Source organism: Budorcas taxicolor, chromosome 8 (assembly GCF_023091745.1).
Source record: "Budorcas taxicolor isolate Tak-1 chromosome 8, Takin1.1, whole genome shotgun sequence".
In the NCBI taxonomy this organism is placed as follows: Eukaryota; Metazoa; Chordata; class Mammalia; order Artiodactyla; family Bovidae; genus Budorcas; species Budorcas taxicolor.
Genome location: NC_068917.1, coordinates 10604548 through 10661217, shown reverse-complemented (window position 1 = coordinate 10661217; position 56670 = coordinate 10604548). Strand labels below are relative to the sequence as shown.

The window sequence follows — 56670 nt, the reverse complement described above, 5'->3', positions numbered from 1 at the left end:
CCATTTAGCCTCTAGGATGTGGTCCTCACGCCAGACTCATGCCGCCGCCGATTGGCCAGCGTCTTCCTGGTGCGAGCGGCCCTAGCCAATCGACAGCCGTCAGTCCACCCCGCGCGCTCACCGGGAGCAGCGCGAGAGCTGGAGGCCCGTTGAAGTCGGTGGGGAAATGGGCGTGGCGCCGCCGCGGTGGGTCCGCCTCCGCCCCGCCCCTCCTCGCCGCACCTCCTCAGCCTAATCCTACCTTGAGTGCGGGAAGGGGCCAGGCTGAGGTATCGACGAGGTGAGCTCAGGGATCCGACTGTCCGCTGCCGCCAGCATGGAGTTCGTGAAGTGCTTGGGGCACCCTGAGGAGTTCTACAACCTTCTGCGCTTCCAGATGGGGGGCCGGCGGAAGGTGATACCCAAAATGGACCAGGTGGGCTGAGCATCCGTGCATCCCCGCGGAGTGGGGAGGCTGCGCGCGACCGCTGACTTCTGGGTCTGACCGGCAGGGCCCAGAATCGAGCGCAGAGGTTGCGGCCAGCGAGTGCCAGACCCCTCGAGCTCCCTCCTTCCCTCCGGGGAACAGACCCCTATCACGTCAGGCGGCCCCACCTGCCAAGTTTGGTTCACCTTCCGTTACCCCAATATTTGGCCCGGCTGCCCTTGGTCTCCTAGGCATTCCCCTAACCCCCAAGTTGTCTTGCTGCTTAAAATGTTTCTATTCGTTCAAGACATTGGTTTTCAAGTAGTTTGGCTTCACATTTTGTTCTGTCCCTGAGATTGGTTTTTTGTGTCTTGTAATACGTGGGTTAAACAACCGAGACTACATGGGTAGATTAAATGGGAGAGGACGTGTGAAAGAATTTTGTTGAACATAATGAACTATGCAAATATCGTCAGGAATACCTTTTCTGGAATGAAACCTTCCTCATTCTTACAGTTTTCAGTTACAACACCTCCATACTCTTCTCCCCCACTCTTTCCTGCAGTCTGAGCAGTCCCTTCGTCCTCTGTGCTCCCTGAGTTTTTTAGAACACTTATCTACTCTTGCAAGTTCTAATTATTTGTCTGTCTGTCCCTCGATTAGCTATACTGTTGGCTCTTTGAAGGCCAGACTTGGGTTTGTTTGTATTTCATCTGCCTCACTCCTGTACCCTTTGCTCAGTGAATTTGCAATGAATAAATATGGTATTTATTCCAACAAGAAAGTCATTAAGTGATTTTTAAATGAATAGACACATTCAACTGAAGTAGTGGGGTTATATCAAAAGTTATAAATTCTTTTCCCCAATGGAAACATCACAAATACTGTCCTTTGTTTAAATATACTCTTAGTTGTTGTCCCTTACTAAAACACTGTAATTTTCCATCAGAAAAATTTTCCCTTTGTGATGTAACTCAGAATCCTTCTTCACAGTCTAGCTTCTGTGACTGCTACTTCTGTTGACCACTCAGGAGACATTAAACATCTGTTCTGTTTTAGGCTTTATGCCTGGTGCAGAAGGGCAGGATAACATGTGTAGACAAATTAGACACCCAAAGAGCTCATTGTCTTGTCCGGTCGATAAAAGGTTATAAAATTGTTCATAGAAAACTTAGGCAGGCACCATAATGAGATGTCTTTTCATGTTACCTCTGACCTTCCCTCAACCATTTTCTCTAGCACTGTTCAATCTTGTATGAGCCCCATAGTCTTGTATCCTGGTTATTTGTGGATGGGTTTTATGTTCCCAAAATCCCTTTCAGAGTTAAGAATCTGTTTGATTCCAGATTTTAAGCTGTTTGAAAACAGGAGCCTTGTTTGACGTACCTTGATGCAATGCCCTCAAGAAACCTCTAGCTTTGTAAACAAAAGAAACTTAAGTAACTGGCAGAATATATATAGTACATGAGGTAAGGAAATTTACAGAAGGGAAAAGTCACCTCTGCATGGGATAGGGGATTAATTTTTGAAGGGATGCCTAAAGGAAATACTGGAGAAGGAAATGGCAACCCACTCCAGTACTCTTGCCTTGAAAATCTCATGGTCGGAGGAGCTTGGTGCAGGCTACTGTCCATGGGGTAGCAAAGAGTCGGGCACGACTGAGCGACTTCACTTTCACTTAAAGGAAATACAGCCTTGAATTGCTCCTATGCCTTGGTTGATAGATACTTGTTTAATTAGGAGATTCTGGCTAAGAGCTCTTAGGTGGTCCTTTCCTGAAATTATTTGGAAATATTTATTTTATTGTATATTCGTGTGTTTTGAGGGGGTAGAAAAATTCTGTTCCCTATTATCAGATGGTGCCAGGGATCTGTGACCCAAAACGGAAAAATAGCCACTGGTTTACAATCCAAGATGTACAGTTTCCTGGACACTTCCTGGAACAGGTAATTCACTGCCTCTGGAGACTGGCCCCCTCCAGACAGTTCTGGTTTTTGCGAAGTGTTTCTTAACAGTGAGTTGAAGTTTTACTCTTTGTTCACCCTCTGGAGTCAAGAGAGTCGAATCCTTGTTTTGTAATATGCCACTTGAAATTTTAGGACAAGTCTCATTCTCTCCAAGAATACTGATATACAAGCCAAATATTCTGTGTTCTGCCTGAGTTATTCATTATATGTTATTATATAACACTTATTCTGTGTTTGGGGCTGAGGATTCCAAGTTAGAAGTACATTGTAAAGGGACTTCGCTGGTGGTCCAGTGGCTAAGACTCCTTGCTCCCAATGCTTTCCAGGTCATTAACCAACCTTTTCTCTCTCCCTTTAGAGTCTAGTATTCAAAACTGAACAATATTCCTTAGGTGTGATCTGGTTATTTCAGAACTTTAAATTCCTTTCTTATGGATACTGTATTTCTAATTAACTTGACTCATAATTGCTTTAATTTAAAAAAATGTACTTATTTATAAAATGTTTTATTTATTTTTTTAGGCTGTGCTCTGCAGCCTGTGGGATCTTCGTTCCCCAACCAGAGAGCAGACCCATGCCCCCTGCATTAGGAGCCTGAAGTCTTAACCACTGGATTGCCAGGGAAGTCCCTAAAATATTTTAAGCGAAGACAAAAATACTGAAAATACTATAACAAACCGTTTTTGATTCCATCATGCTGACAGTCATTAAGGTGATGAGCAACAGAGTCACATTAAGCAGAGGGTGGTACAGATTCAGCTGAAAGCTGAACACACTTTGTGTGATGGACACAGACAGGAAACTGTGTACCCTCAGTTCATCCCTGATGGAGAACAGGTGTACAAAGGTTAACCTAGGGAACTTTCCTGGTGGTCCAGTGGCTAAGACTGTGCACTTCCAGTGCAGGGGGCGAGAGTTTGATCCCTGGTCGGGGAACTGGGACCCCAGGCACCCGTGTAGTTTGGCCAAAAAGAAAAAAAGTTAACCTAGGAAATGTCAAGTCATCTCAAGTTCATTGAGATTTCAGGAAAATTTTAGCGAAGTAGAACCATTTTACAGCGAAAAGTTTTCAGAAAACATAGAATAAGTGCTTTGTAATGTGTAGGGCCTTGAAGAAGTGTTAGGTTTAGATTAGTGGTGAGGCTCATCCGTGTGTAAAGACAGTATGAGCCAAGTCACTTGGTAGGACTGTGCACAGTGTGCGGGGCTGAGGCTTCCAAGTTAGAAGTACATTGTAAAGGGACTTCCCTGGTGGTCCAGTGGCTAAGACTCCTTGCTCCCAATGCAGGGGTCCCAGGTTCCAACCCTGGACAAGGAACTAGATCCCACATGCTGTAATTAAGGTCAGAGATCCCATGTGCTGCAGCTAAGACCAGGCACAGCTAAGTAAATAAATAAATGCTTTAAAAGGGATTTAGGAAAAAAAATTTTTTTTAAGTACCTTGTAAAGCAACTGTACTCCAATATAAATTAACTTAAAAAAAAAAAAAAGAAGTACAAAGTGCAGTGGGTGCATGTGGGAATCCTGGAGCTGAGCTGTATTCATGGAAGCAGGCAATGGTCAAATGCACCCATGACATGATGAAAGCAGTATTTGGGGAACAGTAATTTGGCAGGTGAATGGGATTAGGGGATTATACTGTGAGTTAAACTAATCAAATTAATAATAAACAGCATTTGAGTTCTTCTATGTGCTAGACTTGAAGTCTATTATCAGTTAGCTTTCACTGGGTAGCCACCCCAAAACAGGGTGGCTTAATTCTGGAGTTTGGTTGCACAATAGTATGACTACACTTAACACTGTTGAAGTGCCTGCTTACAAATGGTCAAGATGGGCAATTTCATGTTACGTATATTTCACCATGGCTTGCCTGATTGCTTAGTGGTAAAGAATCCACCTGCTGGTGTGGGAGACACAGGTTAGATCCCTGGGTCTAGACCATCCCCTGGAGAAGGAAATGGTAACCCACTCCAGTGTTCTTGCCTGACAGATCCCATGGACAGAGGAGCCTGGTGGATGACAGTCCTTGGAGCTGCAAAAGAGTTGGACACGACTTAGTGACTAAACAACAGTATATTTCACCATAATTAAAAAAACCAAACTCAGTGACTTAAAATAACACCTGTTATTTAGTTCCTAGTTCTCCAGGAGAGCTGGGAGGTTCTGGTCTGGGCCAGCTTGTGGTAGATTTCTACTGAGTTTGCTCAGTTGGCATGTGGCTGGACCATGTGTGATTTACAGGCTATAAGCTGGGGGCTCTGTGTGTTACATCCAGCCTGTTAGCCTGAGAACTCTCTGCTCTTGACTAGAATTGTGCAAACCCTAGGGTGCACACACTCTTGAGCTTTATGCTTAACTCACAGTTCCTACTGTCTTATTGGCCAAAAAAAGGGGAGCCCACATGCAAAGAGGTGGAGAAAGACTCCATCTTCTGATGGAAAGAGCCACAAACTTTATGGCCATTTTGTAATTTACCACACTTAGTTGATCTTGACAACAACCCTAAAGACATAAGAGCTGTTGGTACTACCATTTTACAGGTTATAAAACTGTGACATAAAGTGGTTGAATTTTGAAGCTCTCAAATGGTGGTTCCGGGATGCTGACCTGGGCCTGTTTGAAGACCTTCCTGCTCTCACTCTGAAGGTCACCCCGGGATAAAGAGCAAGGGCTTGGACTGGCCCCAGACAGCGGATCACATCCCAACACTGTCGTGTGTGCTCCGGACACATCGCAGGCATGCAACAGTTGCTGGTTTCTTCCCTTTCCAGTTCTTTCCAATTCTGCTGTATAGTCCCTCCCTCCCTTACTCCCTTCCTTCTTTCCTTCCTTCCTATATTCATCTAACAGACATGGGACCACTGGTTGCATGCTTGATATTGTTCTTGGAACTTGAGATTAAACAGTGAACAAAGTAGGGGAAGACCTTGCTTTTACAAACCTTACATTCTTACAGAAGAGACAGAATGAAAAAGAAAAAAAGCAGATACACAGTATTTCATGTGGAGAGAAGTACTACAAAGAAAAAATGAGAGGAGAACAAGGGAGCTGAATGTTTGAAGTCAGGGGACATCATTTATAAGGTTGTGATTTGGGTCCAGACACTTACCTTTGCATCTTTTAAACTTTTTGAAAAGTGAGACCTGACTATTCCCTCTTCTAGCTCTAAGGTTTGGTGAGCACAGAGTACAATATTTTATTGTGCTCAGTGACTCAGTGTCCGACTCTTTGTGGCCCCATGAACTGTAAATGAAATTCATGGGATTTTCCAGGCAAGAATACTGGAGTGGGTTGCCATTTGCTTCTCCAGGGATTATTTTGTTAGTTTTAGGTTTTCTGAGCCAGTTTTAATCTGTATGAAGCATTTTTTTAAATGGCCGAGTATACCTCTAATTAGAGAAAACATAGGAACACCTATGGGACAACGAAAAACCAAACTGAGGTGGGCAGTCTCCAGAGGTAGTGAGTTACCTGTCCTGGGAGATGTTCCAGAAACTGTGTATCTTGGATTGTAAAGCAGTGGCTGTTTTTCTATTTGGGGTCACAGATCCCTGGCCGCATCTGATAATAGGAACGGAATTTTTCTCCCCCCTTCAAAACACAAATATATAATAACGTGTGTGTGTGTGCTTCGTCGCTCAGTCGTGCAACCCCACGAACTCTAGCCCACAAGGCTCCTCTGTCCGTGGGGATTCTCCAGGCAAGTATACTGGAGTGGGTTGCCATGCCCCGCCTCCAGGGGAGCTTCCCAACCCAGGGATCTAACCCAGGTCTCCTGAATTGCAGGCAGATTCTTTACCATCTGAGTTACCAGAGAGGCCCATTAATATTGGAGTGGGTAGCCTGTCCCTTCTTCAGGGGATCTTCCGGACTCAGGAATCGAACCAGGGTCTCCTGCATTGCAGGTAGATTCTTTACCAGCTAAGCTATCAGGGAAGTCCATAAAATTAATAACAAAATATTTGCAAATAATTTCAGAAAAGGGACATGTAAGACTTCTTCACTAAACATTATCTTAGTTTCTCTCTTAGGTAACAAAGACTCCAGAGAAAAAGATTTATACTTAGCAGACATGGAGGCCTGAGATTATTTTAGTCATAGAAAGATTTGGCTGTAGGAGTGCAGGGTTCCCTAAACTTGATTTATTCTGAATTTTTAGAAGCATATCAATAAATCTGGAGGCATACTGCCAGCTGCAAGCTGTGTGACATCACTTAGCACAAAATGGAAAAAGTGTTCTCTAATCATGAAGTTCTGGCTTCCATCAAGTCTAAATCCTATTATTTAGACTAACATCTTCTCTATTAAATCAAGTCCTGACTCTATTACTTGTGGTCACTTAACTTTCAGCAACAGTTTCTTCATCCATAAAATAGAGATAGTGGCTCACAATCTCTCAGTCACAGTTTCCCAACTCCAAAATGGTCTAAAAACAGGTTTTTAATAAGTCTGGCTCAAAGTCATTTGGCGGTACAGTGTGCTTTGATTTAAAGTCATCCCACTTAGGGTAATTATTCACTGTTGAAAAAGTGTTGATAATCCCAGTTACAGGGAGCCACTCCACAAAGACAGGGTATGTATGCTTTTTATTGCCTGTCTTCTAAAACACTGCAGATTCTGAGTTCTGCTACACATCTGGCCTTGAAGTCCTTGGGCGGATTGCAGGTCCGTATGATATCTTTAAAGGATTGTGTGAGGATCAAGGCTATTGTTTGTATATTGTGCTTAGCGTATAGTTGCTGCCCAGTAAGTGGTAGTTTTTACACTGGTTGTTTTGTAACTTCAGTTCTCAAGTTTGTGGTGTTTTCCCTCCCTGCTGAGGAAACCCGTGCTGTGTGAAGTCTGAACGAAAGGCTGTGGGGAAGGTTGGTCACTGTCCACTGTGGGACTGCTTTTCAGCTGGAGCCCCAGTCCTGGGAGGACAGTCCTATACTTCTCACCACTGCATGCTCTTTCCCCTCAATGCCCTTCATCCCTCTTTCTCACTGGAGAGTTCTTGGGAGCATGCTCATCTCAGCAAAGGGAAACAACAGGAGGCTCAAGGGACAGGCTGCAGTAGCTTTAGCTTCGAGCTCCCTCCCCCAATCTCCCTTAGCTCCTGGGAAGCAAGCAGTGGAAATGTTTGTAACAGTGATGTTTTCCATAGTGTGTTTTTTAGTTATTATCTTCCCTGTATCTTCTTCGTAATTTGAGGAAATTGTTACAGATGTATTGAAACAAATAGGTGCCAAGAAAAAGACTGATGGCAGAAGGAGATGAGAAGTGATTTAGTGACCTGGGTCCCTTTTAAGATTGGAGAGGGCATTTTTGGAAAGGAGGGGCATGTTCTTAAAGATTATTACTCTTCAGAAGGAGTGCAATCTAGCTTTGACATCAGCCCCCAAACCCTTAGGTGTAGCTGAGGATGAAAACATTTGGCAGAGCAGGGAAAGGAATCAAATTGTATGTGCAGAGCTGGCTCAGAGCACAGAAAAGAGTTGTTCCTTTTATTTATTGTGAAGTCTTTCCTCTCCACATTTTGAGAGAGGAGTTGATGAATTGCTGTTAAAATACTCTCTGAACTAATTAATTTATTCATCAGTCCTTCACTGAGTATTTTTATGTGCCAGACTGTATGTCCAAAATGATATTACTAATATATGGTGCTTAGTAAATATTAATTTTTACTAATAATTTTAAACTGAATTTCACAATAAAATGAAATTCTTATGGTTAAAAAAAAGCTTTATTCTCTTGACAAAAGAATATGTATCTATGTAAATTTAGGAAATATACACAAATGAAAAGAACATAGTTCACCTGGACCCCAGCAAGGTCCCCAGTTTCACTGTTAACATTCCAAAGTGATTATGGGATTTACTTTTATATATATATATAAATATTCTTTTAAACCATCCCCTTCTTGTTAGATATTGCAAATTATTTCCTGTTTCTCTCTTAAAAAGAGAGTGCGGGAAGACTGGTGAGGGAGTGGTATATGGGAACTCAATTCTCTTTGAACCTAAAACTACTCTAAAATATAAAGTCTCCATAAAAATAAATACAAAACAGCAATTCTTTCTGATATGGTTGTGTATTAAAATATGGATTTTTTTTTTAAGAAACAGTTTTTGTTTTCCTTAGGGAAGAGTAAATATAAAGTTCATAAGGATCGTTATGGTTCATTGATTTGAAAGGGAAAGATGATTAGAAATCTTTATAAAAGGAATAATTTGCTTTCTAGAGGATAATAGAGGTTTGTGTGTGTGAGTGCTCAGTCATGTCCAACTCTTTGCGACCCCTTGAACTAGTGTACCCTGCCAGCCTCCTCTGTCCATGGAGTTTTCCAGTATACTGGAATATAATATATATTATATAATATATATAATACTATAATCATATAACAATACTATATTATATAATACATAATTACATATAAATAATATATAATATATAAATAACATATAATTATATATAAATAATATATAATATACTGGAATATAACAGTATAATACTGGAGTGGGTTGTCATTTCCTCCTCCAGGGGATCTTCCCGACCCAGGAATTAAACCCGTTTCTTTTGTCTCCTGCATTAGCAGGCAAGAGTTTTTACCACTAAGCCACCTGGAAGCCCCTAAATAGAGGTTTAACAGGTGCTAAAATAAAACCAGAACAGGACAGCAGTTAAAGAGGTCAGAAAAGATTTTATTCAGAAAAGTGTTTGCAATAGAGGAAGAGACTTCAGTATAGAACTGGGCTCAGTTCCGAACAGAGTGTAGGGCGGGTGGGTGGAAAATTACTAAGAGGAAACCTATGGGGTTAAAGAGCATTCTACCTGGAGGCAGGGCCGGGGCGCTAGGATAAGTGGGGGAAGAGGAACCCGGCCAGATAGTGAGGGTGATCATATATGGGTTATGGGGGATTCTGGCTAAAACAACCGCATTCTTGGCTAGAGCTGAGCGATGCAAAGATAAGCGCAGAAGTACAAAGCTTGAGGATTCAGAGGAGCCTGGCTAGTTTGGCCGAGGGGAGATTCCGTTGCAGGAGAAAGCAAACTTCTCAAAAAAGGACTGGGTTCCCTTAAGCAGCCTATGGGTTCTGGGGAGAAGGGGAACTCATAGAGGAGGGCGCAAGGGGGCTAAGTTTTGAGCCAGAGGCCGCGGGGCGGGGCGGGGCGGGGCTAGCATCTGGGCGGGGCTTACATCTGGGCAGGCGGCGGGCCGGGTTGTGGGGTGAGAGGCTGGCCGCGGGGTGGGCGGGGCCCGCAGGGGGCGGGCGGCGGGCGCCTGCTCGGTCCTCAGGAGCCCCAAGCCTGTTGCGGGGGAGGGAGAGCCCGTCCCGCCCCGCGGAGGGCGCCTCTCCTCTCGGCTCGGGTCTATGGAGGAAAAACCGCGCTGGCCCTGCGATTCCCATGGCCGCAGTCGCCTGCAGCACCAAGGCCATGTCTCTCTTCAAGAGGACTTTGGTGCTGAGTCCCGGCGCGGCACCCAGGGGCGCGGGCACCCCTTCGCGCGGCTGCCCCTTGCCTCCCGCCCCCTGGCCGTCCAAGGACCGGCCGCGGGGAGAGGGCGTGTGCGGCCGGCTGCGGAGCTCCGCGGTAGCCGGCCGCTCGCCCCAGCCCCACTCCAGCACCTCCGCGTCTCCCACCGCCGTGTGTCTCCTCTCCCCGCAGGACTCGCTCAGCAGCAGCTTGAAAACTTGCTACAAGTACCTGAATCAGACCAGTCGCAGTTTCGCAGCTGTTATCCAGGCGCTGGATGGAGAAATGCGGTGAGTGGCAGAGGCTGCAGTTTTTGACTTGGGGGAGGAAAACTTTGCTAGAGGCCTGCAGAGTCATTCGAAGCTACTTTTTGACACAGCTCGCGTTGCAGTCTCTGTGCTTGTGGCTTTGCCAGAACGTGCCCCAGTGGGTGAAGGAAATGTTGGCGGTTGAAACGCGCCTGTGTTTACTTTGGGCCCTTCCAGGCACCTGGCCATCTCATCGTGTCCCTGCCCAGTTCTTTGCGGGGGGTGCGGGGGGGGTTCGGGGAGGGGATGTTTATTAACTTTTTTTTAGTCCTGGCCGCTGGACCTGTCTCTGAGCGGCTCATGTATTTTCCTTGGCTTCATTTAGGCTACCTTGCATTTCTAGTATATTGGGTTAATTCTTCTGAAGTTGCCTCTGTGCAGATTATATACATGACTTAGACCAGTTGCCTTTAAGTATGCTGCGATTCATGGGGTCACAAGGAGTCAGTCGGACACGACTGAGCAACTGAACTGAACTGAACTGATGATAGTATTTGGGCTTCCCAGGTGGCGCTAGTGGTAAAGAATCCACCTGCCCGGAGACTCAGGTTCAGTCCCTGGGTGGGGAAGATCCCCTGGAAAAGGAAATGGCAACCCACTCCAGTATTCTTGCCTGGAAAATTCCATGGGCAGAGGAGCCTGGAGTCCATGAGGCTGCAGAGGGTCAGACACTACTGAGCCAGCCAGCCATACATGATAGTATTTAGACTGGGACGTTATTATGTCTTTTGACTTTATCTGCAAAATAATAGTTCTGTCTACACATTTGGTCTTTGTACAGTTTTTCATTAGTTAAATGTAGCTCATTCTGGGAGTAGTAGTGACATCCAGCTGGTACATTTTTTATTTTTACTTTTTATTTTATAAATTACAGAAGTCCATTGTTCCCAAAGGAAAGCTAAGAAGTTGCCTTAAGTAGGAAAAGCTTTGGATAGCCTTTCATTGGTCTGTAGAGTTAAGAGTGTAGGAGGGTTTTCAAAATGGCCTGGCAAAAATGGAATGTGATTTTGAAACGGTATCTTTGAGTGTTTGCTCCAGTGTATTGGTAGTCATTCCTTTCTTACAGCCACGCAGTATGCATATTTTATCTGGTTCTCCGAGCTTTGGACACGCTGGAAGATGACATGACCATCAGCATAGAAAGAAAAGTGCCACTGCTACACAACTTCCACTCATACCTCTATGAGCCTGACTGGCGGTTCACGGAGAGCAAGGAAAAGGACCGACAAGTCCTGGAGGACTTTCCAACGGTAGGAGGAGGGGGTGCATGATTGGTGGGGTGGCTGTCAGTCAGCTTGTGTGCCTGGTTGTCATTGTTTAGTGGCTAAGTTGCTTTTGCGACCCCATGGACTGTAGCCCCCCAGGCTCCTCTGTCCATGGGATTCTCCAGACAAGAATACTGGAGTGGGATGCCATTTCCTCCTCCAGGGAATCTTCCCAAACCAGGGATCAAACTCGTGTCACCTGCATTGGCAGGTGGATTCTTTACTACTGAGCTGTGAGCCTGCTGCTGCTGCTGCTGAGTCGCTTCAGTCGTGTCCGACTCTGTGCGACCCCACAGACGGCAGCCTACTAGGCTCCCCCGTCCCTGGGATTCTCCAGGCAAGAACACTGGAGTGGATTGCCATTTCCTTCTCCAATGCATGAAAGTGAAAAGCGAAAGTGAAGTCGCTCAGTCGTGCCCGACTCTTAGCGACCCCATGGACTGCAGCCCACCAGGCTCCTCCATCCATGGGATTTTCCAGGCAAGAGTGCTGGAGTGGGGTGCCATTGCCTTCTCCATGTGAGCCTGCAGGGAACTGCAAAACCAGCAGTCTCAGGACAGCATAGCATGATGTGGCGATGGTTCATCAAGCCAGACTTCAGGGTTGGCGGCCCCACACTCTTGCTCACTAACTTGTGCTGCCTGTGATCACATAGTCTGCCTGTGATTCCATTCTTTCATCTATAAAACAGATTAAAAGTCCCTGCCTCCTAGTGTGGTTTCGAAGATGGAAAGAGTTACCATAGGTGGAGCTCTTAGACAGATGTTATTTGCTGGTATGATTGATTACCAGGATCTTGTTGGTAAGTCCAGCCTTTCTTCCTGTGGAAAGAGCTCTCAAATGCCAGTGTCCTGAAAGATGCTTTGTCCAGTTTGTGCACCCAAGAATGCAGCCTAGGTGTGTCACACCGCTGGCCTCTGGAGCGTCCTGAGTCTGGTGGCAAACCATGCAGCTCGCAGTGGGTGGCAGTTGTGGAGTAGGGAGTGGGCTCTTTGCACCTGGACTGAGTGAGGACTGAGGCAGGATGACCTCTGTCATCCACAGCTGTGTGAGCTTGGATGCGCTCATTAACTTCCTCATGCCTGAGTTTCCGCCTTTGTAAAGTGAGAGCTGTGAGGCCTGAATGAGTTTATACATATAAAGTACTTAGTGTCTGGTACATACTGAGTGCTCTGTAAATATTAGGTATGTAGTCCATTCTGTTGGAGTAAAGTGGGTTCTAACTAAAATCTTGAGCTTTAGAAATTTTCACAGATTTCTTTTATGCATGTGCCTAGATCCTACTTTTCTAGGATTTTATCTTAGAAAAGTCATATCTTTATCATATCACAGAAATAGGCGATTCTTCCATACCTTATAAATAAAGTTCTGATTTGGCAACATCTCAGTGTTCCCTAGGGGCTTCCCAGGTGGCTCAGTGGTAGAGAATCCACCTACCAGTGCAAGAAACGCAGGGTTTGATCCCTGGGTCCAGAAGATCCCCTGGAGAAAGAAACGGCAACCCACTTCGGTATTCTTGTTTGGGAAATCTTCCGGACAGAAGAGTCTGGTAGGCTACAGTCCATGGGGTCGCAAAGACTCAGACACGACCGAGTGACTGAGCATGAGCACCGGAGGCTTTCTAGAACAATCACTGTATGTGATGGGTGAAATTAGAGTGCATCTTTTTCACCTGGTGCTAGTGGAGACTTGTAGTCTTAGAGATCTACCTCCAGTCATAGCTTGAGGAATAACAAAGGGTTACTTGTAAATGATACTAGCAGTAATAGCACTCATTTATTGAGCTATGAGTTATGAAATGCATTTCATTATTGATTCATCATCTTATTTTATATTAACGGAGTTTAACATGTAATGTCTATGATACACTGTTCCCCATGTTTTGTATAGATGAAGAAACTGAGGCACAGTTTTAGTTTTAAGCCCCTTGCCTGAAATTACCTGTGAAGTTTAAGTGGCAGGACCAGGATTCAAATCCAGAAGGCCTGCCTCCAGAACCCTGGTACTCAATTCCTGGTACGCTTTACTGTCCCTTTAAAACATGGTTAAAAGGAAAATGTTGTGATTTGAGATAGTAGCATTGAAACATATACATTACCGTATGTAAAACAGATGGCCAGTGGGAATTTGCTGTGTGAGGCAGGGAGCCCAAAGCCAGTGCTCTGTGAGAGCCTAGAGAGGTGGGATGGGGAGGGAGGGGTCACACATTTACCTATGGCTGATTCATGCTGATGTATGGCAGAAACCATTACAATATTGTGAAGTAATTATCCTCCAATCAAAAGTAAAATAAAGTTTTAAAGAAAGTAAAACTTTACATATAAGTAAAGTGTTTTGATCATAACATCCCAAGGTTTATTATTAGGGAGGTTTCTGTTTACATGCTCCTGTCACCCCTCTTGGGAATCTGGCCTTTCTCCATGATACTAGTGGACTCTCTTCCATGTCTTCTCTTCTCATACTTCGCATCACTAGAGAGTGGCCCGGGGACCAAAAAGTGTACTATAGCTGGGAAACAGAATTACTTGGAGGCACAAGAGAAAGCACCTCCTGGCTGACCTTCCTGGGCAGAGGTCCCTCCTTCAGATTTCTGGGGAAATGGAGAGCTCTTCATTGTCACTCTTTCCTAGACATTTGTTTTCATGTTCTGTACAACGACGTAGTAAGTACCAAAGAGCTGAAATTGGTTCACATTCAGCAGTGAAGTGTTTGTCTTGGAGGGTTTGTTTTCAAGCCTAAGCTGCCCCTCCCCCAGCTGGCTGGCCTTGCCCCTTTTATAAATAGAACTGACCCAGCCCTGTTAGCTGTTGAAAGACCAGGTCCTCTCGAGATTCAGGGATTCAGATGACCTTTGGTAGAGTCACTGATTTGCTTCAGTCCACGTGCGAATTGTCTTTGGCCTTTGTCTTGGAACAGCTGTTCTGGAAAGAGCAGTTCTGGAGAGATGGGATTGATTTTACTGATTTTAGGGATTTAACAGTCAGTGTTTATCAGAATAATCCTTAGTATCTTAGGCTTCTGAGCTCTTTCAGTGCCCCACAACCAGCTGAGTTTCCCTCAGGTCCTTACATTTAGGTGTTTCCTGAGGAAGTTTTTCTAACCTTTCTGTAAATGTAGACCAAGTCTACATGAGACCAAGATCTCACCCTTCAGATCCTTAGCAAAATCTGTTCACTACTTTTTGTATTTTGTGGATAGTATATTATTTGAAAAGTTTCATGGTATTTAATATTTTATTTTGGCAACCTACAAAACACTTCTTTGAACTTCAGCAAGATACTTATGCAGGAGCGATGAATTTTAAAAGCATCAATAATACTTTCTGACATTAAAGCTTGGGCTATGGAAAAAACAAACAAACAAACAAACATTGGATAGCCTGCCTCAGATTGAACTAAACTGAGTTGTTTAAGAAATTAGAAAGTGTAGCCTTTATAATGGGGAAGACACTATAGCTTCATGGCATGAATTCAGAACCTGATGGTGGAAGATGGTTGTCTGGTCTCCTCAGTGGAATATAAGCTCTTAGGGCAGGTCGCCTGCTGGCTGTGCGTCCCAGTACCCTCAGCCGTGCTTGTTGCATAGGGAGCGCCCAAGACTCCACAAATGAACCATCATTATACTGAGGCTTGTCTGGAAATGAGGTGTTCCTCCTAAACTGCTTACACTTAGGTCCAGTTTTATGTTGAAGCATCTCATTTCTCATTAATTGGGAAGGTGTGCATATAATAAGACTTTGCATCTTGAGTTTAGAGGCTAGCATTTTTATACCCTTCTATTTTAACATTTGTGAAATTTGCTGAGCTTATTATTCAGTATGTAGATACATAGTATAACATAGATTTAGGCTTACTGTTGGATCATTTGAGGGTCTTCACTACCAAGTTCTGTTACAGCTTTGCTTTACGATCCGTAGGTACCATCTTGTTTCCCAGTTTTAATACATGTTTCATATTTTCTGTTTTTTTACGACCTCCATTTCAGATCTCCCTGGAGTTTCGAAATCTGGCTGAGAAATATCAAACAGTGATTGTCGACGTTTGCCAGAAGATGGGCTTTGGGATGGCAGAGTTTCTGGATAAGCGCGTGACGTCTGAACGGGAGTGGGACAAGGTTAGTGTCCCTGTGGAGCATTGTCGGTTCGGGTGGCACCAATGAGCTGGCAGTGCCCACCGTGATGTTTAGGATGAAGAAGTGGTGTTTTTACAACCCAGTGGTAATGTCTCCTCATAAACACTTAACAGTCTTATGATGTTACCACTGGGTTGTTTCTGAGGACTTAATACACAGAGCTTAAAACACATCCTCATTATGTTAAAAAAAAAAAACAAAGTACTACCATGACATTCTTTTGCATAATGAAGATTTTGAGACACTGCAAGATCTTAAATGTCTTCAAGATTAAACTCTACTTAGTATTCTAGTTTTTGTTAGAATATTCCTTATTCCCTCAGGCTCTTTACTCCCAGTTTCAGATATCAGAAAGTTTACTGTACTCGGTTATTTTTCCAATAACCTTTTATTCCAGAAGCAGTGCGTGTGCGTTGTACATATATATAAAGATACAGAAAATATAGTAAAAAGAAAAGAAAAAGAAGAAGTATCACATGAGCTAGAGACCACAGATCTCTGATGAGCCAGAGATCGTTTTTGTTAAGTCTTTTGTGTTCATCCTTCTTGGAATGTTTTTTACTCCTTACATGTACATGGTATATAATGTGTGTGTGTTTTTAAAGCAAAATGAGATCTTTTACACTCTCTTTGGAACCTGGTTTTTCACAGCTAATGATTTCTAGTGTTTCCATTTTAGTAAAAGTTTCATTATTAAAGTACTCTAAAAATTTTCTTACAGTACTGCCACTATGTTGCTGGGCTAGTGGGAATTGGCCTCTCCCGTCTCTTCTCGGCCTCAGAGTTAGAAGACCCCTTAATTGGTGAAGACACAGAGCGAGCCAACTCTATGGGCCTTTTCCTGCAGAAAACAAACATCATCCGTGATTATCTGGAAGACCAGCGAGAAGGAAGAGAGTTTTGGCCTCAAGAGGTAATAGCTTCAGGGGGTTTGGGGAGAAAGAATTTTGAACGCTCTCTGACAACAAACCATTACATCCTGTTGGTTGCAAGTGACAGAAACACAAATCAAGGTCCCTTAGACAACACAGGAGAATGTGTAGACTAGGTTAGGAATTAAGTGGCTTCAGGGAGACTGGCTGCATCCATCTAGGAGTTCCGGCTGTGTCCCCTTTTTCTTGGACAGGCTTTCTCCAGTGGTGGGTATAACTATGAGTGGGTGTCCCACTCAGAGGCTTGGCTCCTGTGACATAGTTTTTGGGTTTTCCCAGATTCTCACCAAAGGGGGGAAAAAAAAGATGAATAACTCAAGCTATGCCCAAAACCTAGCTCATGGATAACATGTCCAAAAGCACAAGTGACAGAACATCCCCCGGAACTCCAAACCACAAATGCGTGCAGACGAAACACCAGCTCCGCAAACGAAAGCAGCAGAATGTGTGCAGGACAAAGCCAGAGCAGCTGCAGAGTAGCTCAGCTCAAACGGGTGCTCCTTGTCAGACGGTGTGAGTCTGCCAGGGCCGTGGCGAAGCCTAGAGGAGCTGGAGAGTAGCTCAGCCCAAACGGGTGGTCCTTGTCAGACGGTGTGAGTCGGCGAGGGCCGTGGTGAGGCCTAGAGGAGCTGGAGAGGACTGGCCCCCTTGAGCTGGACGTGGACAGTGACCAGCCAGGCTTCTCTTCCTGGACTGGGCCACACTGAGGAGTGAAATAAAAACTGAGCAGCTGGACCTAAGAGGGACCTAAGTGACATCAACCAGATACAGCGCATGGACTTTGTTTGTTTACGATCCTCATTGGAGGAAACTAAGTGGGGAAAAATCAGACACTGGGACAACATGGCTGCTAACTGGATAATCTGTATTTAAACATTTATCTTTAGTTAACTTTTAGTTGTGATAAGATATATGTGCAAGAAAGGGTCCTGGTCTTTTAGAAATTTATAATAAAATATTAAATGATAACATATCAGGATAAAATGATAAATACAATGATTATTGGGATTTTAAAATAATTTAGGGGCGGGAGTGGTGGAAGCCAAGCGTCAGTAACTGTTGAAGCTGGCGGATGGTTACATAGGTGCTCATTAACCTTTTTCTCCAGGTTCTGCAGGATAGTTGAGTACAATCAATCAGAGTGAGTCTAGGTGCAAGTTAAGAATAGAAAACAAATTTGATTTTCCATTAAATCTGTTAGTCCTTTTAGGCCGAGTCATTTCTTTTGGGGAGTGTATAAAGTTATAATAAGTGTTATTCTTTAGGAAGTTTAAGAATACGTAAGAATAAAAGTAAGTTATTTGTTAGCTTCAGAGAACCCCCTAAATAATATCATTCAGTTCAGTTCAGTTCAGTCGCTCAGTCATGTCTGACTCTTTGCGACCCCATGAATTGCAGCACGCCAGGCCTCCCTGTCCATCACCAACTCCCGGAGTTCACTCACACTCACGTCCATCGAGTCAGTGATGCCATCCAGCCATCTCATCCTCTGTCGTCCCCTTCTCCTCCTGCCCCTAATCCCTCCCAGCATCAGAGTCTTTTCCAATGAGTCAACACTTCGCATCAGGTGGCCAAAGTACTGGAGTTTCAGCTTTAGCATCATTCCTTCCAAAGAAATCCCAGGGCTGATCTCCTTCAGAATGGACTGGTTGGATCTCCTTTCAGTCCAAGGGACTCTCAAGAGTCTTCTCCAACACCACAGCTCAAAAGCATCAATTCTTCGGCGCTCAGCTTTCTTCACAGTCCAACTCTCACACCCATACATGACCACAGGAAAAACCATAGCCTTGACTAGACAGACCTTTGTCGGCAAAGTAATGTCTCTGCTTTTCAATATGCTGTCTAGGTTGGTCATAACTTTGCTTCCAAGGAGTAAGCGTCTTTTAATTTCATGGCTGCAATTACCATCTGCAGTGATTTTGGAGCCCCCCAAAATAAGGTCTGACACTGTTTCCACTGTTTCCCCATCTATTTCCCATGAAGTGATGGGACCAGATGCCATGATCTTCGTTTTCTGAATGTTGAGCTTTAAGGCAACGTTTTCGCTCTCCTCTTTCACTTTCATCAAGAGGCTTTTTAGTTCCTCTTCACTTTCTGCCATAAGGGTGGTGTCATCTGCATATCTGAGGTTATTGATAGTTCTCCTGGCAGTCTTGATTCCAGCTTGTGTTTCTTCCAGCCTAGCGTTTCTCATGATGTACTCTGCATCGAAGTTAAATAAGCAGGGTGACAATATACAGCCTTGACGTACTCCTTTTCCTATTTGGAACCAGTCTGTTGTTCCATGTCCAGTTCTAACTGTTGCTTCCTGACCTGCATACAGGTTTCTCAAGAGGCAGGTCAGGTGGTCTGGAATTCCCATCTCTTTCACAATTTTCCAGTTTATTGTGATCCACACAGTCAAAGGCTTTGACATAGTCAATAAAGCAGAAATAGATGTTTGTCTGGAACTCTTGCTTTTTGGATGATCCAGCAGATGTTGGCAATTTGATCTCTGGTTCCTCTGCCTTTTCTAAAACCAGCTTGAACATCAGGAAGTTCATGGTTCATGTATTGCTGAAGACTGGCTTGGAGAATTTTGAGCATTACTTTACTAGCGTCTCTGAGATGAGTGCAATTGTGCGGTAGTTTGAGCATTCTTTGGCATTGCCTTTCTTTGGAATTGGAATGAAAACTGCCCTTTTCCAGTCCTGTGGCCACTGCTGAGTTTTCCAAATTTGCTGGCATATTGAGTGCAGCACTTTCACAGCATCATCTTTCAGGATTTGAAATAGCTCAACTGGAATGCCATCACCTCCACTAGCTTTGTTCATAGTGATGCTTTCCAAGGCCCACTTGACTTCACATTCCAGGATATCTGGCTCTAGATGAGTGATCACACCATCGTGATTATCTTGGTCGTGAAGATCTTTTCTGTATAGTTCTTCTGTGTATTCTTGCCACCTCTTCTTAATATCTTCTGCTTCTGTTAGGTCCAGACCATTTCTGTCCTTTATCGAGCCCATCTTTGCATGAAATGTTCCCTTGGTATCTCTAATTTTCTTGAAGAGATCTCTAGTCTTTCCCATTCTGTTCTTTTCCTCTATTTCTTTGCATTGATTGCTGAGGAAGGCTTTCTTATCTCTTCTTGCTGTTCTTTGGAACTCTGCATTCAGATGCTTATATCTTTCCTTTTCTCCTTTGATTTTCACTTCTCTTCTTTTCATGGCTATTTGTAAGGCCTCCACAGACAGCCATTTTCCTTTTTGCATTTCTTTTCCATGGGGATGGTCTTGATCCCTGTCTCCTGTACAGTGTCACGAACCTCCGTCCATAGTTCATCAGGCACTCTATCCATCAGATCTAGTCCCTTAAATCTATTTCTCACTTCCACTGTATAATCATAAGGGATTTGATTTAGGTCGTACCTGAATGGTCAAGTGGTTTTCCCTACTTTCTTCAATTTGAGTCTGAATTTGGCAATAAGGAGTTCATGATCTGAGCCACAGTCAGCTCCTGGTCTTGTTTTTGTTGACTGTATAGAGCTTCTCCATCTTTGGCTGCAAAGAATATAATCAATCTGATTTCGGTGTTGACCATCTGGTGATATCCATGTGTAGAGTCTTCTCTTGTGTTGTTGGAAGAGGGTGTTTGCTATGACCAGTGCATTTTCTTGGCAAAACTCTTATTAGCCTTTGCCCTGCTTCATTCCGCATTCCAAGGCCAAATTTGCCTGTTACTCCAGGTGTTTCTTGACTTCCTACTTTTGCATTCCAGTCCCCTATAATGAAAAGGACATCATTTTTGGGTGTGTGTTTAAAAGGTCTTGTAGGTCTTCACAGAACCGTTCAACTTCAGCTTCTTCAGCATTACTGGTTGGGGCATAGACTTGGATTACTGTGATATTGAATGATTTGCCTTGGAAACGAACAGAGATCATTCTGTTGTTTTTGAGATTGCATCCAAGTACTGCATTTCGGACTCTTTTGTTGACCATGATGGCTACTCCATTTCTTCTAAGGGATTCCAGCCCACAGTAGTAGCAGATATAATGGTCATCTGCATTAAATTCACCCATTCCAGTCCATTTTAGTTCGCTGATTCCTAGAATGTCGACGTTCACTCTTGCCATCTCCTGTTTGACCACTTCCAGTTTGCCTTGATTCATGGACCTAACATTCCAGGTTCCTATGCAATATTGCTCTTTACAGCATCGGACCTTGCTTCTGTCACCAATCACATCCACAGCTGGGTATTGTTTTTGCTTTGGCTCCATCCCTTCATTCTTTTTGAAGTTATTTCTCCAGAAATAACTCATTAAATAATATCATTAAAGATCAAACCAATCCCGTTGTTCAAGTTGAGGCTGTTATTTCAGTTTCAAGTTACTAAGATCAAGGAGGGTAACGTTCTTATAGTAGACACTCAGCTCGTTTCCCCAAGATAATTTGTTCAGCCGTATTCTTATCAGAATTGGGAACATAACGTTAATCATTAATTATTTTGAGGCCTGGCCACCTTGCGAATGTTTAACGTTTATCTTACAATGCCGTTGTAGCTGATCTTGTTACAGCTGGTTATTTTTTCAGAGGTAGACCATTGCCTTGTGAAAATCAGGAGGCCTTTTTGGCCTGAGGTCATCAAAGTATTGCTCCATCTGTGCTGAACTAATTGTCCCAAAGGGACACTTTCCCAAACACTGAACTTATTCTGGGTTGTGGTTCGAGTGTAGTTATAATAGCCTTTGCATGGTGATTAAAACAGATTCAGTCTTGAAAGGTGAGGCAGCGGCAAGATGGACTTTGTATATCATTGTTCTTATTTGCAAAGGTCCTTTCATGTGGCTCACACATCGCTCCCTTGTGCACATGCTGACTTGTCTTTAATCTGCTTATCTGTCCAGACTTGGAGCAAGTATGTGAAGAAGCTGGGTGACTTTGCTAAGCCAGAGAACATCGACTTGGCTGTGCAGTGTCTGAACGAACTCATCACCAACGCACTGCACCACATCCCCGACGTCATCACCTACCTGTCACGACTTAGAAACCAGAGTATATTTAACTTCTGTGCTATTCCACAGGTAGGGAGCGAGGAGCCTGATGAGGAGAGGGCGGGATGCTGGGGGTGGGGATGATGGAAGGCATTTACTATTTGGCCTGTGTATTTAGGAATGGAGAGTTCCTTAAAAGATGACTAGTGTATTTTCTTTCTTTGCCCCACAACCACCACACTCAGCTCAGCCTTGAGGTTAATTAAGTCTGTGCTTTTCCAAAAAATTCTAGAACCTATTTTCCCATCAGCTACTCTAAACGAGTTACTTTGACTCTTATCCTCACTATTTAAATCGAGGGCTTCGACTCCAGATTTTATGAGGAGTGCTGGGTGGAACACAGGGGAAGCTGTTATTAACAACTCATCATTAAGCACTTAACTTTTGCTGTCCTTTTCCTAGATCTTGGGGTAACAGAACCTGAAACCTGAGCCTGGTGAAACCTAGGAACTTAATTTTTAAATCCCATTACCCATTATTTCCGTTTTTAACTCAGAGTGAAGAAAGTTACAGGATTTAGCTGACTTGGAAACTTGGTTTGGTCTGATTCTAATGACCAGCCTTGCCCAGTCGATGCTGGACTTACATATGCGCCATGTGCTTAGTTGTGTCCAGCTCCTTGCGACCCTGTGGACTGTAGCCCACCGTCCATTGGATTTCCCAGGCAAGAATAACAGAATGAGTTGTCATTTCCTTCTCCAGGGGATCTTCCCAACCCAGGGATTGAAACCAGGTCTCCTGCATTGCAGGTTCTTTCTTTACCACTGTGCCACCTGGGAAACCATATGCTGGAATCTAGGTTTCCATATATCCTAGAAATAATTTTCCTTTTAAGCATGGGAGACCATACCCCCTCGCACCCTACTTTTGTCCCCCACAACCCCCTGTACTTTTTTTTTTTTCTTTAATGTATATCGATTATGTTCATTGTAGGAAAAATAGGGAGAAAAAACAAAATAGTGAAAATTTTTCAGATACTATTTTGGAATATATGTTTTTCAGATCTAATAACTCATTGCCTTAGCATGGAAAATGTTACATTGGATTGTGTGTGTGTGTGTGTGTGTGTGTTTTTCAAATAAAAAGGAACTTTTGTGACTGAATTATAAAATTATTGAGGACTGCAAAGGGCACTTGATTCTGTATGTTGCTGAGAAAGGGAAGTGTGGGAGCTGGGGTCGTCCTGGCGTGCTTTCTGTGTGGGTGTTTTCTCTTGGCTAGCTGCATCTTAGCCCTTCGGTGCTTTCTGCCCGTGCTCTCTTCCCGTCTCACGATGACTGGTTACAGTGCGGTTTCTCGCGTGTTTTCGTGAAATGAGATGAACGTGCTTTCTGTCTCTCGTTATCCTAGGTCATGGCCATTGCTACTTTGGCTGCCTGTTACAATAATCAGCAGGTGTTCAAGGGGGTGGTGAAGATTCGGAAAGGGCAAGCGGTCACCCTGATGATGGATGCCACCAACATGCCAGCTGTAAAAGCCATAATACACCAGTACATGGAAGAGGTGGGCTTTATTTAACAATGTTACTATTTAAACATCGGAGAAGGCAGTGGCACCCCACAGTGCTCTTGCCTGCAAAATCCCATGGACGGAGGAGCCTGGTGGGCTGCAGTCCATGGGGTCACTAAGAGTCGGGCACGACTGAGCGGCTTCACGTTCGCTTTTCACTTTCATGCATTGGAGAAGGAAATGGCAACCCACTCTAATATTCTTGCCTGGAGAATCCCAGAGACAGAGGAGCCTAGTGGGCTGCCATCTATGGGGTCGCATAGAGTCGGACACGACTGAAGTGACTTAGCAGCAGCAGCGTTTAAACATTCCTTCATATTGGGATATTAGATGATCTCAACAACTCGCAGTGTTACGGCATAAAGACACGGGTTGATGTCCTTTATTCCAGAAGAATAAGCACAGGGAGCCTACTGTTGGGAGCTTCCTGGTGCCCTGGTCAGAGGGGATAAAGGAAGCCAGGTCTTACGATGGCGCTCCTAGGAGAATCATATTTTTTGAGCTGGAAGATGAAGTTAGAGGCCAACCACGCTTCTCCTTTTACAGCTGAGGCATGTGAAGCCAGGCCTGGGGCTGATGACATAGCATCTGAGGGGATCCAGGATCGCAGGCCACACTTCCTGACACCCCGTCCAATACTTCATATTATGGCAAGGGCCTCAGTGGAGAATCCATTGTGGGGAATTTTGACAAAGGAAAACCAAGAGGCTGCAACTGTTTCTAAATTTTGTAATGTCAATCTCATTTCATATGCCAAAATGTATCCCATAAAACAGAGCATGCCTGTTCTAGAACTTTTTCTTAAAGGTTGGGGCTCTCTACTTGGCAGGCCCTGAGCATTACTTCTCAAGTGAGGTGATTTAGCTTCCTCCTCTCCCAAGGACATTTAGTAGCGTCTGGAGACATTTTTGATTTTCACGGGGGGTGTGGGTGGCTGCCGCCTTCCGTTGCATAGAAACCCAAGAGGCTTCGGTTTGTTCTTACTGAAGGCTGAACTGCAGAAGTAGATGGAAACATAAGACCTCCCTCCCCACAGGCCACCACTGCCCCTGGTTTTCTGATCCCTCCAGTCCCTGCATTATGTTTTGACAGGGATAAGATTTATATGAGCAGTTTTATCTAAAAATTCTATAATACAATGATTTCCTCTGATTTCCATTGCATATTGCACATTTTTCTTGTATTTCTTTCCTGTCTTCCATCTGCCAAGTTTTAGATCCCTGCATTTCTGTGTGAGGCACTTATTGAAGGTATAGAGATCAGGTTTTTTAAAAAACTCCCAATTCTTTTACAGACTAGATGAACATGTCTAGCTATTGACCAAAAAATAGCTACTGATGAGACTGGGGACATTGGGGTTCACTGTTTAGCCAGCACTTACTTGGGACTTACTCCGTACCTGGCATAGCAGCCAAATAGGTGGGTACTATTAATATCAAGGAAATTTGAGGCCCTAACACCATGGCTAGGGCCATAATTTGGACCCAGGTCTGGCTGACTTCAGAGCCACTGTTCACCACAATTCCAAGGGCTTGAATTACCCTTTCTAAATAGTGACATTTTAGGTACTGTCCCCATTTTATATAAATTAGAAACATGCTATGTAGTTTATAGTTCAGAGAATAGTTTTATAATTTTATTCTGATCATTGATTTTAGAAAACCATGTTTTTAAAATGTAGGCAGTTCCATTGCTGATTTAGAATCCATATTTTATTAGGTATTTTCCATCACTACTGGAATTAAAGCCTAGTTGGGATTCACAGTTTGACTTAGGGCAGGGCAGAGCAGGCCGCACACAGCTGGCTGACCCCCTGATTTCATAATGACTTTACATTAGGACGCAGCCCCATCCATTTGTTTCTGTTGTCGTCCTCGGCTCCCAGGGTTCTTGAGCAGCAGGGCTGAGCAGCTATAACCGACAGGGCTCACAATGCTGAAAATACTTTTTTAGGCCCTTTAGGAAAAGTTTCCAGGGACGTCCCTGGTGGTCCAGAGGCTGAGACTCTGTGCTCCCCTTACAGGGGGCCCAGATGTGATCCCTGGTCAGGGAACTAGATCCCACATGCTGACCTATTGACTTGTCACAACTAAGACCTGTTGCAGTCAAATAAATAAATATAAAAAAGATTAAAAGTTTGTCCTGGACCTTTGATCCAGGACATAGATTATTTTATTTAAAATTACTCTAGTGAAACTTAAGGTATTTTAGAGGAAATATTAATAGCCATAAGTTTATTTGACTTAAACTGAAAATTTCTAAGTCTCAAGGAATGGAATGTGAAATGGCTTTAATGCCAGCCTTAAGGACATTTTGTCAATAAAGTTTCAAGGGAGGACTTTTAGTATGAAGTCCGCAAGTTGTTGGGCATTTTGCTGGTGGCCAGATGTTAGCTCGCATCCGGTCTCTCCTCGCTGAGCACGTAAGTCGGGAAGACACGTACCCTGGGGTCCCTGGTTGCAGCAGCAGTGCACATGCAGGGAATTCAGGGCTCTCACAAGCCTGAAGTGTGAAGGACGAGGTGGCGCGAAGCCCATATCCCCTGAGCAGGGCAGCTGCTCCTCAGGGCCTCGTCCTCTGGAGCCGCCTCCACTGGAAGGCAGTCTGGGTACCTGGCAGCTGGTGAGAAGCTCCACCAGCTATTTTGGGACAAAAACAAATGCTCAGGCAAACAGCCAGAAACTTTTACTTCCTTCTCTGCTAAAGATGATTCCTTGGCAAGGACCAACTTTTTCTAGCAGGTGGAGCTTCCTGTTTGGCTGTGGTCTGTGCTCCTCAGACCCCGCGGATCCTCTCGACTCAGAGCGTAGTCCTGTGCCCCCGCAAGCGGGTTAGCGTTCTGGTTCTTGAGTCAGAATGCTTCTATTGCAGGATGCCCAGGTGGCGCCCGTGAGCACAGTCTGAAGAGCAGGCAGGGGACTGGGCGGCGGAGCTCTCGGTGTCCCCGCCCCCATGCCTGTGTTCTTTCCCTCCCGCCCTCCTCCCAGGCCACTCCGCCGCAGCCAGTGTGATGGCCGAGAAGGGACCCGAGGAGGCCCTTGGCCAGATCTGGGCGTTCGGGGCGGGTGTTCTAGAAGAACTTAAGCCGAGGCTTGGGCAGGAGGGGGTACTCAGGCTGAGGACAGGACATGGGAGCAGCATTCCCGGGCAGAGGGAATGGTGTGAACAAGGAGGGGAACAGGAGCGGCATCGCCATATCATTTCCTTCCACCACGTCACTCTGCTTCAGCCTCAACAAAGAATGTGGATGCCACTGGCTCTTTGAAGTGCTGGGATAGAGCCCACTGGGATGGCCCTGCTGCTCCGGGATGGGCTAGAGGATCACCCAGGCTAGGCTGATATCCTGCCTTATTAGTGGAGTGGTTTAGGGTTGTTACTTTTGTATTCTGTGAGCCTCAGTTTTCTCACTGGTCAAATGGGCATAAAATGCCTGGCTGTTGCAGATTGTCGCAAGAAGTGAGCACAGATATTTATAAGGTTTTTAGGATTTACTGTGTTTTTCTCTTTCTTCAACAGATTTATCACAGAATTCCCAACTCTGACCCCTGTTCCAGTAAAACACGGCAGATCATCTCCACCATCAGGACACAGAATCTCCCCAACTGTCAGCTGGTCTCACGGAGCCACTACTCGCCCATCTACCTGTCATTCGTCATGCTCCTGGCGGCCCTGAGCTGGCAGTACCTGAGCACCCTGTCCCAGGTCACAGAGGACTACATTCAGACAGGGGAGCACTGACTGGCTCGGTCTGGAGACTGAGCGCCCCTCCTCCCCAGCCCCCATCTGGGAAACAGACTGACCTTCTCTTCAAGGATGGATGTGGGCTCCTTCTCTTTTTTCCCCTCCTGTTTTAATCCCTCAAAGAGTTCTGTGGGCCTGGACCTTTAGAAACTGTGACCTGTGGTGGAGAAAAAGATAGGATTAAAGGGAAAGGACACCTTAGCCACCTGTACTCACCTGTGCAGGGTTCACGGCTGCCATCAGGGAAGGGGCTGCATCCAGGCCTGCAGAGGAGATCACAGTGTGAATACAGCCTAGAGTTACAATTAAATGTATTTAATGCAAAACAACTTTTGAATACCTATCGCAGTAGAAAGTGAAGTTAATTTTTTTTTCCATTCGCTTCTGTTTTTCCATCGTTTTATTTCTTCCAGTGGACTTATGTAGCAGGTGTGATTATCTGTAGAGCTCTAGGGAATATTCCTAAGATTGCAGACTGTCTGCTGCACGTGAAGCCTGGGAGGCAACTTCTGGTGAAGTTGGCATCATTTCCTCGTTTAAAGGGAGTTTAGGTTTCAGGATTGCCGTTGGTCCCTTCGTAGCAGGTAAGTTTCTAGTTGAAGCTAACGTTTTTGAGATTTTTATAATAAAGAATTGAATTATTCAGCGTTTGTCAAGGGTAGTTGACTTGAAGCCTGGACAGGCGTGGCAGGTGTGGAACTCCAGGTAAGGAGTTGGTGGTTGAGGCACGGTGGCAGGCTGCTGTCCCCAGAAAGCTGGAACCACCCAGCTGCCCAGCTCCACACTGTTCCTGCCAGGAAGGGAGCAAGGGCGTCCCTTCCACTGGCCTGCTGTGCTTCTGGCCAGTTCTATTAGCTGTGTTCAGACATTTGATTGAACTCAGAGGTTATTTTCAGCTTTGCGCTTTGTTTGTTTCTCAAGAAAGGCAGATGTTTTTCTGGTGACTGGCTTGAACGCCGAGTGGCACTTAGCCCCATTCCCCCAGCGCAATGGTCTGTCTCCCTTTTCCCCCAGGCATTGCTGAAGTTTGGGCCGTGCCCACCCAGTGACTCCCTGAGGCTCAGCACAGAGCCCGAGAATCCCTTTTGGAGGGCATGATAGAACTTTCCAGAAGCCGGGCTCTTGGTGAATATAGTGCACAGTCTATTTTGCTTCGGCTCTTTATGTAGTGAGTCACCGAAAGAGGTTTGTTCCAGCAATAACTGGGTTCACACTGCTCCACTCATACCCACGCTGATTCTGGTCGTGTGGCCGCTGCTGGCCGTTTGATAACAGACTGATGGTTAGTTTGACAATAGACTTGGGGTTCGTGGAGGTTTCAGGTCCTCAGTTTATTTGAGACTAAAACCAGTCACCACACTGACCCAAAGTTACTTGCCACTCGGGAGCACGGCTGTAAGCCAGACTCAACAGATTTTCCAGGTATTTGTAATTTAAGCATCAAAACTTAGTCTTGATATTCCAAGGAAGGTTGTTAAGATTTGTATGTTGAAACCTATTAGTTCTGCTAAAGTTCACATCGGACATGGGACAAGCTGGTGGCAAACCTTGGTCTGAGGATGCACTGGAAGATTCTCTCCTCGCTCAGCCGTGGTCTGTGGGGCTTTCTGAACCTCTGGGTGGTGTGGGTCCCTCCCAGCTGTAAAGCTGTTGGGGGTCTTGGCCTTGGCACACACTCCTAAGCTCTTTGGAAGAACATTTGCCTTCTAAATGTTTCTCTACTATTGATATAATTGCCAGATAAATACAGGATGTACAGTTAAATTTGAATTTCAGATAAATTTTCTTCCAGTATAATTATATCCCAAATATCACACAGGACATATTTATACTTTAAAAAGGTGTTCTGGGACTTCCCTAATGGTCCAGTGGTTAAGAATCTGCCTGCCAGTGTAGGGGACACAGGTTCCATTCCTGGTCTGGGAAGATCCCACATACTCGGAGCAACTAAGCCCGCATGCCTAGAGCCCTTGCACCTCAACAAAGAGTAACCCTCCCTCCCTCACTGCAGCTAGAGAAGGCACAGGCATAGCATCTCCGGAGACCCAGCATAGGCCAAAAACCAGGTTTTTCAAAAAGGACTTCTGAATTCAAGTTGGGCATCCCGTACTTTAAGTCTCTAAACCTGTCAGCCCTACCCTCTACTCTGCACCTTAATTATATGTCTAGCATCCTTGGTATAATCTACTTGGTTCCTACTTCCAGTGAGAAATTTTAAGTTGTCCTCACAGGAGTTTCCGACAAATCTGAATCTAGGGCTATAATTCAAGAAGCTCACAGAGCCCAACCCCATTTGGGCAGCTTTCTGGAGTTGTAACTAAGACCTGCACCCATAAACACACCCACCCTTCCCTGGGAAACTGCTCCGAAGCCCCCATCTTCTATTTACTGGGCCCCTTCTCTGGGGCTGGGGTGTAGCGGAAGGAGGAGGAGGAAGAGTGGCTGGATGTCTGATAATTAACAGGCATTCTAGGTTCTTAGTTTGGGGAACAGCTCTAAGGCTGATTCTTAAACTTTAGTGAACTGCCTGAAGGTTCCAGATTACTAGGACCATGCTTTCTCATAGTTTTTTCCTCGTCATGTATGGATGTGAGAGTTGGACCATGAAGAAGGCTGAGCGCCAAAGAATTGATGCTTTTAAACTGTGGTGTTGGAGAATACTTGGACTGCAAGGAGATCAAACTAATCAATCCTAAAGGAAATCAATCCTGAATATTCATTGGAAGGACTGATGCTGAAGCTGAAACTCCCAATACTGTGGCCACCTGACTCACTGGAAAAGATCCTGATGCTGGGAAAGACTGAAGGCAGGAGAAGGGGACGACAGAGGATGAGATGGTTGGATGTCATCACCAACTCAGTGGACAAGAGTTTGAGCAAGATCCAGGAGTTGGTGATGAACAGGGAAGCCTGGTGTGCTGCAGTTCATGGGGTCACAAAGAGTTGGACACGACCGAGTGACTGAACTGAAGCTTTCTCAGGAGACCTGGGGAGGTGCCTCAACCTGCATTTTTAACAGGTCCCCTGTCAGTCTTAACTGCAGACTCGGGTCTGGCCCCAAATTCTCCATGTCTTAGAACCTTGGAGATGGCAATGCTGCCGGCCGATGGGCCAGTCCTGAGTAGCAGGGCTCTTCAGTGTAGTGTTCTGATGCATGCTCTGAGTGGGATAGACTGATCGACCTTTGCTCCCACTTCTAACAAAAATATGCCCTCCTCCACTTGAAGAATGAAAAGGCACTATCACTCCCAACTGTCCCTTTGCTTGGAGGCACCCAAGAAAAAGTGAGCCGAGGTGACAAGGTGGTATCAGTGTGGCAATTTTTTTACTGAAGTAGTGACATCAATCCCAATCCTAAATGCTTTTTGTTTCCTATCAACGATTCCTTAGGCCGAGCATGAAGATGCCCTAAGGTCCATTTTGGTCCACTTAGTGCATCTCTGCTAGCTTCTGGGTAAGGACGGAGGTGCCGGTGGGTACATAGCATGGATTGGAGAAAGTAGGAAATGGGATTATTCAACTCAAGTTTAGGGCTGGGTAGAAAATGTTAGAACCGAGGTTATGCATGTTTCCCAGTTGAAATTGTACAAATAATGCAATGATATATTTACAGCTTTAAACCTCATTAAACATTCCATAAGTACTGGGTTCCACCAGTTTTTCCTACAGTGTTAACGAGAAGTTTAAGAGCTTGCATGAGGTAGTTCTGATCCTAACTTCTGAGGCACATCCAAAGTCCAACCTCCCTGCTTCTCAGAAGAGCACTGGTCCAGCCCCCAGTCATGGAAGGGAAGTGAGCTGTGGTATCAACAGGCCAGTGATGGCGGTGATGGCGGGAGAGGGGTGGATGTTGCCAATTCTAATGGCCTCCTGATCCCTCAAGAACGAGTCCTTCCTTTGTGTATGTATGTTCCTGTGATGTTGGGAAAGATTGGGGGCAGGAGAAGAGGACGACAGGAGATGGTTGGGTGGCATCACCAACTCAATGGACATGAGTTTGGGTAACCTCCGGGAGTTGGTGATGGACAGGGAGGCCTGGCGTGCTGCGGTTCATGGGGTCGCAGAGAGTCGGGACACGACTGAACTGAAACTGTTCCTGCGTGTTATCTAGGACAACGCAAAAGAATACAAAGGAATATGTAATAAAAAAAAAACTTATTTGGCTGCACTGGATCTTAGTTGCAGCATGTGGGATCTAGTTGCCTGCAGGGACTGAATTGGGCCCCTGCACTGGGAACACGGTCTCAGTCACTGCGCCACCAGGGAACTCCAGAAATAAATAATTCTTAACCAGCAATGTAAATCCAAGAGACCAGGAGCTCATAAAACTACACGTGGACTCGGCCTCCACTCAGTTCCAACGCTGGAGGGCCCCAGGACGCTGGCCTTGTAGAAGGACTGGTTATACCACCAGTACACCACGCCTGCAGGACTCCTCAGGTCACTGCTGGTGTATGGTTGGTAAAAGAGAGGTAAGCATTCTTCCCTTAATAAAATAGGGACAGAGCTGCTTAATCAACAGAAGAGGGCTGATGAGAATAACAGGAAAATAAGAGATGAGGCACCATGGTTTGAAAGTACAGCAGCAGCAATGTAGTTAAAATTAGGTGTTTATTTTGTTCCATTCAACTGAGGCAAGACATTCCTGGTTAGAGGTTCAAGGGCACCCAGATTCATGGGAACACGATTCTTTCTAGGGGATGAGGAGAGACAGCAGCTAGAAGTCCACAGACAGTGACACACAACCTTGGAGATGCCACCAGAATGCAGACTTCACACGGAAGGAGAGGCTTTTTATTGGCAGCCATTCCTTGTGTTTAACAGGGTGAAGCAGTGATTGTGAAAGGTACAAGCTGGCTTCCTGCCAAACTAGTTTCGCTGTGGATTAGAGGGCAGCAAGGTCAGTCAAGTCACAACCGCCTAGTTTGAAGGAGACAATCCATACTAGTACAGCTCTTCCATCTCATTCACATGATTAGCCGAGGTGCACAAAAAGAAAACTTAAAAAGGATCACAGCAAGGATGGGACCAGAGAGGGTGAGCCATGCTGCGAAGCTCGACAGATGCAGGAGACCTGGGAGAACAATAGGGCTTTCTCCAAAGGGCTGCCCCACTGTCTCTTCTCAGATCTGTCCTACTCCAGATCCAGAAAGCTGCCTGCTTGTGCAGGGACCTAACTAGGAACTCTTGCTTTCCACTCTCGGAAATTACAAACCCTTCAAGGTCTTGCTCCCTGGTGATGCAGAGGGGGTGGGGGGCAATACAGAAGTGGTCAGGGCAGAAGCAGGGGCAGCAGGCACTACACAGTTCGTCTGCAGGGAAAGGTCCGCCCTGCTGCGGCAGTGGCTTGTGTGTCTGTGTGTTTGTGTTGGGGCAGCAGTCTGTCCCTGGGCAGGCCTGGCTGTGTGTCCTTAGAAGACAGACCCGATGGCAGACACACAGCTTGGCCCAACCCAGTCTTCTTCAGACCCTGCCTAAAATCCCTTGTATCTTATCATAATTCAAAAAATAAAAGATATCCTAACACCCCCCCCACCCCTCCACCTCAGCCCCAGTCCAAGTGGCTGTATTTAGGGGAAAACTGGCCCTGGGTCAGCAGACAGACCCCTCACGCAGATCAGATCTTCTAGTACTGATGAGTGCACGGCATTCCAGCCACAATTTCCGACTCGATTCCACAGTGGTCCTGTCCTCTGAGGATTTTGAAAAAGCCTGGAAAGCAGGAGTAAGACGCATTTAGTCTGCTTGGATTGTGACCTTTGCCGACATACCTAGCGTGCATGCTCAGTCATGTTTGACTCTGTGATCCCATGGACTATAGCCCACCAGGCTCATCTGTGCATGAGATTTCCCAGGCAAGAATACTCGAGTGGGTTGCCATTCCCTTCTCCAAGGGATCTTCCCGACCCAGGGATCAAAACCACATCTCCTGTGTCTCCTGAATCAGCAGGCGAATTCTTTACCACTGAGCCACCTGGGAAGCCACAGACCCACCCCTGAAAGACGGGGGAATGGAAGTCACGAACCAGCCCCAAAGCTGTCACCAACTGGCACACAAGGTGATCAGCGGGCTTCCACTTAACCTCCCACTCAGTCCTGTATCAGATTTCTGGACGGTATGGCCCCCTGCCCCCTGCACCTGTTGCCCTGAGGAACCAGGATGAGCACAGCTGGCTTGAGGCTATGCCCCCATCCACACACCTCTTGGGATCAGAGGCTGCCCTTGTGGCAAGGGGAAGCCCCAGCACAGCTGGTGGACACGATGCCCACTGTGCCCTGGCTTGGGTGCCCTCTTAGCGGGCACTGTGCTCACCTTTGTCACCCCAATCAGTGTTCCAGGAGTTGCCGACCAGCCAGTAGGGGGTGTCGTTCTCCACTCCCCAGCCTAGGATGCGGATGGCGTGGCCTCCCATTATCTCTCCGGAGACGTGCTGGTACACCCCTGAAGGGGAGGACAAGGCCCTTCAGGCTCAGCCTGGGCACCGCTGGTCTCCCACAGCAGCCCACCTGCTCAGCTGGCCAACCCCACAAAGGACAGATGGAGCCAGGGGAAAGGACGGGCCCTGGTGTTTCATGGGAAGACTCCAGGGATTCCCATAACATCTGGGAATTATTTAAATATATTTTTGAAAGCCCAGCACACTTGAACATGGGAGATAAATATTAAGATGGAGTTCAATACAATGTGCTTGTTGGCTGCCTTTTAAGTTAGAAACTCTGACACATTAAAATATCAACGATTTTTTTTTACATACTAGGACTCCATGCAATGACTTGTCAAAGGCATTCTGTGGCTTAAGAGTTTTAAATTGCTAATCTGGGGCACACCATGCAGACTGGGTGCTAAGGAAGAGGGCTGGGCTGGCAGCTGCAAGTCTGACTGATGGGAAGAGATACCCGCTAAGGTGCTCAGAGGACCACCAGGTTACTGATGAATGACTGTCCAATCGGAAATGTGTTCTCTTTTATAACACTGTGGAAGTTAAGAATTGCCAGGTTTAACATTTTTTTCTCACCAGGCAACTTGGTCTTTTTTTTTTTTTTTTCAAATGACTGGAGAGCTTTGAGTTTTTGAACAAGCAGAATACAAAATGAGACAGAAGTCCTCAGCACAGACTGTTTGTCTGGAACGGGGGATTTCTAAGACAGCTCTTGGGTGGGGACCATCCTGCCCCCTTCCCCCTTTGAGTCCCCACAGGAAGATGCTCCCTGTTTCCTCACCCACTAGGGACTGGGCACAAGGCTAAGACTTTGTCAAGACAAAGATGACAGAGGAAGTCACTCAGTGCAGACACAGGAAACCTGCGGACGTGCTGGGGAAGTGATGGAGCTGGAGAGATGGGGCCAGCGGCTCCAGGAGCAGAAAGTAGGAGACGCTTGGGAGGAGCAGGTGTTGGCCATGGAGAGGGCGGGTGCGAGGGGCTGAGAGAGTGGCCAGCAGCATGCGGTACTGCTGGAGGCCCAGCGCACCCCCAGGACGTCCTGCAAGCCAGGAACCCGTACCTGCCTCCCCGGGTGCCGTCAGTGGGGTTGTGGGGGGATACACACCAGACTTGTATAGCAGGAAGTCCGAGTACACAGAGAAGGCCCCCTCGACTGGGCCATTTTTGTAGATCTCTGCCATGATCTCCTTCTCGTTGCTGGAGACGCTGTAGGAACTGCATCCTGCGAAGAAACCAACCAAGTGGGGCAGGAGCCTCCGGCAGGGGGTCAGCCACTCCACGATTCATGGGGTTCCAGCAGGCAGGACCTTGGTGTGTGTGCACACCCGCATGCGTGCACAGTAAGCATGAGGCCCTGGAAGCAGGGCAGGAGCAGAAGGCTCCTAGGCCAGATTACTCCCCCGTGACTGAGGGCTTTGGTCTCTTCCTTCCGAGACTGAGGGTCTAAGACTCTGTTCAGGGTGGAGACACGCAGAGAACACTGTGCTGCTCCCTCCCATCAAAGAGGCACTAACCGCATCGCTTCTCCTGACCTATGACTCCAGTGCCTGGCCTCCTTCAGCTTTCCTGGGCCCAGGGGCGGGGGTCGCCCATCCCACTTACCAAAATGCTTGTCGTCTTTGTAGGATGGGCTGTAGCCAGGCTCACAGATCTTGCTGCACTTGGGGGTGTCCCCCTCACCGGTGCACGGGGGCCGGGAGCCGTTCACATGGTGCTCACAGGGAGGGATGGAGTACGGTCTGCAACCTGGGGGGCCAAGGAGAAAGGTGGGTGTCAGCAGGAAGCCCCTCAGAGGCCAGAGAGAAGAATCAGGGCGATAGCTCATGAGAACAGAAGTCACCCAGGGCCTGTGGCGCCAACACCGCCCTCTTCCAGTTGCTGACTCTGTACACAGAGCTGCCCTGTCTTCTACCTGAGTTTTCAGCCCAGCGTTCAATGTACCCTCAACCCTGATCTTCACTTAATCGGAGAAAATGAGAGCACTATTACTCCTGCTTATAAAATCCATCTGGCTGGATGGGATTTAAAGGCAGACACTCACCTACATGCGAGTCATAGAGGCCCCCGGACACTAAGCCTTTCTTTGTCCAGAAGTTCCAGGCTCCAGAGGGGAAGCCGCCGTTACAGCTGAGAAAAGAGCCACTCATTAAACAGCGTGAGGATTGTCCTGGCTGCTCCCAGACCACCACCCACTGCACCCATCACCACCTCAGCAGCTGGCCTGTCGGTTCTCCCAGATCCCCAAAATTCCCCAATTCTCCTCTTCATAGTCACTTCCTGCTGGGAATCACCCAGGACTGCCCACAAAGTACTTTCATAATCAGAAATACTTTCTGAATCATGTGCTCACCAGGAGGCTGTGTCTTCTCTCTGGACAGGGGTTCTCAAAGGGCAGCACATGATAATCCCTGGGGCTATGTTACAAATACCAATTCCAGGGATTTCACTGCTGTGGGCTGACACCTACACACTCCCTTTTTACTTTCTTTTCAGGCCCCAGGTTTTTCTAATCTGCAGCCACATCGGAGAACCACTGTTGCAAAACCAAGACCAGAACTGGCAGAAAACAGGGAGCTGTGTCCCTTTATCTAGGAATCCATCAAACCTCAGTTACAGAGAAGAAGACAGGCCCCAAGCTGTTCCCCGAGGAAAAGGAAAGGAGAAGAAGCACAATAAAACCCAGAAACTAAACCAGGAACATCTGTTTTCCCCCGATCCAGCCCCAGTCCAGCCCTGTGGGGGCCCAGCCTGGTTTCAGGAGCCTCCTAAAAGCAGTATCTCCCAGGGCTGGCTTCCAGATGCCCTGGGGCCCCATTGTGTCTTGGTAGAGACATCGTCCTGCCCGAGGGAGTATCATGCCTGTCCCCTACAGGGAGCCCTCCAGTCCACGTCTACCCACAGGTCTCCTGGGGAAGCTCCCAGGGGCTCCGGCTCACCCGTCCCCACACTCGCTGCCACAGCAGGTCAGCATGTCCTCAGCAGACACCTCCACATTGACACGCCCCTTGCTGTGGATGCAGATCCGGTCAGAGATGGCTTCCACAGCCCCGAACGCCTGCAGGAACAAGGCCCCCCGAGGTGAGCCCCACTCCGCGCTGCGGTCCCTCCAGCCCGCACCCAGGAGACCACAGCTGACACCTCGGGCCTTTCTGGTGGCTTGTTTCCCTCAAGGCAGCTGGGGGTCCTGGGGCTCAAGCTGGGCTTTAAAGCAAGAGACCAGTTCATCCCAGACCTCTATCTGGGCATTCTCAAACATGCAGTTTTTGGATTTTTAACATAAAAGTATGGCTTGCACAAAGGACAAATACTGTTATGATGCCACTTACATGAGGTACCCAGACTAGTTAATATCATAAGAGCTCCCCTCCCCAAAATAAAAAAGTCAGGGGTGGAGTGTACGCCTGTTAGCATAACTGATGCCATCCTGGGACCCTACAGTGTCTCTGGTCCTTCTGCTGATATACCTTGACTGCACGATGCAGTGAATCACTTCTATGTCATCAAAGCCTTTAGTATTTAACAGATTTGTTTCATAATCATTAGGACCATGTAGCCTCTACGTTCTGTTAGTCCCCAAACAATGATGAAAACTGACATAATGCCTAGTTACCATTCATGAATCTTGACTTAAGAATGTACTTCCCATTTTCAAGCTTCTAACTACCCACCCCCATACCCTAGGTTAGCTATAAAAGTCCAGAGGCTCCTCAGTGGTGTGGAGTGCAGCTGCAAATGCTTCTGGACTCTTGCCCCCACTCATATCCCCCATCCTGACCCTACCCTGTGAGTCACTCTATAATAAACTGATTCACTGATTTAAAAAAAAAAACAGAAAAATCATAGCACAGGGAACTTTACTAAGTGCTCTGTGGTGACCTAAATCAGAAGGAAATCCAAAAATCGGCGAGTATATGTAGCTGATTCACTTTGCTGTACAGTGAAAACTAACACAACCTTGTAAAGCAATTCTGTGTATGTGTGTTCAGTCGTGTCCAACTCCTTGCAACCCCATAGACTGTAGCCCGCCAGACTCCTCTGTCCTGGGATTCTCCTGTCCCTGAGATTCTCCAGGCAAGAATACTGGAGTGGGTAGCCATTTCCTTCTCCAGTGGAGCTTCTTGACCCAGGGATTGATGGGTCTCCCACACTGCAGGCAGATTCTTTATTGTCTGAGCCATCACTCCAACAAAAATTAAAAGAAAAAAAATAAAAGTCATGAGAAACAGAAAGTAGAAGAGTGGTGGCTGGGGGACTGGTGGAGGCGAGCAGGAGTTTCTGTCTTGTGGGGATGGAGTCTCAGCTCTCCAAGGTGACGGGTTCTGTGGACGCAGGTGGTGATGGCTGCACAGCAACGGGAATGAACCCAGTGCCACGGGCTGGCACACTGAATGACTGAGATAGTGACATCTGTATCACATATTTTACCCACACAAGCACAGTTAAGACAGCTCACTGACACAGATACACTGCTACTTCATGAAGCAGTGCGTGCATGCTAAGTCGCTTTAGTCGTGTCCAACTCTGTGTGACATTTGGACTGTAGCCAGGCAGAGCAGGGGTCAAAGCTAATGGTGTCTGCTGATGGCCCACGGCAGGGTGTTCAACAGAAATCAAAACTGCTTCACAACCCATATGTGGGGCACGCCTTGTACAGGACACTCTGCCTGTCAATTCTTCCACCTGGTCCTGCAATGATTCACGACCGCCAGGGATTTTTCTTTTACACTAGGGGAGACTGAGCCTCGAGAAGTTTATGTGACTTGCCTAGACTCAACCTGTCAAACCTTAGGTCCCCTGGTTGATCCCACCCTTCCTCAGCCCCTCGCCCCAACCCTCCCTTCTGGCCAGCAGGGCCTCACCCAGCAGGAGCCACAGGATCCCTGGTCTCTGATCTCTTTGATGGTTGGGCAGTTTGGCCACTGTTCCCGGGCATCGAAGCTGTCAGGCAGAACCATATCTGCAGCAAATGCATCTCTGAAAAACGAAAGGTCTCCATCTCAAGTAGTCATCTTACAGTCCGCACCCCCAACCCTGTGGCCTGGGCTGTCACTTTGCAGGGAGAAGCATGAAGATGTGTGGAGGGGGCCATGTGCAAGGACCATGGGCAAGGACACCCCTTGGAATTTTATTAAATTTTTTCTTTGTTTTGCTGCGCCATGCTGCATGCAGGATGTTGGTTCCCCAACCAGGGATTGAAACCATGCCCTCAGGAGTGATAGCATGGAGTCCTAACCTCTGCACCGCCAGGGAACTTCCCACTTGGAGCTTGATGAAAACAAAACTGGGTTCTACTCCTCCAAATAACCTACCATTCTGTATACTTCTGCCTAAACTTATTTTATGCAGATTTTTAAAGGGTTTTAACCTCAGGGTCCAGATAATTACATCTCTTGCTTTCCCCACGCTACCCTAAATCAAACATCTGCCAGATGTTCGTCATTTTTCAAACATCTTCACAACAATGGTCCCATCACTTAACTATCCCAGCCTCACAGATTTTTCTAATGCTTCCTTCAAGGAAGTATCTGCGTGAAAATGCAGACTTTTCCAGAAAAATAAAACATTAATGGCAGATCACATGGTTTTTTTCAGGTTTTCCTTATTCAAGACCATTCAGACCGGAGGCCTTGCCCTCTGCAGCTGGGACACCTGAGAAGCACAGGAGGAAACTCTGGTGCTGGGAGGGGGCCCTGTGCCTCAGGCAGGGTCCCTGAAGCTCAGGGCGGGGGGCGGGGGGGGGGGGGCGGCGCGAGTGAGGCCTCTGGATGCCAGGGAAGCCTTCCTGTCTCCTCCTTGCCCCTGTGCCAAGCATAATCTCTGCCCACATGGCAGCAGTCCTGGTGCAGCCAGGTGCCTACCCGGGAGCGGGTACGCACCTCTGGGGCAGCTTGGGCCCGCCCAGGATGGCACCACACAGCTTCTTCACGTAGCTCAGGTCCACGTTGTAGAAGTTGTGTCCAGCCTGGAAAAGAGCCCCACCCAGAGCAGTCACCCACCAACCTGGGGGGGCTGGGGGTGTGGCATGTGCACACCACCCACACAGGGCCTGACAAGGCCAGGGGTCCCCTCAACCCCATAGAGCAAGCGTGCTGGGGCACTGCTTCAGAATGATGTCTCTCCCCCCACAATTCATGTTGAAACCTAACCCCACTGTGATGCTGTTACCCAGTGGGGGCCTTCAGAGATGATCGGGTCATGAGGGTGTAGTGCCCTTTTATAAGGAGACCCCAGGGATCAAGCTTGCTCCTCAGGCCAGGTAAGGACACAAGAAGTCACCACTTGCCACCTAGGAAAGGACCCCGACCAGAACCTGGCCACGCCAGCACCCTAATCACATCACCCCAGCTATGAGCTCCACGGGAGCTGGTTTACCCCCTCATGCAGCTGCACACACTCGTACTCATACTCTCACACACACAGACAACACACACACACACACACACACACACACACACACACGGAAGGGGACAGGGCAGTGGGCACGGGCCTACGCAAGCCAGGACCATGAATCAGATCAGCTGTCCAGGACACACCAGCCCCTGGGCCACAGCTGCAGCCCCTCCCTCAGGAGTCAGAACACACAGCGGGGGGCCCCCAGCCCACCTTCCAAGTGGTGTTTTGCTTGTTAACATAGTTGACCATCTCATCAGACAGAGGTGGGAAATGCAGGCTGCTCCGGGCACTGGTCAGCACCAGCAGGCAACTGAGGGTGGCCAAGAGCTGCCACATTTTGAAAACTGGATCGGAGATTCACCTGGAGAGGAAAGTACACAAGACATCAGTATGTTTCTTCCTTCAGTTCAAGTGCTCGACACACACAAGGCATCACCTCAGCATGCACTGTTCCGGGGGCCTCGTCCCATCCTCTCTCCGCCGTCTGTCCCCTCATGCTCCTTGGTTTCCCCTTCTAGAACCAGGGTGTCGGCAGAGTGCCTGCAGGGACCTTGGCACCTGTGGGCTCTCATGCCTTGTCTCAGAGTCCCAGCCCGTGCTCACAGCACACAGGACTGCACGACGGACTGAATGTGTCCCCTGCCCACAAATTCAAGTTGCAATCCTACCCCAGAAGGTGATGGTGTTAGGAGGTGGGGCCTTTGGGGGAATGGTAAGGTCATGAGGGTGGAGCCCCTATGATCCTACCCCAGAAGGTGATGGTGTAAGGAGGTGGGGCCTTTGGGGGAATGATAAGGTCATGAGGGTGGAGCCCCTATGAGTGGGATTAGTGCCCTGATTATAAAAAAGATGCTACAGAGCTCCCTTGCTTCTTCCTCCATGTGAGGACACAGGGCAGTCTGACCAGGCAGGGTGACCTCAGTGGACCACACTGGCCCCTGATCTTGGACTCCCAGTCTCCAGAACTGAGAGCAGTAAGTTTGTCTGGAAGCCACTGTCTGTGGCATTCTGCTGCAGCTACCTGAATGGCTAAGAGAGACTGTGTGGTCCAGGAACACAAGACAGCAAGCCAAGGAAGGGCTGTGCCATACGCATAGGCCCCACCGATGTGGGCAGGACACCGTGCCACTTAAGTCACCAAAGGGCCAGGTAAGGGCTCACCGTCTGAAATGGTGCTGGTCACTGCATGGTTTGTGAACCAACTATCTCATGAGCTATGAGGCTGGGGCAAAGGCAGCCTGCTGTCTGTCAGAACCTACCCCAGGGCCCAGGTGACAAGCAGTGCCAACAAGTCCACCCCAAACAAACAGATAAAGCCGAATCTTCAGGCAAAGTCAAGTCCACGGCCCCTGCTGCTGCGGCCAACCTGCCTCGCCACGCACTACTGGAGCAACGTTTGGGACTGTTCTCAGGTTTGAGCTCCCAAAGAGTAAACACCTTCCCCTGTGATCACGTCTCAACTGGAAGCCCAGTGAGAGAGAAAAAAGGAGACCGAAGATAAATCTCACGAGCCACATTTTGAACACACAAGCAAACACAAGTCCACCTCCAGCTCCGCATGCCTTTCTCGAGAGCTGTGGCCTAGAGCTGGTTTAGCCGGTGGCACAGGTCTCCTGGGACTGCCTGTGGTTTTTCCAGTCGGACGAGGACTGTGCTTCAGAGACGGGGCTCCCGAGAAGGCAAGCCATCCCATTACCACTACGGCCTCAGATCCTGGACTGGCCTGCAGGTCAAGAGACAGGCGAGTTCTAGCTAGGCCTCTGAGTCACTCTTAGGCAAGAGGCTCTGATGAGAGCAAGAAATATGACCCAGGTGCCACAGCACCGCCGGGCCTGGGGAGATGCCCTCTCAGTGAGTGTGCGTGTGTGTGTGTGACGTGGGTGACAGCGCTGAACACGCTGCCTCCCACACAGTGAATTATATTTAAGCAAAAACAAATCTAAATTTATCTGTTGCTTAAGCAACAAGCCACTGGGAAGAATCCATGTGTGAGGCTGGCCAGGCAGTTCTAGAAAACAGCAGTGACGGAGGCCTGAACCCCTGGGGTGGCAAAGGTATGATAAACCCTGGGGGACGCCAGCTCAGGAAGGGGTCCATCAATACAACAGGCCACTTGGAGGCATAGCCTGTGTGTGGCAGAGGCAGGGGAGGAAACACACATCTCAGTGGATGGTGTTTGCACACCTGGTTGTGCATTTACAAAAAGGAAAAACAATAAGACTGAATCTTTACCCTCAAGTTCTTACACACACACACAAATGCTACATGGGACAAAGATCTTGCATAAAAACACAGAAGTTGTGTGAGAAAATAAGCACACTTTAAAAAAGTTAGTATTGGGACTACCCTGGTGGCTCAGGGATAAGGAATCTGCCTGCCAACGCGGGAGACGCAGGTTCAATCCCTGATCTGGGAAGATCCCATATGCCTCAGAGCAACCAAGCCCGTGTGCCCCAACTACTGAGCCTTCGCCCTAGAGCCCGGGGACTGCAAATGCTGAGCCCATGTGCCACAGCTAGAGAGTAGCCCCTGCTTGCCAAAACAAAAGAAAGCAGAGACCCAGCAGAGCCAAAAATAAGATAATCTTTAAGGTTGTCAAAACAAGCATAATATTGGAGTGAGGAATGCCTAAGATTGACATGAAACAGAGCCCTTAAGGGGAAAATGTTCGATTACATGAAAGTAAAGCCTCCCTTCTAGAAAAAAAATAAAATAAAATAAAATAAATAAAAAAACAAAAAACAAACTGACAGACAAAAAACAGCCCTTACATATACTTAAGGCTTTGTTTCCCTAATAAGCAAAGGACCCAAAATCAGAATAGAAGCAGCATAACAGAAAACCAGCCAAAGGATATACACAGTTCATGTACAGAAAAAGAGCTACAGAAGGCCAACAGATATTTAAAGATGCTCATCGAAGAGATATTTATCTTCCACCACACTGGCAGAAGCTGCAGTGTGATCATTTTCCACTGGGGTTAAGAGGTGGGGAATCAGATGCTGCTGCTGCTGTTTACCCATCGGTAGGTACCGCCCAGCCTCTATCAGCTCTTCAGTCCACACACCCTTTGACTCAGCAATCTGAGCTTTAGAAATGTATCCCACAAGCCTCAAAACATCAAGACACCGGTACATGGGTATTCACTAAACATTCTTGGTGTTCACAGAAGACCAAAAAGAAAGCATCTGTAACAGTAGCTGTTAAGTTGTGGTAAATGGTTAAATAATGAACTACAAAAGCAGCCATTAAGAAATGAACCTGTGGAAGTGAACCACGTTGTACTGATAATAATATATATGTGTGTGTGTGTGTGTGTGTATATATATACCCACACATACAGTAAGTGAAAGAAAGCAAAGAGCAGGTGAGTCATGGCAAGTGTGAGCCCTCAACCCACGTACATGTTTATTCCTGTCACTACATGCAAAATGTCAAGAAAACCATACTCACACATAACTGCTTACATGCGCTATAGGTGTGCATGCTCAGTCGTGTCCAACTCCGAGACCCCACAGACTGCAGCCCGCCAGGCTCCTCTGTCCATGGGACTCTTCAAGCAAGAATACTGGAGTCTGTTGCCATTTCCTCCTCCAGGGGATCTTCCCAACCCAAGGATCAAACCCAGAGCCCCCAAGTCTCCAACACTGGCAGGCAGATTCTTTACCACTGAGCCACTAGGAAGCCCACATTCACTATAGAGCCTTCCCTCTTTTTTTTTTTTTATTATTTTTTCTGGAGTGAACATGCTATATGCTAAGTTTTGTTCCTGTAGGAAGAATAATACTGGTGCTACCAAAGCCCGAAAGCCGCCCAACTGAAAGAACATGTTCTGATGAGGCCCGAGATGCATTTCCAGTCAGAGGCCTTCCCTCCAGTGACTTTCGCTCAAAACGCTTACCCTTCCCATGCTCACTGACTCACAGGAAGGCTGCTGCTCACATGACCCCGAGTCAGGGAGTCTCCAAATTGTCAGGAAATATTTCACTGTACACGCATGGGCCAGGAGGGACAAAGGAGCTCTCCAGGGCTTCTTTTTAAAAGGCTTCTGAGCAGAGAAGGAGGAGGTTCCTATCGACACCGGTACATGGGTATTCACTAAACATTCTTGGTGTTCACAGAAGACCAAAAAGAAAGCATCTGTAACAGTAACTGTTAAGTTGTGGTAAATGGTTAAATAATGAACTACAAAAGCAGCCATTAAGAAATGAACCTGTGGAAGTGAACCACATTGTACTGATAATAACATATATATGTGTGTGTGTGTGTGTGTGTGTGTGTGTGTGTGTGTGTATATACACACAGTAAGTGAAAGAAAGCAAAGGAGCAGGTGAGTCATGGCAAGTGTGAGCCTGACTTACACTTGTCATCTCAACGCTGCCCTGAGCAGATGTGTGTGCTCCCCGCGTGCAGACCCACCCCTGCAGCTGGAAGCCCGGCCGACAGGCCCATGAGAATCGTAGCTGGAAGGGTCGCCACCCTCGGCCCTCACTGGGCCCCCAGGAAACCAGAGGCCATCCTCGTGAATGCTCCCTGTGTGTCAAAGCGGAGTGTCCCCAGGACCCCTGGGGGCTTAGCCAGCTGCTCAGTGTGCAGAATGGGGTGCTTCCATGCAAGCCGGATCACGTGTAAGATTTCTCTGGTTTCCTGGTGGCAGGGAATGTGGGCAGCTCCCAGCCTGGGCCCAGGATCCCACCCTGCTTTCCTGCTCTATGGGTCCTACTCCCTGGCTCCTATCAACTGTTCTCCCAGCTCAACCCCGGCCTCAGTGAGAACGAGACCCGTGAACCTGGGGATCGCAGCAAAGCACGAACCACCGGCCCAACTCGCCCGCGGGGGCGGCAGCATCACATAAGAGCATCTGGGTTGCAGTTCAAGGATGAGCTCCAAGCGTGTAGTCCGGAGACCTGGATTCCACTTACTTCCTAAGTGTGCACCTGCCTTCACTTAGCCTCAGTGTCACCACCTGTAAAATGGGGCTAATGACCACTCGTGTCCCCCAGTGGAAGTCCAGAGTGAGAGGAGGGTGCCTGCCACAGTCAGAAGGCAAACAAAGCCTCCTCCCTCTTCTCTTCTCTCCTTTCTCCATTCACAGCCCGTGCCAGACAAGCCCAGTTCGCACAAACCCACCTACCTACATCCACGTCACAAAGAGCCCGACATTAAAACAGGTGTTAACTGCAGCTGACCTTCCAGTGGGCCTCCCTTTCTGGCCGTCCCGAAGCTACTGAGATCCCAGAGAATATGGAGTCAAGTTTCTCCTCCCAAGGGGACAGACCGATGGCCAGGGCAGTGGCAACTGCATTCCAGCGGGTGCTGGCCTCCGCAGACACCGTGAACAAGGGACAAACTACGCACAAACCGCTGGAGGCCCAAGCTGTGCTGTTAGCCGGTGTCATGGCCTCAGCACGAAACACAGCCAGTTTTCACTTCCCCTCTTTCGGGCAAACATTTCCCTTTTCTCATTCTGTGGGGGTATTTTTTCCCCCTTAAAAACCGGGGAGAAAGAATAGAAAGTCCTTACTTTGAGGCAAGAGGGCTCCCATACAGGATTACGACACCTGCAAGTCACAAGACCACGTCAGGGTGTGGACGGAGCAGAAGCAGCTGTGGGCAGATGTGAGTTCCAACCCTCGGTCAGCTGACTTCCTGGGAAGACAGATCACAGGCTCCGCTACGCCCTCTGGCCCTTTTCCAAGCTAATCTCTAGCATTTAAAAATAAGAGCTGCCTCATGTCTCCGCTCCAGACCCCTAGAGCACTTTTGTGTCCAGCCTCCCCCAAGAGCACAGCTGCTCGCCACACCTCCCTGCCGCCAGCTATGGGCTCCGTGGACTGGGGATCAGGAAGGAAGGAAGGGACAGAACACAGGAGTCCTGACATCCCAGGGACATGTAGCCAAGCCTGATTTTTTGTTTATTTTTTAATTTAGTTTTATTTTTGTTGGTGTTGAAATGCATGAAGTCATTTATTCATGATTACAGCTGTGCAAACAGCTGAGCAAATAGCCATCCCAGGGCTTACAGAAGCACCCTCTGCCCTGGGTTCCTCCATGAGAATGGGGAGCTGGTGGAGTTGGAGGTACACAAAAATGTTGATAGAACACAGGCCTTTAGAACAAGAGCCCAGGCTCAATTTTTTAAACAGCTTTCTTATATGGTTAAGAGCTCTCTGCAGACTGGATTCTAAATCCTAAGGAGGCAAGACATATATACCTGAAATTTCCAAATTGGCCACCTGCAATCCACCGGCTAATCCAGAAAAAGATGGATGCATGTCCAACCAGCCTTTCATCTGGTCCTGTGCTCTTCCTTATCCCTTGCTGTTGTTTTGTCTCTAAGTCGTGTCTGACTCTTTGCAAACCCAAGGACTGTAGCCCTCCAGAATTCTCTGTCCATGGGATTTCCCAGGCAAGAATACTGGAGTGGGTTGCCGTTTCCCTCTCTAGGAGATCTTGCCAACCCGGGGATCAAACCCCTGTCTCCTGCATTAGCAGGCAGATTCTTTACCACTGAGCCACCAGGAAAGCGCCCTATCCACTGCTGCCACTCAAATACTGTTGACACTTGGCTTTCACAGTTGGCTTAAAAGAACTGAGTGCCTACATTCTGCCAATAGCTACAAATTGAGGCTGTTTCTTATGCAGCAGAATGGCTCTAGGTAGGGGTAAGGTAGGAGGTTTGGAGGGTTGTGAACATTCAGTTGGACCATGTTAGAGCTCCTGTTTCTTTCTCTTCCACAAAGACCACTCCTGCCTCTCGCTGTCGCCATGAGCACTTGTACCCTTGAAGCTGGGGCCATTTCAGGGCACCCACACAAAACTAGGCACCCCTTCGTGTCCCCTGGATGCCAGCTGCTCACCGACACCTCCATGCTGGAGCAGTAAGCACCTTGACTTCAAATGGGCTCTCATTGAACTGAAGGACACCTGGGCCCCCTCCTCTCTGAATCTGAATCATAGCCTCCATGTGGTCTTTCTGTTGGATGTCTTGGTTCCTAACAGAAATGTGTTCAGCTGCTTTGAATTCAAACTGGAGCTCAGTAACAACCTAGAAGGGTGAGATGGGGAGGGAGGTGGGAGGGAGGTTCAGGTGGGAGGGGACATGGGTAAACCTATGGCTGATTTATGCTGATGTTTGGTAGAAACCAACGCAATACTGTAAAGCAATCATCCTTCAATTAGAAATAAATACATTAAAAAAAAAAAAAAAGCAAGCAGAAAGGGTTGCCGGTCTTCATCCTCAGCGCTAAAGAGATAGATAGCCGGACATGAGCTGGTTATCTGGCCCCTACAGCCAGGCCCCCTGCAGCTGAATGCCCCCAAGCAAGTGCTGCGAGACCCAGAAAAGGCATCTACCGCCTCACTGCAGGCTCCACGAGATCCAGGAGCCGTGAGAGGGATCCCACCACCCTCACCCACCTAAGCTCTTTAGGACACTCATGGGGACTCACCCTGCTCCCCATCTGCCAATCATCTGCCCGGAATGAGTGACTAATTCCCGCCAAGTTCTGCAGTGTGGCTTCCTCAAGCTGCTCTCCCCTGGTGCCTGGAAACCGCGTGGCTGCAGTGCCCACAAATGGAACATCACTTAACACACTATTGGCCAAAGACGCATCATGGTCACGGGTGTCAGTTTCTGCAAAAATTCCCCAGTCAGCAACGTGTTAAGATCAGTCACAACAGCTCGCACCCTACAAAGAGAAGAAAAATACTAGCCTAGGGCCAAAAGGGGCTTTCAAGAATCCACCCGCCAATGCAGGTTCGATTCCTGGCTTAGGAAGACCCCCTGGAGGAGGAAATGGCAACATACTCCACTATTTTTGCCTGGGAAATCCTATGGACAGAGGAGCCTGGTGGGCTATAGTTCATGGGGTTGCAAAGAGTTTGGACACGACTGAGCCACTAACCAACAGGCCTAAAAAAATGGACCCCCAGGAAGGTCCTTGGCAGTCAAAAAATGTTTTTTTTTGAAAAGCAAGACCATCTGGGCAAGGTTCTGGAAAGTTGTAGAAGCTTTTGCTTGCCAGCTTGCTCCCAGACTCAGATGCTGACTTACTGAGATGCTGAAGGGGTCACTTCGTCCCCACTCGGTCTCAGTCAATAAAACAGGCATGCTGCCTGGATTCTGAAGGACCTTGAGGCCACTTTATAAAAGCTTTCAGAAATCCTTGAAGATTCAGATGAGATTAGTGTTCCAAGCCTCTCCAGCCAGCAGGAACACAGCAGCTCCCTAATTTAACTCGAGGCTAGATGACATCTCCCTGCTGGCTGGGCACCGGGGTCACAGAAACATAAGCAGAAAGGCAGGCAGCAGAAAGGCCTCACCTCTCTTCTGTGGTCCTGGTTTCCCTGCCTGGGCCCCTGAGAAGATACATGCCCCTCATCAGGGTGCCGCCTGGCTCGGAGCAGACAGCCCTACAGCCACGCAGGAAAACAGTGTCTCAGGGACCACGTGAGACAGTTTCTCATGCAACACATCTGCCTGTGCACAGGCCGGTTAACTCCTCCCTCCCCAGGGTAATTCCTTCTGTCCTCAAACGTACCCCAGTGGGCAGCGGTGGGGTGGGGGGAATCAAGATCTTCCTCAAATGATGGTTTGCGTGTGTGCCTGCATGCTCAGTTGCTCAACTGTGCTCGACTCTTTTGACCCCCTGGACTGTAGCCCACCAGGCTCCTCTGTCCATGGGATTCTCCAGGCAAGAATACTGGAGTGGGTTGCCATTTCCTCCTCCAGGAGATCCTCCTGACCCAGGGAACAAACCAGTGTCTCCTGCATTGACGAGTGGATTCTTTACAACTGCACCACCAGGTGAGCCCAAGTGATGGTTTATTTTGCTCTTAACCAGCAGAACATAACACCCCCTAAATATCTGCAGAATTAAGTAGAGGCAGAAGGGGCGGGGGCTGGAGGCTCCCCGTGGATGTGTGACAAAGCCTCAACCCTAATGAACATATCTTGCCCAACTCCAGGTCAGCAGGTCATGGAGAAGCCCAGCCTCGCTGGGTCTCTTGGCAGAATAGCTGGTCTCACTGCACTCTATACAGAGTCCTTTCACAATCTAGATATTTGCCTCATCCTCCTTCCTGTACCCTTGCTGGTAATTCTAGGTTATCCTGATGGCCACACTGAGTGAGTTACTGGCCAGGTAAGAGACATGTAACCACAGTCAGACTGCAGGCACATCCCTCCTAGCACCCAGCATTCATAACACAGTAACGCTGGAAAAGGACCCCTGGTCCCGATTAAGGCTTTTGTTTCCCAGGTGAGGGGACCTGGAGCTTGAGAAAAGACTGAGAGCAAGCTCTGGATGGTGTACCTGGATGGGGACAGAACTGCCAAGAAATGGAACTGTAGAGATTTCTCCACAATCATCTGGGTGACGTGCCCCCCCATCCTGTCACAAACCTGCAGGTGCCTCAGTTTTCTCATCTGTAAAGTGGAAGATTCAGACTGCTAGTACCCCGAACCCACACGTGTCCTCAAAGTTAAAAAAACCAGAGAATATTACCTAACTGAAGACAAGTCCAGATGCCTAGCTTAGGATCAAAAGAAACTTTCTTAAGTTTCAGCTGTTGACAAACATACTAAAACCCACAAATTACCACTGATCAACAACAAAAATAAAAAAACCTCATCAACAATTTCCTAGGGCAAAGAATTATACTGGAATGCCCAACCATGCAAATTAAAACAAGGACAGCTTTTCAAACACATCAGATGGGCAGAAATCAAAATCTGGCAATACCTAGTGTTGGTAAATATGAGGAACAAGAACCCTCAAGGACCTGAGACTACGTTGGTGAAACTTCAGTGGGCAGCACTGACATCTAGAAAACAGATGGTGCACACACCTCAGGACCGAGCACCTTCCCGACTTCTGCTTCTCCCCCAGAGAAACCCGTGCAACTGTCTGACAGACTGGATTCTGTAGCCTTGTGAGGACAGTGAAAAAGCAAAACCCACCTAACTGTCCCTCAGGACAGAAATACACTGTGCGTTTAGAATGAATTAACTGGGTCTGTATGGATCAATGTAAATCAATATCACAGACACCACTGGAAAAGGATACATGTGGTATAATTAAAGTCATATGCATTTCAATAACATTATTCATAAATTGACACAGATACAAGGATTAAAAGAACAATAAGGGGATTAAAAAAAAAATCATGCAGGAAAATTAGAAAAAGAGCAGGGACATTCCTGGCGGTCCAGTGATTAAGACTTCGCCTTCCAATGCAAGGCGGTAGGGATTTGAGATTCTTGGTTGGTTGGGGAGCTAAGATCCCACATACCTAAGTGGCCCAAAAGCCAAAGCATAAAACAGAAGCAATGTTGTAACAAACTCAATAAAGACTTTAAAAATGGTCCACATCAAAAAAAAAAAAAAGAGAGAGACAGAGAGGAGAGAAAGCAGATAGGAGTTACAATGTCCCTTAGGAACTAGACACAGACTTGCAGAAAAGAAGCTGAAAGTTGCTGCCTGCAGAGCGGGCCTGTGACCAGGAGGGAAGGCCCTGACTCCACCACCCACCCTCCTCCCCACCCAGACACACAAGGCTGAGACAAGGAAGCTGTGGGTAGGGCAGAAAGCAGGTGGGGATGAGGCTTGGGCTTTAAAAAGAGACTGAAGCCAAATATTTATATGACGTTTGATCCCTAGATCCCCCTCCTACCCAAACTAGGGTAGAAGGTGAACATATCAGCCATGGAGGGACTCACGAGTCATTTCTCAAGCACCTGGCTTAAGCAGCTCTGGAGTGGGCCCTAAGTGTTAACCAAGAAAGATGAAGACCCAGGGCACTGAGTGTAAACCAAGAAAAATGAAGACCCAGGACCAGGGGCAGAGTGACAACTGCCTCCTAATACCCAGTGAGTCCAACATACACCTGCATGTTGCTCAGCTAGATCCATCAACCTGCTGTCAACCCCGACCACCCTACACACAAGACTGAACTCTATCAAGGTGCCCGATCTCAATGCTCCTTGACCTACAAAAACTTCACATTTCATACAGTTCAACCTCTCATATTTCCAATACTTTCCTTCTGCCAAACTGTCAAAAACAAACAAACATTGTGGGTTCTCATCCCGAAACATTTCAGTCCTTCTCTCCCAAGGACAGGGATATTCAACACAATCACAACTCATCACCACATTTAAGAAAACCACCCAACCAACTTTCCCAAGTTCACCTGAAAGCACTCTTCCTTCACTCCCCAATGCAGCTGCCAGTGGAAACAAAAGAAATCTTAAGCCCTAAAAGGCATGCAACTTCCTACTCCCAACTCCCAAGGCCAGCAGTCGGGGAAACAGCCAGTCCATAAGGAGGGCCTCAGCTCAAGCTGAGTCAGCAACACAAGGGCAGGTGCCTCCTGAAGACAAAGGGCTTCCACCTTCCGAAAAAGGGCTGTCCTGACCCAGCGGCAGCAGAGGTAATTGGAATCAGGGCTCTTGTCTGGTCCAAGCTGCCTCCCCCTGGGCCTGTGAAACCCCCAGATAAGGGATCTGCACCTTTCCACTTGGCAGCACCCCAGCTCTAGGACAGATGCCCCTAAGAGATTTGAGTGAATCCAGGGCACCTTCTTCGGGAAAGCCACAGAGTGGGGCAGCCCAACCTGTTTCTTCACAAAGCTTAAGGGTTACCATTACCAGCGCCAACAGGAAACAATCTTCCATGAAGTTAGCAACGTTATGAGAGAAGAAAAGGAAAGTAGCCTTTAACCAATCCAGACACACCGCTAAGGCTCTTTGTCTTATCACCCTGCATCTAAAGATTCAACTAGATGGATGTACCTTGGCAGATATGCCCCTAGTGAAGGTGCCTGAAGGGTTGTTTTTCCAAGGTAACCAAAGGTGCTAGGTCTCCCTTTGAACCCCATGCCCCTCCAACTGGGTATGAGTCTCAGAGGGATATGGGGCCTATCCTTCTCTCTGTGTCTGCCTATTGGCTTCCTCAGTGCCTGGGGAAGGGGTAGACCAAGGCCCATAAAGAAAGCAAATCCAATTCACATCTACCAGAACGGCCTGGCTGACTCCCAAATTCAGTCACCTCACAATGCTCCCTCTCCCAGACCTCCAGAGTCATCAGCGGAGGGGCAGGCGATGCCCCAGGGACTCTGCCCTGCATTCCCGCTCCCACAGCACCCTGGGCCCAAGCCTGACTCCCTTCCTTAGCAGTGCAGGGTTGGGGCCGCCATTCCACTCCCCTCACACTCCCAGGGAAGAGGCTGGCACCCCGGGCCCTAAAGCCCCCTGTCCTCCCTCTGCTTAGCTTCTCCTCCCTCCATGTGTGGATTTAACTCTTCCTGTGGGTCCCACCCCGTTCCACCCAGTTCCAGGTTCCTGTTTCCCAGTTCCTGTCTTTTGGGGTGCCTGGAATTATGTGACTGTGTGCAGAAAGTTGCCCAGGAAAATCATTTACAGAAAGAAAACAACTAAGACAGATGTTGATAGTATTTCCTATCAATTCAGCGATCTTCTAAGAAAACCGAGGAACAGAAGCTCACAAGGGGCTGGGGAGCCAGGCTGAGGTTTTCCAAAGTCAGCGGGGATCCAGGCCAAGCTCTTCCTCGCAGACTCCTCCCTCGGGTCCGCCGGCAAACTCCCCGCCTCCGGCTCTGGAGACGGCGGACCGTGGGGTCGGGTGACCCGGCCCGGGGTCCGAACAGCGCCCGAGATGGGGCACGAGCTTCCCGGACTGGCAGTGCAGTCCGGCCGCCCGCGCGCAGAGCTTGCTTTTTTCATCACAACCACGTCCGGGAGGGCGCGATGCCGCTCGGTTCGCCTGGCTGCGACTCCCCGAGGGTCCCCGCTTCCAACGGCCCGGGACGCGGGCTTCGGCATCCCCTCGCCCGCCCGCACTCACCGCGCTCCGCCGCCGCCGCCGAGGGCCTGGGCCTGCAGCCTGAGTGTCCGCGGAGCCGCGGAGGCTGGTGCCTGAGCAGCCGCCGTAGCTTCCCGCAGCCGCCCGCGAGCTAAGTACAGCGCCGGGCCCCGCCCCGTGCCCGGCTGACTCGCCACGTGACCACGCACTCCCCGCCCCTCCTGGAGCGCCACGTGTCCTCCCGCGCCCCGCCTCGCTGGGGTTCTGCTTATACCCGGCGTATCTCCAGGCACCTGCTCGTCGGGGGGCCCGGGAGCAGGGTTTCTGAGTTCCTCCTGTCTACCCCCGGCGCACTGGGACCCTTAGCAGAGAAGAAGGGGACTGCAGGCGGCCCTCGGGGCCTCACCCCGCCTGGCGAAATTCCCCGGGGCCGCCCTGGACAGGACGCAGCGTATCAAAGCCTCGATCCCTACTTGTGGGAATAGGATAGTTTTTGCTTATTTCATTGATCTAGAAACCACTGCCAGAGATGGGGGCATCGAACCAGCAGGCTTCCCAGAAGAGCCTTAAAAGGCTGTTAGCTTTAATAGAGTGTCCCTATCAGATATGTGAGAATTTTTTTTTTAAGTAGTCCTCTGTTCATGGAATTCTCCAGGCAAGAGTATTGGAGTGGGTAGCTGGTTCCCCTCTCCAGGGAATCTTCCCAACCCTGGGATCAAACCCATGTCCCCCGCATTGCGGGCGGGTTCTTTACCATCTGAGCAACCAGGGAAGCCCAACAAGAATACTGGTGTGGGTTGCCATGCCCTCCTCCAGGGGATCTTTCCAACCCAGGGATCGAACCCAGGTGTCTCACATTAACAGGTGGATTCTTATTTACCCCCTGAGCCACCAGGGAAGCCCAAGAATACTGGGGTGGGTAGCATATCCCTGCTCCAGGGGATCTTACTCGGGAATCCAGCCGGGGTCTCCTGCATTGCAGACGGGTTCTTTACCAGCTGAGCTTCCAGGGAAGCCTGAGTTATTACCACGGAATACTAATTTCAAGAGGTGCATCAGAATTTCTATAAAGGCATGACAGGCAAAAATCCGTTTCGAAGAAGGGGTGCCAGGTGGCCTGTCCCAAAGAGGACATACATAGCAAGCACAATGTTATATCTGGAGTTTACTTCAGGGTGGGGATGCCTGGAGAGCCTGAGGGAGATGTTTGGGGGGAGGGGTCAAGTCCCACCCTGCTCCGTGAATCCACTGATGGTCTAATGCGGATGACAAACTTGCAAGTTTGGTAGCATCCCGGTTTTGTTCAAGGGACTGAGGAAAAGTCTGACATTTTGTCCTGGTGATCCTTCAGTAAGAGAGCTATGAAAGGAAAGCGAAGTCGCTCAGTCGTGTCCGACTCTTTGCGACCCTATGGACTGTAGCCTGCAACGCTCTTTGCGACCCCATGGACTGTAGCCTGCAATCCATCCATGGGATTTTCCAGGCAAGAGCACTGGAGTGGGGTGTCATTTCCTTCTCCAGAGGATCTTCCCAACCCAGGGGATCAAACCTGGGTATCCCACAATGTAGGCAGATGCTTTACCATCTGAGCCACCAGGGAAGTCTAAGAGAGAGCTATGCTGCTGCTGCTGCTGCTGCTAAGTCGCTTCAGTCGTGTCTGACTCTGTGCGACCCCAGAGATGGCAGCCCACCAGGCTCCGCCGTCCCTGGGATTTTCCAGGCAAGAACACTGGAGTGGGTTGCCATTTCCTCCTCCAATGCATGAAAGGGAAATGTGAAAGTGAAGTCGCTCAATTGTGTCCGACTCATAGCGATCCCATGGACTGTAGCCTACCAGGCTCCTCCGTCCATGGGATTTTCCAGACAAGAGCACTGGAGTGGGGTGCCATTGCCTTCTCCAAGAGAGAGCTATAGGTCTGACCAAATCCAAGAGGCCTTGACTGGCTGCTGCGTCTTGCAGGTGCCTGGCCATAAGCTGTGACACAGTCCCTGTGCCTTCCAGGGTCCTTCAGACAGCTTTGTGGACACATGTGCTCACACCTGTTTGGTTCCAGGTAAGGGTAAGAGGGGAAAGAAAAAAGACTCGTGTATGGATGTGAGAGTTGGACTGTAAAGAAAGCTGGGCATGGAAGAATTGATGCTTTTGAAATGTGGTGTTGGAGAAGACTCTTGGGAGTCCCTTGGACTGCAAGGAGATCAGTCCTGGGTGTTCACTGGAAGGACTGAAGTTAAAGCTGAAACTCCAATACTTTGGCCACCTGATGCAAAGAACTGACTCATTTGAAAAGACCCTGATACTGGGAAAGATTGAGGGCAGGAAGAGAAGGGGATGACAGAGGATGAGGTGGTTGGATGGCATCACCGACTCAATGGACATGAGTTTGGGTAGGCTATGGGAGTTGGTGATGGACAGGGAGGCCTGGCATGCTGCAGTTCATGGGGTCACAAAGAGTAGGACACAACTGAGCGACTGAACTGAACCCATGGTTGGTACCCCCGCAAGTGCGTGGAGTATCTAAGGAACTTAACAACAACAGTGGCGATGAAGAAGCTCCAGCCTTGGGCTCCAGACTGCAAGTCAGTGTTTTGCCAAGTCACATTCATATGACATCAGTCCTTCTTGAATTCCATGGACGTGCTCATAAGAGGAGGCATGAATAAGGAGGACACACACATGATGGTGATACATCTCTCTCTCATTAAGAGATAGAAATTCCTTTTGAAATAGAACAAAAGAAAAATAAACAAGTACTGCAAGAGTAGAATTGAACCCTTCCTGGGAGATCCAAGAGTGCTTCATGGAGAAATACACCACAGAATTTACTTTACTTTTCTCTTTGCTCTCACTGGCTGTTAAACTCCATGAGGACAAGGAGTTAGCATGTTGTTCCTTCACCATCCTAAGCACATAGCAGCAGGCTTGACATGTAATAGAGGATGTACACGTGTTCAGTGAGTGAATTCATAAATGAATGAATAATAGAAGGATTAGTACAATTTTGGCTTAACTTGCTAGGTCTGGGTCCAGGGTAGAGCCCTCAGAACTTACAGAGGGCCTTGGCCTGTATGTGCAGAAGCTATTTGACTTCTGAGTTGCTGGAAAAGAGGCTGGGGTCATAGCAGAAGAGATGAAAACACGTCCTCACAAAAACTCAGATTCACATGTTCATTGCAGCATTGTTCACAGTAACTGAAAGGTAGAATGACCCAGTGTCCATAAGTGCAGTATGGCAGATTGGTACACAATAGGCCATGTGCCCATACAATGAACTGTTCCTCATTTATAAAAAGGAACAAAATACTGGTACATGATACTCATTTATAAAAAGGAATGGAATACCAGTACATGTTACAGCATGGAAAAGTCTTGAAAACATTTATGATAAGTGAAAGAAGCCAGTGAGGAGTACTACATGGTGCATGATCCCACTTACATGAAATGTCCAGAACAGGCAAGTCTGTAGAGACAGAAAGTTGATTAGTGTTCGCCTCAGCCTGGGGGCACAGACAGGGAGATGGGAGATTTGGGAGGTGGTAGCTGAAAGATACGGGAAAGACTTCCCTGTAGGTCAAAGGGTTAAGACTTCACCTTCCAATGTAGGGGGTGCGGGAGCTAAGAGCACAGAAGCTTGGAGGCCAAAATTCTGAAACATGAAACAGAAGCAATATTGTAACAAATTCAGTAAAGACTTTAACAATGGTCCACACACACACACACACACAAATCTTAAAAAAAAAGTATGAGATTTCTTGAGTTACAAAAGTGCTGTAAAATTGGCTGTGGTCATGGATATATAGCATGCTGTGCTGGGCTCAGTTGCTCAGTGGTGTCTGATTCTTTGCGACCCCTATAGCCCGCCAGGCTACTCGTCCATGGGGATTTCCCAGGCATGTATCTTGTGAAAGTAAAAGTCGCTCAGTCGTGTCTGACTGTTTGTGACCCCATGGACTATACAGACCATGGAATTCTCCAGGCCAGAATACTGGAGTGGGTAGCCTTTCTCTTCTCCAGGGGATCTTCCCAACCCAGGGATTGAACCCAGGTCTCACCCATTGTGGGCAGATTCTTTACCAGCTGAGTCACCAAGGAAGCCCTGAGATACATTTGTATCTTGGGAAGCCCCAAGGTACATTTCTATGTATCTTGTAGGCATCAGTTCAGTTCACTTCAGTTCAGTCGCTCAGTCGTGTCCAACTCTTTGTGACCCCATGAATTGCGACACACCAGGCCTCCCTGTCCATCACCAACTCCCAGAGTTC

The 56670-nt window shown here is 47.8% G+C and overlaps 2 protein-coding genes across 7 annotated transcripts; one reads left to right on the top strand and one right to left on the bottom strand.

The window, feature by feature from the left end:
• The first annotated feature begins 301 nt into the window (after positions 1-301).
• Positions 302-27076, top strand: FDFT1 (farnesyl-diphosphate farnesyltransferase 1). Of its 2 annotated transcripts, XM_052644670.1 has the most exons (8): positions 302-415; positions 10025-10122; positions 11207-11390; positions 15390-15518; positions 16258-16449; positions 21351-21527; positions 22848-23000; positions 26523-27076. In XM_052644670.1, the coding sequence occupies exons 1-8, from the start codon at positions 317-319 to the stop codon at positions 26742-26744; spliced, it is 1254 nt and encodes a 417-aa protein (XP_052500630.1). In that variant the 5' UTR covers positions 302-316; the 3' UTR covers positions 26745-27076. The 2 variants fall into 2 exon arrangements, with proteins under 2 accessions (XP_052500630.1, XP_052500629.1); XM_052644669.1 differs by lacking the exon at positions 302-415 and having other exon boundaries at positions 9658-10122.
• Positions 27077-31339: 4263 nt separating this feature from the next.
• Positions 31340-52588, bottom strand: CTSB (cathepsin B). Of its 5 annotated transcripts, XM_052644672.1 has the most exons (11): positions 45108-45148; positions 43051-43136; positions 39794-39944; positions 39067-39152; positions 38050-38164; positions 36127-36245; positions 35232-35317; positions 34793-34936; positions 34296-34412; positions 33061-33189; positions 31340-32459 (listed from the first exon to the last, which is right to left on the bottom strand). In XM_052644672.1, exons 3-11 carry the CDS (start codon positions 39917-39919, stop codon positions 32374-32376), a joined length of 1008 nt encoding a protein of 335 aa, XP_052500632.1. In that variant the 5' UTR covers positions 39920-39944; positions 43051-43136; positions 45108-45148; the 3' UTR covers positions 31340-32373. The 5 variants fall into 5 exon arrangements, with proteins under 5 accessions (XP_052500632.1, XP_052500633.1, XP_052500636.1 ...); XM_052644673.1 differs by lacking the exons at positions 43051-43136; positions 45108-45148 and adding an exon at positions 52453-52588; XM_052644676.1 differs by lacking the exons at positions 43051-43136; positions 45108-45148 and adding an exon at positions 52094-52237.
• Positions 52589-56670: the final 4082 nt, after the last annotated feature.

Bases quoted from the DNA above. Each gene is read 5' to 3' on its own strand.
- FDFT1 (XM_052644669.1), top strand. From the start codon at position 9,764: ATGGCCGCAGTCGCCTGCAGCACCAAGGCCATGTCTCTCTTCAAGAGG. The intron at 10,123-11,206 runs GTGAGTGGCAGA...CCTTTCTTACAG, and splicing joins GCGCTGGATGGAGAAATGCG to CCACGCAGTATGCATATTTT. The intron at 15,519-16,257 runs GTTAGTGTCCCT...ATTTTCTTACAG, and splicing joins CTGAACGGGAGTGGGACAAG to TACTGCCACTATGTTGCTGG.
- CTSB (XM_052644673.1), bottom strand. From the start codon at position 39,919: ATGTGGCAGCTCTTGGCCACCCTCAGTTGCCTGCTGGTGCTGACCAGT. The intron at 34,413-34,792 runs GTAAGTGGGATG...GTTTCTTCGCAG, and splicing joins CAAAGACGACAAGCATTTTG to GATGCAGTTCCTACAGCGTC. The intron at 33,190-34,295 runs GTGTGTATCCCC...CCTCCCCTTCAG, and splicing joins CTTCCTGCTATACAAGTCTG to GGGTGTACCAGCACGTCTCC.